The 72089-nt window shown below is 35.5% G+C and overlaps 1 long non-coding RNA gene across 2 annotated transcripts; it reads left to right on the top strand.

Annotated features, from left to right (window-relative positions):
- Nucleotides 1-20572: 20572 nt before the first annotated feature.
- LOC141370662 (uncharacterized) lies at nt 20573-66218 on the top strand. Of its 2 annotated transcripts, none has more exons than XR_012374914.1 (6): nt 20573-20662; nt 21717-21843; nt 62456-62575; nt 63680-63762; nt 64686-64770; nt 66087-66218. It is a non-coding gene; the product is annotated as an uncharacterized lncRNA (long non-coding RNA). The 2 variants fall into 2 exon arrangements; XR_012374913.1 differs by having other exon boundaries at nt 20595-20743.
- The last annotated feature ends 5871 nt before the right edge of the window (nt 66219-72089 follow it).

Here is a 72089-nt window from a genome sequence, read left to right as displayed (position 1 = left end):
GCTTGGATGTTTGGGATAGTGTTGGAGTTGGGAAATCAGAGAGCATGACCTGGAAATGCAGAGGGTGGTATTTGAAAATACAGTGTTTGAAACTGATTATAGATAGGTTGCAGTTTAATGATAACAAAAAAGCTTAAGTCATATTGCTAAAAATTAAAAGATCCCAAGAGGTGAGAAAAGTAACTTTAAGTAAGTGGAGTTCTAGATTATTGGAATTACCATCTCTATGGATGATACATGGTGATCCTTGAAAACAGAGAGACTGATTGCCTGAGAAAATTAAGTAAAATAATGCATGTAAAATCGTATTTTTTTTATTTCTTGAGCTAGTTGAGAGTTTCAGTTGTATATTGATTTGATAAATTTATTAATATATATGCTACAAAAATAAGTCAGAATTTAAAATGCACACTACAAAGGCAATTTTACTTTTCTGTTCATCGAATAACCAAACATTATTGATGAGAGTCAGGTAAAGTTTCCCCAGTACAGATATAAATATATAACATTATTTGACAAATGTTATGATTTCATCATAAATAATCAGTCAGTTAGGCCTTTTTTAATCTCATAAACTTATTTAAATGAATATGGGATATATATGAAATAAGGAAAGCTGGCAAATGTTAGGATTTTATAACTTGGTTATCAGAATTCTTAACCCATTCTAACCCGGTTATTAAAATTTTGGATATTTTCTGTATCTTAGTTCTACATTCCTAATAAGTAGTTATTGCCATTTTTAGCCAAAAGATGATTTATTTTTGCACTGTGTTACGACATATGTTTTAAGTAATTTCACAAATACTTACTGATCAGTAGGTTAAAAAAATTCTAGTTGAAGCCAATGTCGTAAGTACTTAATTTGCCATGAATCAGATAGCTTTCTAACTACCATTAAATCATTCTTTTTGTTTATTTTGCTGGTGGGAAAATGTTCTATTCCAATTACTTTTATTAGAAAATGTAAGAAATTATAAAATTTTGACTCTTATACAATGGTATGCTTATCATTAAAGCCTTTAATAAATTGGAAAGTATATTTAAGACTGGTTTATTTTTTATTGTTATATACTGAATGAATACCAGCATGATCCAAATTTAATGTAACAGCAATCTGTATATACTATTGATAAAAACATTTACATGTTTTTTTCACTTCCAGCTACCTTTAATAGCAAGCCAAATTAAATCGAAACCAAAGGGGCACCTGGTGGCTCAGCTGGTTCAACGACTGCCTTCGGCCCAAGTTTCCAGGGTCCTGGGATCAAGCCCCACATTGGGCTCCCTGCTCTGTGGGAAGCCTGCTTCTCCCTCTCCTATTCCCCCTGCTTGTGTTCCCTCTCTTATTGTCTCTCTCTCTCTCTGTTAATTAAATAAATAAAATCTTTAAAAAAATAAATCTAAACCAAAGATTTTTATTTAGCATTTACTATGTTCAAGTAATTTGCTTGATGTTAGGAAATCCTTAAACAATGTAAAAGGGGTAGGTGTCATTATATATCTTTGGTAAGGAGTAGAAAAAATGTAATCTTTGGGGAAGGATTTTTAGGCTTAGAATTAATGGAAAATATAAATAAATAAATATTAGGACTTAAACATTTCAAATGATATGTGTTAACACTTTAAAAAAGAGCAAAATTATTTTAAACAGAACAAAATCCAACAAAATTTTAATTTTTTGCAAATAAAGGGTGAAAAAAAATCTTTGATACATAATATTCACAAAATTCAATAAAATGACCATAAATATTTCCCAATAGAAACACTGGTAAGGGAAAAGGAGGAAGAGGGTTGGGACCCAAGATTTAAGCAGAGCCTTCTCTTAAACTGTTAATGTAGAAAAGTGAGAAAGGTCAGTCCTCCAGCTTCTGTGAGAGATGAGAAAAGTGGCACTCTCTTTGAAAGGCAGCTTTAAATTTTAGTGAAGCAACTGTGAAGCTCCAAATATTGAAGACATGAGTGCTTTGTAATCAATAAAATGTGATTACAAACAACAAAGAAGATTTCAGTATGTTTTTGTCTCATGAGAGCAAATCCCCAGGTCATATAACTGATTGGATTTGGATGATGGTGGGGTTACCAATAAGATTAAGTTTTCATTTATGAAGCTATAATTAAATTAGAAACAAGAGGCTGAAGAAATTGTCACTTAGGGTGATGATTGGGCATAATATGATGCACAAATTAGAAGTGATTATATTAGGGTTCTCCAGAGGATAAAACCAGTAAGATAGATAGATAAATAGATACATACATACATACATACTATAGATGGGTAATATATACATAGATATATAGATTGTAGATATAGATACACAGTTACATACATACCTATATACGTTTGTAGAGAGAGATTTATTTTGAGGAGTTGGCTCATGAAATTATGGATAATTGGAAATTAGGGAGGATAAGTCCCACTGAACTACTACTATCTGCAAGCTGGAGACCCAGGAAGCTGGGGTTGTAGTTACAGTGAAATCCTGAAGGCCTGAAAACCAGGGGAGCCAATAGTATAAACCCCAGACAGAATCTGAAGGCCTGAAAACTAGGACTGCCAAGTCTGCAGGCAGAAGAAGATGGTGTCCCAGTTCAAACAGAAAGCAAATTCCCGCTTCCTCCATCTATTGTTCTCTTCAAGCCTTCAAAAGATTGGATGACGCCCACTCACTTGGTGAGGGCAATCTTTACTCAGTCTACAGATTCAGATTCTAATTTCTTCTGGAAACACCCTCACAGACACACCCATAAATCATGTTTTACCAGCTACTGAGGTATCCATCGCAATAATATAATAAGTATGCTGTTAGGGAGATTTTAAAACTACTGAATAGGCCTAGTTTAGAAATTAGTCTCAGGGTCTCAATTCTAGCTTCACTGAAATTTTACACTGTTACATTTTACTAATCTAATCTGTTTGATAGTAATCACTTGCCCCATCTTCCGGTAGATACGGAGAGTGCTGATAATTTGAGCATGACAGCCATTTTCTGTGTCTTGAAACTTAAAAAAACATTTATAAATCATTTTATTTTCCTATTCTCTAGGTTACTAACTGAATACTGTATTATTACTATATTCCAGCATTCATTAGTTTTAATACTTCTTTGTTAGCTAATTTACAAATATTTCTAATTAAAACAGTCTAGCGTAGTTCAACAATCTTTTACCACTCTGCAATACCATGGAATATTATAATGTAAATTAATTGTGTTTAGTTTCAATTGTCTTTAATTGTCCAAATATGTCTTAGGTAAGGGATTAAGCTTGAAATACATTCTTCATTTTCTTTTTTTGGAAGCTATGCTTAAATTTTAACAGAGCAGAGAGAAACTAGCTCCCAATAACTTTAGAAAAGTAATTTCAGAGTATGACGCATTGGTATTTTCAGAATTGATTTAGATTCAATAATTCAGTTACTAGGACCTTCAGTCTTGAATCAGTGCCTACTAGTGCTGCCTTTGACCATCATAGATTCCAGGTAGTCTATTTGCCTGCCAAGTTTAAGGTTTCATCATAAATCTCTACCTTGTTAATTCACATAGCTGACCTTGTTCTTTCTCAAAATATTATGGGCTATCCTTACCCTTTATGTTTAGCCTCAGATTTCAGCATGTTAATTTTCCTCTTTTAAAATGTCCCTACTCATCTGGAGAAACAAAGATTTTAGGCTACTATTTTAAATTCTTGCCGCAATTTATTACAGTTCCAAGCAAGTCCTTGAATCATTCATGCTAAGGAGGTTTGCTATCAGACTGGACAGCTGGATTTGTAATGTCAATAGAGGTAAACTATCAGAAATATGCCATTAGCTTTTCTTTCAATCCATTTTAAAGGAAAATACAGAAGGAAAGGGGGAATTTTAATGCACAAGAAATAAGTGAAGTATATCTTAAATGGTTTGTAATGGTTTTTGTTAACCACGGATTACCAAAATCCAATTGTAATCTTCTCAGTGATTATAAGGACCTAAATGTTCAAGAATTCTATTTGCTATAAATGCCACAGGGAAATGGTTACATGAATGAGCAGGAACATAAAGCAGCTGACAGGTATTTTGTGACTGAATTGACTGTAATGTCAATCAAAATATTCTGCATCCAAGTGGAAAAACTAGTCTTAAGTGCCAGTAGGTGTTTACGGGTTGATTTATCTCGTATCTGCTTTCTTTAACCAGGAAACTCCATAAGTAGACATTAATTCTTTTAGTTCAAGTCATATATCCTGGAGTACCTATTCGATTGTTAGTTCTATAATCAGTCATCACAATTTTAGGTTAAATCTGTCAACTGGACAGTCACCAATATAGAAATGGAAAGTAGCCTAGTTTAATTTTATACAAATTTCACAGGGAGAAGGGAGAACTCTAGCATATGGTGTTTTCTCTGGTGAGTATACACATATTTGAGACCTAATTCTGATCAATGCCATGATAGAGAGGTCGCTAATTAGGTGGATGGAGTCTTTAATATAATACTCTTCATTTTAACCCAGCCTTACTACTCCCTTTGTATCCTAATGTTCAGACTTGGTCTTTGAAGTCTTTTGGGCTTGAGGACCATTCTTGACTCTATCATACTGACCCTAAATGCTTCTCAATTATTTCAACTTCAAGTCAATACTGGTTGCTTTGAGTAAACCCACTGAATTCATTCATCCCCTGAGGCTCAACACAATAACCAACCCAGTTAGGTCCACTAGGAACAAATTACTTCCAACCTATAATATGGGTAAAGCAGATTAATAATAAGGCAGTTTCTGTCTTTTATTTATATGAATTAAATTATGTAAGTAAATTAAATTATATAAATGACCTCAATAAAGCATGATATATCCATACATGATAAATGATGCAAACTTATACAAATTTCTTAAATTAGAAAATTTTTAAACAAAGATTAATAAAAGTAAAACTTTTTATCTTTATGTCTTCATAAAATAGCAAGGATGAAACAATAAAATGACAAATTTTCTTTAGGTGGTGAGATTATAGGAGAATCTAAGATTTATTGTTCCTAGAATTCTTTGTCATTATCTTAAGTTTCTATTTTCTATAAATTTCATTGATTACATTTATTCCTCCCTAGTACACACATACATAATCAAATGCTGTCAAATGAAAGGCTATGAATACACCTCAAGTAGAGGGGTATGCCACAAGGGTACAGATATAAATAAAACTTTCTAGGGAAAAACCTTAAAAGCAGAGGAGTAGTATAAAGCACTGCAATACCCATAGTTCTCAGTGTCTCACACTTTAAGTTTAGATAACCTGTATGCTCAGTGGTCAACACTATAATTGTACACATTACACTCTGCACATAATGTTTCTTGAGAAATCTTCAATCTCGGTGGCTTAAAATGATAGCCTTTAATTTAGCTCATAAAGCTCCAAGTAGACAATTTACCTAGGTTTGGCCAGGTAAATTTTCTGGTCATGTTTGGGATCACTTACATGCCTGGGACTTAGCTGGTTATCATTTGGGAAAAACAGGTAATTAGGCCATGCATTTCTTTTCTCCCAGTAGCCTAGTTTGGAAATCATCTTTTATTAGAGATGGAAAAGTTCAAGAAGAGAAAATTGACATGTGAAAAAGCTTCTTATGGTATCACATTTACAATGATTCCTTTGAACAAAGGGAGCCATAGGACTTAGTTCAAAGTCAGAGAAGCAGGACTCTGTACATTTATCTGGCAAAGTGTACCTATATAGAGAAGAATGAAAAAATTGGGGCCATTAACATCAACCTAACACAGAATATCTATGTAGCAATGCAAATTTCCTAATCTGGGAACTGGCCTTATTAAAACAGGCCAGACTTTAGAACCCAATGATTGTTATCAACCTCTACTTTTTGAGCTAGCTCAGATGTGCTGAATCAGATCTGCTAAGTTACTAAAAAAATACAGTTAATGAGCCTCTAGCCTTATAAATTTGTGTCTCCTCTGTCCACCTTTGGTCCATGGGCACTCATTAAATATCTCTATTGGCTCTTATTTGTGGCAGGTCATTGATTTTTCCGCAGTGATGTCTGAGGAGGAGGCATACAAAAGACCCCGTGAAGCTGGGTCATATGGGAAGTAAAGTCTTTAACCATACCAAGGCACCTGTCAACATGAATTAGGAGCTATCTGTCAATACTTAGAATAATAAAAAAGTTGTTCAAACTCTTTTGACTCTACACAAGTCTTCTGGGGTTACATATATGTGTTCATTCACAACCAATCAAGATCCATCACTTTATGCCCTATAATGGGATGAACCATAGTGATGTTTGTTTTTCCAAAACAATCAGTTCCACAGAGTTACTAGGATTTCCATTTCTCAAGGCAAGGTTAATGTTCAATTTCATATAAGTCTGTTATCCCAATCTAGGTAATACAAACTATGAACACATTCACTGAGGTCACATTAGTTATCCGTAAAACTACTGAAGTCAAAGCAAGCAAAAAATGAACTGTTGATCAGTTGAGATTTTTTAAAAAAGGAGTTTCTTTTTGTTTCTTTCTTGGGAAAAAAATAAGCATAAAATGTTCTTCCAATTTCCTTCACTGTCCTCCTAATTTCCATGCATAGGATCTCATCCAACATGGGGGGAGGTGCAACCATGCTGATTAGAATTGCAATGCATTGATACCTTAATTTTTTATAACTAATATCATCCCTACATTTCTTCTGGTTGAATATAGCTAGAGCTTTCACATCTCATGCAAATATCTTTTTTTTTTTCCAGAATATATCACAATTTTCTTCAGGGTGATCTTTTTACTCATTTCCTAAGACATTTATGTTTGTGCACTATTATGGTGCTGTTCACATGCTAGAAGAAACTACAAACATACTTTCACTTAAATTTGCCTTTTTTTTTGAAATCAGTTCCATCAAGACTATCAAGTTAAACTATGTAAAATGGTCACTGTATTACCCCACCCTCTATGAGTGGGTGGAGTGACCACAAGCTCCACTTGGCTAAGATCCTGGGGGTGGCCCAGAGAATTCTGCTATAGATACTAATATGGTGTCAGCAAAAGTATGTATCTAACTCCAAAGATCTAAAGCAAACGGGTAATCTGAAAGTGAGGTAGATTTACTGTATAAGAAATTTCCAGCTTGACAGGCTACTGGTATGCAGAGAAAGGGAAGCAATAGTTCAAACTGAAGAAGAAGAAACAAGCAGACAAACACAAACGTACAAACAAGCAAATACCACAAGAATTTATGGGTTTTATGGGCAAAAGGTGAAGGATGGATATACTTCAAGGAGCAAGGGAAGTTAGTCAAGATGGGACATGCTATCAAAAAACGACAGCAAAACAGATGGGCCGATGAAGCACATACACACAATAAATGTGACTGCTCCACTAGAACCGGATTTAGACAAGCTAGAGTGAACTAATTAAAATGTATAATTGAGATGCCAATTGAGGGGAGGAAACAGAATCATATAAATTGCTCAGTTAAACCTAGAGAAGGCAGAAAAAGAGGAAGACAAGAAATGGAGGACAATTACAGTGAATTAATGCCATGAATTAACTGCAGTGAAAACAATTACAAACATGGTAGAGTAGTTAGGGTCTCTTAGGCAAGGGTAAATTAGTCTGCAGCACAGCGCTTTGGCTTCCCCTATCCAAAATGGCCAAGACAATACTGATTATCCAATTCAGGCTGAAAAGTTTTAAAGAGGTATAGTTGGAGTTTAAGTCAAAAAACCCAATGGTCGTGAATATAAGCTCCTGAATCTGACACGTAAGATGATAACCTCACTTAGGTGAATTCACGTGGGTAAATCTCAAATGATCATCTTTATTCCCTTTCATGGTGGCAGTTACAACTTTTTTGGGGGGAGGTTGAGGCCATAAAATCAGTAACAACCGTGGTTAGAGGTGAATGGGAAGGATAAAAGTGAAGCTAAGAATTTCTTAACTTTCATTATTCAACATTGTATGGAAATAGGGTTGCTGATCACAAAGAAAACTGAGATTATCGTGTATTCCTTTACGGGATATGTTACAGACTTCTTGAAAATTGTGGGGGTTTTTTTGTTTGTTTTGTTTTTTGTGCAAGCCAATCTGAGTTTACTTTAATGAGATTCAAAGAATATTACCTCAGTAGTAATTTTCTATTTTTAAAAGGTCACATTTAATTAGAAATATGAAAATAACTAATTGAAATAATATACTGATCACTTAAAGATGTTAAATGACAACACCTTATACACTAAGCATGATTTTATTTAAAAATGTGACCTTGTGGAATATGGAGCCATTTGAAATAAAAGGGGTATGACAATATGTCTACAAAATGAATATTAGAAATTCTTATCAAATAATATCTTCAAGAAATAGATGGGGACACAATTTTATAGAGAGGGCACACACAAAAAAATAGAAATAAGTTAAAAATTAAAACTTTTGTTCTTCAAAGGCATCATTAAGCAAATGAAAATGTAAGCTGGATGCTGGTCATATGTCTGACCACGAACTTTTTTCTAGAATATATAAAAATATAAATAACTCAAATAACTCAATTGAAGAAAGACATAGAACTAAAATTGACAAAATATTTTCAATATATATTTACAAAAGAATATACTGACAGTAATCACATGAAAAGATGTTCAACTTTATTAGTCACTGGGGAAATTCAAATTAAAGTCAGAATAAGATAATTTTGCTTAATACCCAGAATAACTAAAACTAAAAAGATAAAAAAGAAAGTTTTATCAAGGATGTGGAACAACTGAAGATCTTATTTTCACATTTCAGTGGAAACATAAAACGATACAATCGTTTTGGGAAACATTTTCACTGGCATTATCTAATGAAGTTAAACATAGTAAACATAATAATCTAGCAATACTACTGCTAAGTATTTACAAAAAAACCCACATGTTTATGTTAAAAAGCCACACCCAAAATGTATATGCAGCTTGTATTCATTTTCTATCACTGGAACAAATTACCAAAACCCGATCAACTTAGAACACCTTCCAATTATTACAGTTCTATAGGTCAGAAGTACAAGTAGGCATGACTGACTTCTCTCCTTAGTATTTCACAAGGTGGAAATCAAGATCTTGGCTAGGTTACTTTACAAGGTATCTGGGGAAGATTATACTTCCGATTTCATTCAGGTTGTTTGTTGATAGATTTGAGTTCTGTATAGCTATAAGACAGACACCCCCTAGCCCAATTTCCTTGCTGGATGTCATCTGGAGGTTTCATTCAGCTCCTACAAGCTAGTCTTGGTCCACTTTGTGCTGCATTTGCAAAGCCTACAAACTTTCTTTTATAGATTTAACCAACTTAAGTTGGAAGTTTCAGTAATTGGTATTTAAGTAAAGGAATATGGTATTAGGGGCCTCCTTGAAGGGGCTCTGGGCATATGTACTGGCATAGGTCTACTAAGCATATCGGATTGAATTTTATGTCTCAATTTTAGCATAAGCCATAGGTGACAATTTTAGCATAAGGCATGGGAACGACTCTTAGCCCAAGAAATTGTTGTGTATCTCAGGCAGGCATAAGACCCTATTCTACAGAGTGCTCAAGAAAAAAAAAAAAAAAAAAAAAAAACGTGCAATATGTGAACCTATTGGGTTGTTGCTCAAGTGTGAAAAAACAGTTAATGAGTTAATGTGGCTTGCTGATGTCCGTACTCCTAAAATCAAATAGTTCACTAGGAGCCTACAAAAAGCCTTTGTTGCTGCCTATGCCTCCTTCCCCAAAATAGAACCTGATCCTCAGAGTTATTGAGCAAAACCACCATGGTCCTCCCAAGGCATAGATTCCAAACAGTGGGCCACAGAAGTTTCACGTCCACCACTCTGAAAGAGACAGAGAATGCTATCATTCTATCAAATAACTGGGAAACATACTGACAAAGGGTCTGGGTTTCATTGAGTAGCAGGGCTCTAAAAATGACAAGGGGTTAATTCAAACTCAATCTATAAACTCAGTAAACTAAAAATGTCTGTGGGGAAGGCCCCTAAATATGATGATACCGATTTGGAAGTCTCTGAAGGCATAATCTCATAAGATGCATTTTACATACTTAGTACATAAAAAGGCAGTTACTCACACAGGAAAAAAAAAAAAAAGACAATAAGCTATGGCGCCACACAAAATAAAAGGCCCCACCAACTTAATAAATATGTGTGTGTTATTTGGTCAGTCAAGGTCTGTTACATCATGACACTATCAAGAAACAATTCTTGACCCCCTCAGTACCCACAATACTAATATAAGCCCAACTTAATGCAGGCCATTTTGTGTTCTGGAGGCAATGCACTGCTCATTTATACATTATACTTAAACCCACTTATGTGGATATTCCTAAATCGGCCCAGTTAGAATGCCACCACTATAACAAAAGACTCTAAAATCTGCCCAAACTGCAATGCAACAGACTGTATGTATGTTCATGACCCCATGAACTCCTTCCTTGCAGAAGCTATAGCAGTCTCCTTTTATGTGTGCTGGGGTCTCTGGACCAACTAAGAATTTCTAGTACAAAAGGTGTCCTTCTTGGCTCTGCACTACACACCATTAGAACACCAATTACTAGCTGCACAGTGGGTTCTTGTGGAGACAGAGGCTATTACATACCCTAAGCCTATGACATTCCATATCTTGCTGTCCATTATGCCTGGGGTCATGGAGGCATCACCTGCACTTTAGGCAAAGCCATCAAGCCCTCCTTATTAAAAAGATAGTGTTACCTATAGGAGAGACTAGAATTTGGGACTTCTGGTATAACTATCTCACCTACAGTGGAAAATGATTTCCCTCGTCCTCAGTTTCTTGCCAGTTATAATGAAACTGTTGAAGTTCACTCCTCTCCCACACTCATCACCCATGTAGGGAACACCTTAAGATTACGTGTACAGAAAAAGGAACCTGTTTACTTTGTGAGTGGCAATGGCACCACCACACATGATGAAACCTCTCAGCAGAGCTGCTGCCACCCATCTCCTTACCAGGATGTCCCTGATCAAACACAGTACCCAAAAATTAGAAAAAATGACTGGATTTCCAGCAGTCATCTTACACCTAGAAGATTCCCTGACTAACAATGGGTTCCAACTGAACATTTTTACAGATTGTTGGACCACTGCCAATGGTCTGCTGCCTGGTCCAACCAATGGCAATAATTCTTCATCCAATTTGTTCCTTTGGGGTAAAGGACTCTAGCATTTTCTTGCCCTGGAGACACACGAATATCTAAATTAAGGTCAAACATGTCTCTGCACTTCTAAAGCCATAAGACAACAAGATGTTCCTTAGCCAGGCAGAAAGAAATATGATCTGATAAATATATAAATAGAAAGAAACTTTTTCTATTTTGTTTTTCATGATTCAAATGCTTTATTTTATAAATTAAAAAGACATTGGGGAGGGTATGTGCTATGGTGAGCGCTGTGAATTGTGCAAGACTGTTGAATCACAGACCTGTACCTCTGAAACAAATAATGCAATATATGTTGAGAAAAAAAAGAAGACAGCAGGAGGGGAAGAATGAAGAGGGGGAAATCGGAGGGGGAGACAAACCATGAGAGACGATGGACTCTGAAAAACAAACTGAGGGTTCTAGAGGGGAGGGGGGTAGGAGGATGGCTTAGCCTGGTGATGGGTATTAAAGAGGGCACGTATTGAATGGAGCACTGGGTGTTATACAGAAACAATTAATCATGGAACACTACATCAAAAACTAATGACGTAATGTATGGCGATTAACGTAACAATAAAAAATTTTTTAAAAAGCACATAAAATAATATGCATATTACAAACTTCAAAATATTATGCATAAACCCTATATATATTCATATATCACCTTATAAAGCCTATATTCATATGTGTGGATGCACACACTCCTTATTGTGTGCTTTAAATTAGTTGATGCTCGTTATTATAAATTAAAAACTCATGTTGTTATCAATACCAGATAAAAATGCACGTAAGTACTTATCAAAGTGCCTTGCATATCATAAGCACTAAATAAAAAGTAATTTCTATTATTTTTCTCTACCAATAGACTATTAACTCTATGAGAACAAAGACCTGTACCCCTTTTGCTTAGTATTATAACCCTGGTACTCGACGTAAGACCTATAATATAATACATGCAATATGTTTGTTAGATGAGCACCAACAGTAGTTGAAACACACACACACACGCGTAGTTTTTCAACATTTGCTTTTTTAGTGTAATTACTAAAGAGCTTATTGAAATAGTAAAATTTAGCATTTCCTTTACCATGTCTTTTTCAATTAGGCATAGCTCTTTACATTTAATTTCAAATTCATTTCTCTCAATATCTGGTGTTCTCAGACACATTTAGAATATGTAGATATGTAAAAAAGAAATGGAAGCATCATTTTAACAAATGGGTCAAATCCTTTCAAGAAATCAAGCATATCATCCAGTGAAATCTTGAAATAGTTCCATGAAGAATAAAACTTACAGGGCAGAAATGAAACATCCTTTGTCGTAAATAGGTTTTTACACACAGCATTTGAACACAAACAACTCACTTTTTGGGCTTCCATTTCTGTATTTGAAAAGCAAATTGATTCAAGTAGCTTATTTCTGTATTTTGTATTCTGATTCATTGCAATTCCATTGTCCCCAATTCAATCTCTACCATTTTCTTTTCAATCCACACCATTTTGATGAAACCCCTACCACATTATGAGACACTGTCAGCTGGAGACAGGAAGCGTAAGAGAGGATTCAGAGACACATGGCCACACTACTCATTCATTTATGCACTATGGATGTTTTTGTGCTATGATAGCAGAGTTAAGGAGCTGCAACAGAAACCATGTATCCCTCACAGACTAGAATATTTGCTATGTGGCCCTTGAGAGAAAAATTTGCCAAGCTCTATTGTAGACCATAACAATAACCTCCTACATCTTAATCCAGTCTCATTATTTATCCACAAACCTGGAGATTCAGATTTAGCATGTCTCAAGCCCTCGCCAATGGATTTTAAAGCATAAGTACCAAACTGATTCTGAGATTTCTTTTTTCTGTGCCCCTTCCCAACCCCACCATTCCATGCTTCCAACTGAGGATCTCTGAACTGAACGTGCAATGCTCAGAGGATATGCATTAACATACCACGTAAAACATAAAAGGAGCAGTGTAATTTCGCTAGAATGAGGCTACTTGGACATACTCATCTGTCCCTTAGGGGTTCAGCTATGTCTAGTCTGTAACTGAAAAATAAAGGAAAACACATAAAGCTCTCTAGTAACTACAGCAAAGCATTCAGCATAGAAGAGAAGCAAAAAAAAAAAAAACTTCAAAACATATTAGCTTTACCTTTAAATATTTATCAACAAAAGTCCCCTTACCAAAAATTTGTTGCAAAAACACTGTCTGAAAACTCAAAATTTGCCTCTGAAGTGGATAAAATCCCTTCCTAAGGCTTTAAAAGCACAAACCTTAGAGAATTCCAGGATCCACCTAACTGTTCAACACAAATAATCCTATAAGCCACCCTTTACCCATATATAATAAATTATATAAATAAGTGTAGATTATGTTATTTTACTGTTCATCCTCTCATCTTTGGAAATGTTTCTTCGGTACATTTAAATATAATGTGGTATAGTGAAATTGAAAATCAGAATCTGAATTACCAATACTATTCCAAATATTCTAAATTTTCCTTTTATTACTCTTTGCTGCTCATCTGTTTGTAAAAGGACCATAAAGACTTTTTTACTACCTTGTAATTGTGCATTGGCAATATAACATTTTTTACTTCCCAACTCCCATATTAATGCAAATTATTGTAATATACCCATATTTAAAATGAAAGTATCATGCCCAAAATGTGTGTGTGTGTACACACTTGTGCATGTGTGTTGGGGATAGTGTGTGTTTGCTTCATTTTAGGTCTCTATTATAAGTTTAATCATCCTCTTCTTCTAATTAAATGGAAATTGTTTATAATAGGATCATTAAAAAGGAAAACTGGGTGCTAAATAAGAAATAATATTTCTAGGAAAGCTGACCTTTTCCCAAAAGCTGGGAGTAAGCAAAATGGATGTTATTTTGTTAACATTTCTCAAAATGATAGAGTTAACCTTTTATGGAAGATGGCAAAAATCTGAGCAGTTTTCATCTTGTTACAATGTAGCTCCAAAGTTTCTAATGTCATAGAACTGAGAGAGAGCAGTGCTATTATCAAATACCTACTCCGATGGGTTTCCTTTCCTCTGGGGATTCAGCAAAGCTAGTGATGAAGATTTATCATTCTTTTTTTTCTACAAACCCTGGTCGCACTCTTCTTCATCCAGATTTTTAGTACCTGCCATTAACTTACTTTGAACCAAAGAAATAGGTTTAATTAAAAATGTATAAATAAAGAAAATATGTAAATTGCTTTGTAAAAGTAAAAAATAGTTCAAATATTTTTAAATGAAATATATACAATAATACACACACATACATTCACATCTACAAATGCACGTTTTTATTTATATTTATTTTGTGCTTCTATCTTAATATTAATTTCAGGGAGATTATAATAAAACCACGATGAGAGAAGACCAAGAATTAATTTACCCAGATCAAAATAATACCTCCACTTAAATAGGTCACAGGGATGAAAAATACAGCACTGGGAATATACTGATAGTACTGTGATAACACTGTGCGGTTACAGATGGGAACCATACTTAATCACAGTGAGCACTGTATAAGGTACAGCATTGTCGATTCCCTATATTGTATACCTGAAATTAATATAATGTTGTACACTAATTATATTTCAATTAAAAAATAGTAAAGAAGTAATGTAGTAAAGAAGGAGGAACAAAATACCACTTAATGTAGTAAAGAAGGAGGAAAAAACTCTAGCTTTGAGCACAAGCTACAATTTTCCAGCATCATACACTGAAAGGGAAACTTAATCAATTATACAGCTCTCAGTTTTCAGTGAAAAAGAAAAAGAACCTTGTTCACCAGAAGGTATTAACTTTTTTTTTTCCTGGTACTTATCTCTCAGGAAAATGTATCTCCAGTCTCTCTATTCTCTATATAAAAATCACTGAGCAAAATAATGGAAGCTATCCTAAAGAACTCTTTTACAACTCTTAGGCTACTTAGAGAGTTGTTTCTTATTATATTTGCACCTGGTCACAGCTGAAGGGACAGAGCTCACTCATAATTCTCTCCATACATGTTAGGGGAGGACAGGAAATATAATCTGGATTTTAATTTTTGGTGTTTTACCTTAACACTTGAATAAAGATTAATGTTCTCTTTTATGTGTGGAATGTTGGTTCTAAATTTCATTGTTATTTCAGATAAGCAGACTATTTTGGATACTTCAGATGAGACAATTTTAAGGTAAAATGTAGCTATTTATGGAATTCAGCCTATCTGCAGACACAGATGTCAAATATTCCCAGGAATCTTACTGAAAATCTGGTTTCAAGGTGTAGAGTTTATAATCCTTACTCTATAGCACAAAGAACCAAAGTGCATCTCTAAGTAATTTTGAATAGGCCAGCACCATAATGGGTATAATGAAAGGTTTGTTAGCCAAATTTCATCCCCACGTTGTTTAATAAATATACTATCATTTACATTTTTAAAGACATCATTTGAATGCTAAGGTACATGACTTATGAAAATATAATTTAGATATTCTAAATGACAGTAAATGAACAAAAGCTTTAGTTCTATCTCATGATAGAACTTTTCTATCAGAAAACAGTTTTCTATCAGAAGAACAGTTCACTTTTCTGTGAAAAGTAGTATTGAAGATATTATTAAAGGTGTAGGTCTTCCTGCTGTTCATCAGAAAAAATGTGTCATTTTCAACTATAAATTACTCCAAATTATTTAGGCAAAATTTTATCTTAGAGAGCATTTGGATAAGAAATCTCAGAGCTGCTGCCTCTAAAAGAGAAACCTGGTGGGTTTCACTATGACTGGGGGGAAGCAGTAGAGAATAGTCCAGTAGACTGGGAATGGTATACTTTGGAGTTACTAATAAATAATGTATGGTATAGATAGGATAATTCTTTTTCCTATATTTTGTGGACTATATCTGACAACAATCATATTGAGCTTTTTTTTTTCAGTTTAAAGCATTGAAAGCCAACATGTGGAACAAGAAAGAACTTACAAAGGCCTAAAGGAATTTTTTTTTTGAAAATAACTCAATGCAAGTAATCATATTTTCCACAAAGATGTTCAGCTATATACAGTCAGGGAAATTCCCATTCATGTAAAAAATGAGGAGAAATTGGGCAGAAAGTACTCTTCTGATATGAGTGGGTGCATGTGTGTATTACACGCAGGAGGGAGACCAGAGACACACAGGAGGATGCACAAGGACACACAGCGCAGCACCAAAAATCTGCCAGATATTCACAGGTTTATAGTAACATATACAGGATTTATAAAGTTCAAGACATTGTTAATGTTGTTTGGGTATTGTCAAGGAGTTTCTGCAACTACATCTAACACATAGTATTGTATTTGCTTAAACTCTCTTTTCTTATATTTTGGCAAAGTGTTCTGTAATGCCATTTTTAACTACTTAAAACTGGAAAAACAAGGACTGCTTTAAAAATTAAAAATGAAAAGCAGTTTAAGTATGTCATCTAGTCAAGGTATCCTTTACTCTGCTAACCATTCATATTAATGATTAACCTCATCAGTTGCGACATAATCAAGCTCAACTGGCAGGACAGATGTAATTTAGTGAGAGTGTTAATATTCCTAGCAAAAAACTATAATATATCAACTATACACAGACCTTATTGTTTCTTGTTCTTATAGACATTTGCAAAGTTTCCCTATCTATGCAGAGTTTGATCAATAGTTAGCCATAGATGGTACAACTTTGAAACCCCGCCAAACTTTAGTGACATTTCAGGTAAAAATTTTATCATAATTTCTCTGATATCTATAATGGTACAAAAGTAATACCCCCCTCCTTTTAGCCCTGGTTACAGACATAGGAAACCATTAAAAAAATAAGGCCTGACCAGTTATAGGCGACTATGCTTTGGATATAAATAGACTGAAACTTTCATTTTCCCGGGACTTGAGCAGAGAATCAGTTTGTCACTGACAAACTTTCCCCATTCGGGCACCAAGAGTTCATTCACCTTGTGGCTACATCATCCTCAAAAGCCTCATCATTTTCTATATGAAGTCATTCAAAAAAGAAAAAGTATGAAAGCCCAAACATGGGAAGCTTCAATGTGACAAGCCTCGGGGCACACATTCTTTCCACTGTCATTTCATTACTTAACATTCAGGCAGATAGCCATACCCAAGAGCAAGAGAGGCTGGAAAATGTTGTCTAGCTGCATGCCGCACAAAAACGGGAGAATGGGTTTTGTTGACAGCTAACAGTACCTCCTGCAGATTCTGAGTTAAATTCTATAATAAGCATACAAAACAAAGGATCCTTACGGTTATGGATCTAAATAATTGTGATTGTCTCATATTTTAACTTCACTTTATGTTAAAGTACTTTTTTTTTATGTTTTAATTGTAACTCACCTAATCCCTGTAAAATGTAGGTGAGGTAGGCAGTGTCAAGGCCACAGTTTAATCTAAGTGAACCGTGAACAGAATTCAAGTGTTGTCCCTCTAGATATACAAATACCATTTTGGAAGGTGTAGTCTATTCCTAGAGACACTTCCCTAAAAATACAGAATAATTGGGTTTTTCCCAGTTCTGATAAAACACGAAGGGCAATCACAGTGGGTATGAATATATGATGATTTAGTGTTCAAGGGAAAGAGATAGGAAGTAGGGTGATAAAATACTGAAACATCAGTAAATAATATTTTTAAAAGTTTGAGATACAAAATTCCAATCCTTTGGAAGAATAGCAAGTACTGCTTTCAGCAAAACATAGAGACTTTTACAAAACAAATAACAAAACCTAGAATTCTTTCAGCACATTTTAAGTATTTAGCTGGTATTACTCCTAAGATTTGTGGCTTGGTATTGAGTATGCCAAGTTGAATTTATTTATTTTTATTTTTTTAAAGATTTTATTTATTTATTTGAGAGAAAGAATGAGAGAGAGAGAGCACATGAGAGGAGGGAGGGTCAGAGGGAGAAGCAGACTCCCCGCTGAGCAGGGAGCCTGATGCGGGACTCGGTCCCGGGGCTCCAGGATCATGACCTGAGCCGAAGGCAGTCGCTTAACCAACTGAGCCACCCAGGCGCCCGCCAAGTTGAATTTAGACAATTCATTTTTTTTTTAATTCAAAGATAATGGTAGTTAATGCAATTGTGCTTGATTAATTTTCTAGTTCTAGGATGAGAGCTTGGAATTACTGCTGGTTAACTTAAGCATGCCAAACACTCATTTAAGTTTTAAAAGTTCTTATATCATTGTCATTATTTTTAATTGCATTCCTGTATATTTTTAAAATGAAAACCCAGTTTAAATCCCTATCAAAAACATCATATGTGTGAATTACAGAATAATAAAACCATTTTGATCTTGAAAACACTAGGTCTTATATTATTTCTTTCAAAATATAGTCACCTATAAAACACTTCAAATTTCTTTATGAGTTGTGAACTGTGGACAAATTTTTGAAATGGGTATCTTTGCCTGAAAAATAGGAAATTTGGCCTTCAATGATCTTTGTTCTTAAAATGTAGATTAATTTAAAACAATGTTCTCTTACATAAGTAAATGAAATTATATCTCTGAAATTTTATCAGTGATAACCTTGAAGCAATGCTTCTGAGAATTATGACAAAATGCATCTCCCTAAATAGGAATAAAATATAAATCCAGAGTTCCGGCCTGACTGTATAAAGTGCCAGATAGGAAAGAGAGAACAAAGTCTAATGTTTCTGTTTTATGTGTGGAGTAAGTTTCTTACATCAGTCACACATAGCTTTCAATACCAATCTCTTCCTTGTAAAGTTGGATAAATCAGTCCAATGAGTGGTGACATTTTAGTCTGTCACAAATTGCTGTTTATATGTGTAACAAGTCATTAACTTGAAAATGATTAAAAATATAAGTACATGGTTAATGAAAAAAAGATAATGTAAAACATCCATGCCTTTAAAGAGTTGACAAGCTAGTTAAAAAGAATAAAGGCCATGTGATAAAAATGCCAAGTGTGTGGTTGAAGCAATAGAATTTTATCAAGATTTGCATTGATCTAATTGATCTATTTTACAGTCCACTTCTAGTTTTATTAATTCTTAAATAACTTAATGTTTTTGTGTTAGTCCGTTGTCAGCAAAATATAATTTTAAAAGTCCATGTCAAAATCCAAATATTATCCCTTTAATAAGTCTATAATTTTAATTAAAAATAAATTTTGTACCAACCTCACAACCATTTCTTATAAGACATGATAAAATTCTTGACACTGTACCAGTGACCCTTCCCAGGTAGGGTCAAGAAATAAGTTAGAATTTTTGAATCTTTGGTAGGGATAGATAGATCTGAAGTAAATGAATCCTTTGACAAAACACAGTCAACAATTTTCTTAGAAGTACAAATTATGAAATATGGAGAAATTAAAATATTTTTGAGGGATGTACTAATGAGTAAACATTAGTAAAAAAAGAAATATTATATATTAAGGATAATTCTATCTTTATACTCTAAGTTGAGGTTTCCCATATAAGGCAATAATTAAATTTGAATTTCAGATAAACAACAAACATTTTTTCACTACAAGTATGCATCAAGTATTGCACAGGACAGGCTTATCCTAAAAAGAGAAAAAAGTACATTATCTGAAATTCAAATTTAATTGTAAGTCTTGTATTTTTATTTGATAAATCTCCCAACTCCAGAATCATAAGTACTTCTGATTTTTTGTGTGTGTTACAGGGACACACAATCATTAGAAAATACAACAATGTACAAACAAAAATCAAACACCAAAATCTAGGGACATATAGTCTTTTTTAGAATTTGGACTGTTTTATATTTTAAAAAAGAATATATGCCATATATTATGTAACACCACAGAGTGGGATTAGCAGCAACACAAAATCAATCACTTAAATATTTCTGTAGCAAAATATGAACATTAAACGGATTAAATACATGTCTAAATAGAATAAGGTCCATTCAGATTTTGCCACCAAATCAGCCATAGGTACTAAACCTATAAAGAAACTATTCTGAGAACTTTGAGATCATGGATTTCCGATAAGAGGCTTTAATTATGCAGACTAATGACACAATTTCCATCTTTCAATTATTCAAGCATCAGTTCTCAGCAATAGGTTAGTCTCTGTTTCCTTAATTTTCTTCCTTCTCTGAAGAGGTTGGCTTCTTCCCCAAGGATGGGATGTATATATTATGCTTTGATCATAGAGCAGATCTTGTCTGCCTCTCACCTACATGACTCTCACGATCTTTTGCCATCCCAAGACATTCTCTGATCTGACCTGATCCTTTTTTCCCAATTGGAGAGTAAGGGCAGAGGGAGAGACTGACTAGGCAGTTAAATTTATGAGATAAATTCAATTTGCCACTTGGAATGCAGGAAGGTCAGTTACTTAGCAACGGGGTATAGTTGAATGTGATGGTGAATAGTGGAATTTGTCATGCTTACTGCCTTGTCGTAGGACCTCTGAAAGTTACTTAACTCCTCTGTTAATTGGCCATTGTCAAATTCAGGTAAATACTGTACAGTGTAAGCAGGGTAACAGTCTCTTAAGAGCTCTCAACACATAGAAGATCTACACCTTTATCAGTTGGGTAAGACGTGGATATTTCCCATCACCCAAACAACACATTATTAGATATAAAATACATATTATTAGATATGAAGAACGGAAGACAGTTGACTTCTATCTGCTATAAAGTAGATGAAAGTATAAGTTTTATTAATGTTAACAAATATGTTCTTTAATAGCTAGGAAACCATTTCCACCATGTTCTTGCCTCTTTCCCAGTTTTTCTCTTCCTTGTTATCTCACATCTAGACATCTAAGAAATGACTCTAACATCATGAATTCAATTGAGACGCTAATATCATATTAATACTATTACAGGAAGACAGCTATAAGACAATCTACTAAAGTATTGAACTGAATGGTTTTTGTGTGTGATTATGTTATTGTTTTGTTGTTGTTGTTTTAATGAAAGTTATAATAGCGTCTGTAGACAGATGTATGGCCCAATAAGTAAGTGGAGGCCAAGAATATCCAGTAACCTACCAGAAAGATGAATAAAATAATAATCTTGATAGCTAACAAAACAGGATTCAAAGCCCCAAATTGCCATGCTGGGGTGGAAAAGTCCACTTTTACATTCATTCTAGGAACATGGCCAAAGATACAAATTATCTTTCTTTGTTAAGGTTTTCAAGTAATTTCAGCCCCTCTCCCATCTAAACATCTTAACACCAAAAGCCCAGGCTTCTTAAACTAAACACTTCGGAGATTTTAGTAATATCAATCTCAGCAGCATACAATCCCCACAGAAATCTCTGAGGTAGTTAATGACATTTAATAATATGGTATCACATATTAGGACATTTTCTTATAAACAATTTTGTATTTTGTTTGAGCATAATCAGTGGCAAAAGAGTTTTACCATGATTATTCTATACTCATGTTTTAACTCTACTTTTAATTTGTCCATAAAGTATTGTAATGCCAGTTTTCAACCATATTTCCAACAATTTTATTTCACGTAGATATTTAATAGTTTTTTTTTCACTTATTAGAGTGAAGAACTAAAGAAGAAATTCAAGCCACTATTCAGAACAAGGAATACTTTGCAGAAAAAGACTGAGGTTTAATATTTAGGAAGGATTTCTACTCACTGACTGAAGTTCCTTTCTTCCATAAAAGGTCGGTATCTTTTCAAGAGTATGATATACTTTGCAGATTAGATATTGTTCTCTTACTTATGTAACCCTTGTGGTCCTTTTGCCATCTAAAAAAATTATCAAATCTGATCCAATCCTCTTTTACTTAAAAATCTTTTATTTATTCTACCAAGTAACTTTCAGTCTGGCTCCTCAAAACTTTTGGAGAATCAACTGAGCTAATGTATAGGAACCCATCATGAAAACACTGAAGCACTAACAAAGTTAAAAATGCTATTTCTGGAGAAGAGTGAAGTAAAAAAAAGTAAAGTAAGATGACGTATGTATATGGAAATGTTTTGTTAAGCAACATGTACTATCATAAATCTAATAATGTTCAATAGGTAAAAAAAAAATCTAACTGCTGTATTGTTTTTAAAAGCACTATGCCCATTCCCAAGGCCTTGAAAAGTCATTATTATTCCAATTCCTCATTTATTTCTTTATTTTATTATTTATTATTTATTACTTCTACCTCTAACATGAGAAAATATACACATATATTTTTTAAGGATAGGATTCTGTCTGACTCTTATGTATTTATCCTCAGCACACAGAATGAAAAACACATATATCCTTAAAAAAAAGTCCAGCCATTAAATATATCTTTGATAAATTTGGCTTGTAAGAAAATGTTGCTTCCAACCTAACAGTAAGATCAAAGTAGATAATCTACAAAATTTTGTTTTTGAGCCCATCATACACTTACAGTCACAAAGCAACCCAGTGAACTAAAATTCAAAGGATAACATTAGTTTCCTTTGACACTATAAGCTGTTTAAAGAAGGGGCATCTGGGTGCCTCAGTCGGTTAAGTAACTGGCTCTTGATTTCTGCTCAGGTCATGATCTTGGCTAAGGTCATGATCTCAAGGTCCTGAGATCAAGCCCTAAGTCTGTCTCTGTGCTGAATGTGGAGCATGCTTGAGATTCTCTATTTCTCCCTCTCCCCCTCCCCCCAACTCGTGTGCTCTTGTATGCTCTCTCTCTCAATCTCTCTCGCTCAAAAAAAAAAAAAAAAAGAAAAAAAAAAGAAAAAATTAAAGTATGAAGAATAAGGGTCACCTGGGTGGCTCAGTCAGTTAAGTGTCCAATTCTTGATTTTGGCTCAAGTCATGATCTCAGCATCATGAGATTGAGCCCTGTGTCATGAGAGATTCCACTCAACGGGGAGTCCGCTTGAGATTCTCTCTCCTCTTCCCTCCATCCGTCCCCCCTCAAATAAATAAATCTGTTTTTTTAAGTATGAAGAATAAAATAAATTTTATAGCTTTTTTTTAAAGATTTTATTTACTTATTTGACACAGAGAGCGAGAGAGAGAGAGAGAGAGAGAGAGAGCACAAGCAGGGGGAGCTGCAGAGAGAGAGGGAGAAGCAGACTCCCTGCTGAGCAGGGAACCCGACTTGGCGCTCGATCCCAGGACCCCGGGATCATTACCTGAATCGAAGGCAGATGCTTAACTGAATGAGCCACCCAGGTGCCCCAATTTTATAGCTTTTCTACAACAAATATATATGAAAATAAGAACGTAAAGTACAGTACACTAAATAGATTGTCATGAAGTCCATAAATTGGAAATCCATTATTATGAAGTCCTTAGATTTGTTAGTACAGTAGCTTTGGATGCAGACTGGGATAACTTTAAAATTAATTTTGTAATGCCCGAAGAAACCAATAAAAAATAAGACAAAGAAGAACAGATAAAAATTCATTAGAGAAGATGAAAGGAAATGCTATAAGTGATTTACCAAAAAATAACATAGAAAATTAAAAACAGAGGAAACAAGAGAATATGGAAAATATGGAAATCAAATATCAAAATTTAAAATTCAAATATATCAATAATTAAATTAAATTAATCAAAGATCCCAATTAACAGGTAAAGCATCATAATACATAAAAAGCACGAAGAACTATGTGTTTACAAGACATAAATTTAAACATTAAGACACAGTAATTTGAAAGTAAAAGGCTGGGAAAAAATTACCACACAAACTAAGCAGGAGAAAGCCAATGTGACTTACTAATATCAGACAAAATAAAAATCAAGATAGAGTATTACCATAGATAAAAGAGTCCTTTTTTTTAATATATCAAGTTCTTATTTACATTTTAGTTAATACACAGTGTAATATTAGTTTCAGGAGTAGAATTTAATGATTCATCACTTAAATGTAACACCCTGCGCTCATCACAAGTGCCCTCCTTAACACCCATCATCCATTTAGCCCATCCCCACCCACCTCTCTCCATGAACCCTCAGTTTGTTCTCATCCTTAATAGTCTCTTCGATTTCCCTCCCTCTCTTTTTTTCCTTTCCCAAACAATGTAAATGGAGCTAGAATGTATTATGCTAAGCAAAATAAGTCAGAGAAAGACAAATACCGTATCATTTCACTCATATGGGGAATTTAAGAGTTATTTTCCAGTAAAGGAGTAGACAGACAAGAAAACATCATACTAAATGTTTATTTACCCTAAAAATAAATTTTCTGAGTATAGGAGAAAAAAATTAACAAAGCTAAAGGGAAGTAGGCACAAATCTCTCAATCATTATTGAACACATTATCATACCTCTTAATAAAAAGAAAAAGCAGAAAAAAATCTATAAGGATGTGGGAGATTAGAGCTCTACCTACCTTAGTAGTTGAAACTCAACTTCATTAGTCATCATAGAAACCCAAAGTTAACCACAGTGAGGCACAGGAGATACACACTAAAATGGAGAAATGGAAACATTAATAACACTGTAGATGATGTGGTGCAACCAGGATTTTCATACAAGGCTGATGGGAGCACAAAATATTTCATATATATTGTATGTAATTTCCATTTTAAGAGGCTACGTAATTCCACTCCTAGACATTTATCCAAAAGAATGAAAAACTAGGTCTACAAGAATCCTTTTAAGGAATGTTCATTATAGGTTTATTCATAAAAGCCAAAGACTGGAAATAATTCAGACTTCTACCATAAAGTAAATGTATAAGCAAATTATAATACATTAATACAGGGGAATACTGCTCAGAACTTGAAAGAATGGGTTACTGATAGATCTAACCACATCAATAATCTCACAAATATTATAAAGAATGAATGAAGCTAGGAGTAAGGGTATATACTACATAATTCCACTTATATGAAATTATAGAAAAGGCAAAACTAAACAATGGTATTAGAAATTAGATGAAGAGATTCTTTTTTTTTTTTAAGATTTTATTTATTTATTTGACAGAGCGAGACACAGCAAGAGGGGGAACACAAGCAGGGGGAGTAGGAGAGGGAGAAGCAGGCTTCCAGTGGAGCAGGGAGCTGGATGTGGGGTCAATCCCAGGAACCCTGGGATCATGACCTAGGCAAAGGCAGACGCCTAGTGACTGAGCCACCCAGGTGCCCCTACATAAAGGGTATCTCATTGGTAGGGGTCTTGTCTGGCTTGACCAGAAAGGCAAACATGGAAACTCCATAGGGTAATAGACATATTCTGTGTCTTAATATTTAGTCATCAAATTTGATTAAATGATACAGATAGGATTTGAGCATTTCATAATATGTAAACTACATCACAGAAAATTTCTGAAATTTCTGTAAAATTTATCACTTTTTAAAAATATTAATTAAGGGGGAGGAGCAAGATGGCAGAGGAGTAGGAGACCTGGATTTCATCTGGTCCCAGGAATTCAGCTGGATAGGGATCAAACCATTCTGAACACCTACGAACTCAACAGGAGATCGAAGAGAAGAATAGCAACAACTCTCTGAACAGAAAACCGACCACTTTCTGGAAGGTAGGACGTACGGAGAAGTGAATCGAGGTGATATTAAGGAGGATAGACGGTGGGGGAGGGGGCCTCCGTCGGCCGCTTCTGGCAAGTGATAGAGCCGCGGAGCACAAAATCAGAACTTTTAGAAGTCAGCTCAGCTGAGGGACATTGCTCCAGTGGCTAAGGGGGGGATGGAACCCTCTCTGGGACAGTGTGGTCTCAGGACCCTCGGGGTCACAGAAAGACCGGGGTGCCTGAGTGCAGCAGAGCTCCCAGGTATCGGAGCAGGGAAACTGGCTGCAGAGGTGGAGCTGAGGAGCAGGCTCACAGCTCGGGGTTGCCATAAACTGTGATCTGTGGCACAGACGGGCCACTGCTCCTCCAGCAGGGACCCAACAAGCGGCAGATCCAGAAGGACTCCCCTTCCTCCCCCAGGAGGAGCAGCGCAGGAGCGCACCGCAGGGATCTTCTGGGTTTGGAGACTCCACACCGTGTAGATAGAAATGCTCAGTAACAGGCCGGGTGAGCATGGAGTGCGGCCAGAGACCGGGAGACGGGAGTGATTGATTGCTTTTCTCTGGGGGCACGATGAGGAGTGGGGCCCCAAGTTCTCAGCTCCTCTGGGGTGGAGAGTGGGAGGCCTCCATTTTCACTCTTGTCCTCCAAAGCTGTATGGTAAGCTTGCAGGGAACAAAAGCTCCTGAGAGCAAATCCTAGGAGATTACTTAGCCCAGAACCCGCAAGGGCGGGGCAATTCTGCCTCCAGCAAAGATATTTGGGAACCACGGCAACAGGCCCCTCCCTGAGAAGATCAGCAAGAACAGCCAGCAAGCCAAGACCAAGTTTACCAATCAATGAGAACAGCAGAACTCCAGCGCTAGGGGAATACTGCACATAGAATCCATGGCTTTTTCACCATGATTTTTTAGTCTTTCAGAGTTAATTTTTTTTAACTGTCTTTTTTTTTTTTTCCTTTTTCCCTTTTCAACCAGTATCTTATCAATCCCTTTTTTAAAAAATATTTTTTTATTTTTCATTTTTAGAGCCATATTCTATCCCTTCATAGTAGTTACCCTTATTTTTGGTATATATATATATAAATTGTTCTCTTTTTAAAATTTGATTAACAGTTTCATCTAAGAGATCAAAATATACCCTAAATCTCTAGTGTCTGGCTTTGTTCTAGTCCCCCGCCTGATCACATTCTCTCCCATTTTTTTTAAATCCTCTTCTTTATTTTTTCAACCAACTTATCAATTCCTTTTATAATATCTTTTATAATTTTCATCTTTATATTCATATTCCATCCCTTCAACGTATTAACCCTTTTTTTGTACATATATAAGTTTTCTTTCTTTAAAATTTTGAGAGGCACTTTCTTCTGACAGACCAAAATACACCCAAAATCTAGTGTGTGGCACTGAACTATGCACCAGCCTGATCATATTTGATCATATTCTGTTTTTTGTTTGTTTGTTTCTTTGTTTTTAGCTTTTTCTTTTTTTTTCCTCCTTTCTTTTTTCCTTCACTTTCTTTTCCACCAGTTTCAGGTCTTTTCTGATTTGTTTAGTGTATATTTTCCGGGGACGTTGTTACTCTGTTAGCATTTTGTTCTCTCATTCATCTATTCTCCTCTGGACAAAATGGAAAGATGGAAAAAAACCACCTCAGCAAAAAGAACAAGAGGCAGTACCGACTGCCAGGGACCTGATTAATATGGACATTAGTACGAGGTCAGACCTAGAGTTCAGAATGATGATTTTAAAGATACTAGCTGGGCTTGAAAAAAGCATGGATGTTATTAGAGAAACCCTTTCAAGAGAAATAAAAGAACTAAAATCTAACCAAGTCAAAATCAAAAAGGCCATTAATAGGGTGAAATAAAAAATGGAGGCTCTAACTGCTAGGATAAATGAAGCAGAAGAGAGAATTAGTGATATAGAAGACCAAATGATGGCCAATAAAGAAGCTGAGAAAAAGAGAGATAAACAACTACTGGATCACAAGGGCAGAAGTCGAGAGATAAGCAATACCATAAGACAAAACAACATTAGAATAATTGGGATCCCAGGAGAAAAAGAAAGAGGGGGAGGGGGGGAGAGAGAGAGAGAGAGAGAGAGAGAGAGAGAGAGAGAGAGAGAGAGGCATAAGGTATACTGGAGCAAATTATGCAGAGAAGTTCCCTAATTTGGGGAAGGAAACAGGCATCAAAATCCAGGAGGCACAGAGAACACCTCTCAAAATCAATAAAAATAGGTCAACACCCAGACATCTAATAGTAAAATGTACGAGTCTCAGAGACAAAGAGAAAATCCTAAAGCAACTCGGGAGAAGAGAAAGGAACACAGACAATGTACAGTAACAGTCACCTTACAGGCAATACAATGGCACTAAATTCGTACCTTTCAATAGTTACCCTGAATGTAAATGGGCTAAATGCCCCAATCAAAAGACACAGGCTATCAGATTGGATTAAAAAACAAGACCCATCAAAATGCTGTCTGCAAGAGACTCATTTTAGACCCAAAGACACCCCCAGATTGAAAGTGAGGGGGTGGAAAACCATTTACCATGCTAATGGACACCAAAAGAAAGCTGGGGTCGCAATCCTTATATCAGACAAACTAGATTTTAGACCAAAGACTGTAATAAGAGATGAGGAAGGACACTATATCCTACCTAAAGGGTCTATCCAACAAGATCTAACAATTGTAAATATCTATGCCCCGAACATGGGAGCAGCCAATTATATAAGGCAATAACAAAAGCAAAGAAACACATCGACAACAATACAATAGAGGGGGACTTTAACACCCCCCTGACTGAAATGGACAGATCATCTAAGCAAAAGGTCAACAAGGAAATAAGACTTTAAATGACACACTGGACCAAATGGACTTCACAGATATATTCAGAACATTTCATTCCAAAGCAACTGAATACACATTCTTCTCTAGTACCCATGGAACATTCTCCAGAAGAGATCACATCCTAAGTCACAAATCAGGTCTCAACTGGTACCAAAAGTGTGGGATCATTCAATGCATATTTTCAGACCACAGTGCTTTGAAACTAGAACTCAATCACAAGAGGAAAGTCGGAAAGAGCTCAAATACATGGAGCTAAAGAGCATCCTACTAAAGAATGAATGGCCCAACCAGGAAATTAAAGAATTTAAAAAATTTATGGAAATAAATGAAAATGAAAACACGACTGTTCAAAATCTTTGGGATACAGCAAAGGCAGTCCTAAGAAGAAAGTATATAGCTACACAACCCTTTCTCAAGAAGCAAGAAAGATCTCAAATACACAACCTAACCCTATACATACAGGAGCAGGAGAAAGAACAGCAAATAAAGCCTAAACCCAATAGGAAAAGAGAAATAAAGATCAGCGCAGAAATCAATGAAATAGAAAACAAAAGAACAGTGGAACAGACCAACGAAACTAGGAACTGGTTCTTTGAAAGAATTAACAAGATGGATAAACCCCTGGCCAGACTTATCAAAAAGAAAAGAGAAATGACCCAAATCAACAAAATCATGAATTAAAGAAGAGAGATCACAACCAACACCAAAGAAATATAAACAATTATAAGAACATATTATGAGCAACAATATGCCAGCAAATTAGATAACCTGGAAGAAATGGGTGCATTCCTAAAGATGTATCAACTACCAAAACTGAACCAAGAAGAAATAGAAAACCTGAACAGACCTATAACCACTAAGGAATTTGAAGTAGTCATCAAAAATCTCCCAACAAAGCCCAGGACCAGATGGCTTCCCAGGGGAATTCTACCAAACATTTAAAGAAGAATTAATACCTATTCTCCTGAAATGGTTCCAGAAAAATAGAAATGGAAGGAAAACTTCCAAACTCGTTTATGAGGCCACCATTACCTTGACCCCCAAACCAGACAAAGACCCCATCAAAAAGGAGAATTACAGACCAATATCCTTGATGGACATGGATGCAAAAATTCTCACCAAAATACTAGCCAATAGCATCCAACAGTCCATTAAAAGGATTATTCACCACGACCAAGTGGGATTTATCCCTGGGCTGCAAGGTTGGTTCAACATCCACAAATCAATCAACGTGATACAATACATTAATAAAAGCAAGAACAAGAACCATATGATCCTGTCAATAGATGCAGAAAAAGCATTTGACAAAGTACAGCATCCTTTCTTGATCAAAACTCTTCAGAGTATAGGGATAGAGGGTACATACCTCAATATCATAAAAGCCATCTATGAAAAACCCACAGCAAATATCATTCTCAATGGGGAAAAACTGAGAGCTTTCCCCCTAAGGTCAGGAACACGGCAGGGATGTCCACTCTCACCACTGCTATTCAACATAGTATTAGAAGTCCTAGCCACAGCAATCAGACAACAAAAAGAAATCAAAGGCATCTGAATCGGCAAAGAAGTAGTCAAACTCTCACTGTTTGCAAATGATATGATACTTTATGTGGAAAACCAAGAGAATCCACCTCAAAACTGCTAGAACTCATACAGGAATTCAGTAAAGTAGCAGGATATGAAATCAATGCACAGAAATCAGTGGCATTCCTATACACCAACAACAAGACAGAAGAAAGAGAAATTAAGGAGTCGATTCCATTTTCAATTGCACCCCAAACCATAAGATACCTAGGAATAAATTTAACCAAAGAGGCAAAGGATCTGTACTCAGAAAACTATAAAACACTCATGAAGAAATTGAGGAAGACACAAAAAAATGGAAAAACATTCCATGCTCATGGATTGGAAGAACAAACATTGTGAAGATGTCAATGCTACCTAGAGCAATCTACACATTCAATGCAATCCCCATCAAAATACCACCCACTTTTTTCAAAGAAATGGAACAAATAATCCTAAAATTTGCATGGAACCAGAAAAGACCCCGAATAGCCAGAGGAATGTGAAAAAGAAAAGCAAAGCTGGCGGCGTCACAATTCCGGACTTCCAGGTCTATTACAAAGCTGTCATCATCAAGACAGTGTGGTACTGGCACAAAAACAGACACATAGATCAATGGAACAGAATAGGGAGCCCAGAAATGGACCCTCAACTCTATGCTCAACTACTCTTCAACAAAGCAGGGAAGAGTGTCCAATGGCAAAAAGTCTCTTCAACAAATGGTGTTGGGAAAATTGGACAGCCACATGAAGATAAATGGAACTGGACCATTTCCTTACACCACAAACAAAAATAGACTCCGAATGGTTGAAAGACCTAAACGTGAGACAGGAGTCCATCAAAATCCTAAAGGAGAACACAGGCTGCAACCTCTTCGACCTCAGCTACATCAACTTCTTCCTAGAAACATCACCAAAGGCAAGGGAAGCAAGGGCAAAAATGAACTATTCGGACCTCATCAAGATAAAAAGCTTTTGCACAGCAAAAGAAACAGTCCACAAAACCAAAAGACAACCGACAGAATGGGAGAAAATATTTGCAAATGACATAGCAGATAAAGGGCTAGTATCCAAAATCTATAAAGAACTTCTTAAACTCAACACCCAAAGAACAAATGATCCAATCCAGAACTGGGCAGAAGACATGAACAGACTTTTTTCCAAAGAAGACATCCAAATGGCCAAAAGACACATGAAAAAGTGCTCAACATCGCTCGGCATCAGGGAAATCCAAATCAAAATCCCAATGAGATATCACCTCACACCAGTCAGAATGGCTAAAATTAGCAAGTCAGGAAATGACAGATGTTGGCGAGGATGTGGAGAAAGGGGAACCCTTCTACACTGTTGGTGGGAATGCAAGCTGGTGCAACCCCTCTGGAAAACAGGATGGAGGTTCCTCAAAAAGCTGAAAATAGAGCTAACCATACGATCCAGCAATTGCACTACTGGGTATTTACTGCAAAGATACAAATGCAGGGATCCGAAGGGGTACATGCACCCCAATGTTTATAGCAGCAATGTGCACAATAGCCAAACTGTGGAAAGAGCCAAGATGTCCATCGACAGATGAATGGATTAAGAAGAAGTGGTATATATACACAATGGAATATTATGCAGCTATCAAAGGAATGAAATCTTGCCATTTGCAACGACGTGGATGGGACTGTAGATTGTTATGCTGAGCGAAATAAGTCAAGCAGAGAAAGACAAGGATCATGTCACCTCACTGATATGAGGAATTCCTAATCTCAGGAAACAAAACTGAGGGTTGCTGGAGTGGTCAGTGCTGGGTTGGATGGCACGGCTGGCTGACAGACATTGGGGAAGGTATGTGCTATGGTGAGTGCTGTGAATTGTGCAAGACTATTGAATCACAGACTTGTACCTGTGAAACAAATAGTATATTTTATGTTAAAAAAAAAAAAAAAAAAGCAGCAGCAGCAGCAGCAGAAAGGGAAGAATAAAGGAGGGGAAATCGGAGGGGAGAAGAACCATGAGAGACGATGGACTCTGAAAAACAAACTGAGGGTTCTAGAGGGGAGGGGGGTGGGAGGTGGGTTAGCCTGGTGATGGGTATTAAAGAGGGCACATTCTGTGTGGAGCACTGGGTGTTATGCACAAACAATGAATCATGGAACACTACATCAAAAACTAATGATGTAATGTATGGCGATTAACGTAACAATAAAAAATTATAAAAAAACTAATGATGTAATGTATGGTGATTAGCATCACTTAATAATAAAAAAATAAATAAAAATATTAATTAAAATGCCTTAAGGAAAGCTGGCAGGAATGTTGGAAGCCTTATTTTACATAAAAGCTCCAAATAGCAACAATATGACCCAACCTTAAATTTGAAAAAAAAGAAAAAAGAAAAAAGATTAAGAAAGACCGTCAGTTCCTTCAATAGCAAACAGAGTTGGTACCATTCCATGTATGTATTCACTGCCTCTGTGTTTCTTCATAAATAGACTCTAATTGACCTGAGGATAGTGCTATTTATTTTAAGGGTGAAGACAGAACATATACTAATACAGTAGATGGTACCTTCTGACTTAGGGCTTTTCAGGTCAGAGATTTTTGATATTCATTTAAAATATTCTCCTAGTATCCCTCAGCTTTAACTTCTTAACAAGTAGGAAAATACCCTAATCTGAGAAATAGAAAGGCAAAAAGGGAAACAGAAGTCTTGAAAGTTATCACAGACCAAATGTAAAAAGAGAAGCCAAAAATGATAGTCACTTTCTACTATGTGAATAGTATCTTTATTGCTTTTGAAAATATTAAATTGATCTAACCAGATGTGTATCTACCTATAACATTTTCAGCTAAGGTAATCAAACTGTTTACTATTAGTGACAAATATATCTCACATCCAATACGGAGCCCAATTCCAAAATAATTATTACAGACAGACTGCTGTGTACTAGAATATTGAGAAATTAATGATGGTGCTGATGATAACAATGATGAAGTACAGGATATTTAAATCTCTTCCTCTTACCGACCACTTACTATGTGCCAAGCATTCTCCAAACACTTCCTCTAATTCTTCTTCATTACATGATCCAACTGTTAGCATAATCTTTCAGTGAAAGTATTATCTTCTTTTAAAATAGAGAAAACTGATGCTTTAAAATATAAATGCTTAAAGTACCACAGGTAATAAGTTAATAAATTTGAGATCAAACTTAGATTCTTGGTCCTGTCTTATAACGAGACTATGTATTTAACCACGACTACATATAACCTCTCAAACAGTAATCACCATACCCTTGAAAAGTTAAATTAATAATCATGCTTTATGCACTTTTGTATCCGTAGCATAAAGCATGGCCATGACAAAGAGGCGGTCACGTATATAAATAGTTCCTCAATCGATCTGTACAAAATAAAAAAAAAAAAATCAAAGGAAAGAAAGACAGGAGGAAAAAAGAAGACACATTTTGGCCTCAAACAAGCAATATCATTTCCACAGAATATGAAGAAAGAAAAAAAGGGAGCTTCTTTGCTTTTATTTTTTTTTCCTTTAATCTTTTGATCTGAAGGTCAGGTACTTTTAAGGGTGCTTGCAAAGACTTCAAAGGACTGTATGTGAAGTAGACTTTGGAAACAGCATCTATTTCTTCTCTGAGATTAGAATGAAAGGTTGCTCATTGTCTTACCTGTTCATGAGACTCAGAAGAGCAAATCTAAAAGTTTTGAAGATGAAATACAGTGGTAGCCTGTCTTCATTAACTTCCTTAAGCCCACAGACCTACCAAAGGAACAGAACAAAAATATACTTTAATGAAAGCTTGGAGTATCCTTATCCTGTGTTAAGAATACGTAAAATATTTTCAACTTGTACAATTCTTCAGCATCCTAATTAAGTCATACTGATTTTACTATTAACACAATAGTTTTCTGGGGTAAAAACAAAACAAAATAATCCAGATTTGGAATTGGCATATTTTACAAACAGGAGATTGGTTTATAATAAATTTAAAAATAATTATTAAATTCATTTATAGAAATTTTTACTCTTGAAAAATGTTTAGGATCAAATGTGAGCATATTTAAATCCTGCAAAATTTTTTAAGATAAGAAACCTACAGGAAAATATGCATTTCCAGATATTGCTAGGATGGTCAAACCCAGATTTTTTTTCCAAAAAAGAAAATGTATGCAAGATATTATAAAAATCATTTTTCATTAAATGAAAAGAATCACAATGAAGAAAGTGGAAATTACAAGAGAGAACATCTATATTTCTAGTGATCATGTCAGAGCAATATTCAGAAAAACAGGTACTCAAATTATTATTCATATATGAGGCATTTCATCTTATGTTTAAACTGTCTTAATTTGTGGATAAATACCCGTTTTGGAAGAGTTTAGCATACACTTTTCCAGCAGGGTCTTTCTCTGCCTCTCTGGTTATACAGTCAAGCCAAACTGACAAAACAGACCAGGTGAAAGTCATCATCAAAAAACTGACCCGGAAAGTTTTAGACTTGCAACAGGAAAGCTTTAGACTTTACCAGAATATTTAAGCTTATTTGTTAGATGGTTAGTTGATCCTTATCCTGACCATATCAAAGCCAGATATCCAGGTATGGTTAGAAGTAGAATAAAGCTCTTCCAAACTAAATGTAATGTAATTCTAACCTTTCAACCTTTGACCGTAAGATGCTAAAAAAGGAACAGGAAATTAAACCCAAAATAAGTAGGAGAAGTGACATATTAAATTGAAGAGAAATCAATGACAAAGAAGGCAAATAATGAAAATTAACAAATTCAAAGTTAATGGTTAAAGATTCATAAAATTAATCCCCAGCAAGAACAAAGAGATACATAAAAAAAGAGAACAGAAAAAGGATGGAAGATGCCCATTGTCTGATTTCAGCCTTACAAAAGAGGTACAGAGGTCAATAAAGTGTGGTATTCATGTTAGGGTAGGGAAACATAGCAACAGGACATTATGAATTCTAGAATTAGACCTGCATATACATGATCAGTTAATTTTTGCGAACAAGACAATTTATTGAGGATAAGGCAGTATTCAAGAAATGGTTCTTGTACCTCAGAAGGGTCGCCAATTCAGAATTGGTCTAATCCAGAAAGATGCCGATTTCATTCATTTGAAAGATTACCTAATTTCATTCATTTCTTTTTTTTTTAAGATTTTATTTATTTATTTGAAAGAGAGAGAGAATGAAAGAGAGCACATGAGAGGGGGGAGGGTCAGAGGGAGAAGCAGACTCCCTGCTGAGCAGGGAGCCCGAATGCGGGACTCGATCCCGGGACTCCCAGATCATGACCTGAGCGGGAGGCAGTCCCTTAACCAACTGAGCCACCCAGGCACCCTAATTTCATTCATTTCTGCCATTACACTTTTGGAGTCCAAAGTTGTGTTTGTGTGTGTGTGTGCGCATGCACACACGCACACACACGTGGGCATATACATAATATATATAAATATATACTACATATAGTTTTCATTTTTCTCACAACTCATTTTTTCATATGTCTCACATTTCATATGTAGGTATATATGCATGTCTCATCAAGGAATGTGAGGTTTTTATCCTCTCTAGAAGTTTTTATTTTCCACTAAAGAGGAATCTGAGAGGATGGTCAATGCATCTTGAGAGTGAAATACGTTTTAGGTCTTTTAACATCAGTCAAATCAGGAATTATTCTCTCCGTATATTCTATTTTAAATTGTTTCTACCATAGGCAGGATATATAGATGAAATATATTTTTATTTCCCCTGGTATGGCAGATTAAGTGAGGTATGTAGTTAAGTTATTGGAAGTTGACAAATAAGTTTTGGATAGAAATCTATGTGGATTTTATCTCTAAATTTTTATAGCATATATACCCTTAGTAGTGTCCCATTGCATTCTATAATTGGTCACTGTTTTTATGCAACAAATACTTATTAATAGCTGTTCTATTCAAAACACCATTTCATGGATCACCAGTGGTAAACATGTTCCAAAAAAATTCAAACTGTTTTAAGACATCCTTTTCTCCCCCCCTATTTAACTAAAGTTACAATAGAAGATTTTAAAGGCAAATACAGAAGATTACATAGTTGTGGACATAGCTCTTTTAATATTGAGAAGACTGGGTTTTCTTAAGCAATCAAAAACCTGACAAAAACAACATGAAGAACAGTAAATCGTTAAGTCCCCAAATTTTTGTTTTCCAGGTAGATTGCCCAAAAAGTTAAAAAAAAAAAAACTTTCATAATCTCTCATTAAAAGCAAAGTAGTAATTCAAGAAGACTATCCTTTTAACAGAGAAAAAAACCTGTGTACCACTCTACCTTTGATATTAAAACTCATTAAAAAATCAAATAAATCCATTCAAATCTTAGCCAGTTTAACTACACATTAAATTACTTTCTCAAGATTCTTTTTCCATAATCCTTCCACAGTTTTTTGTATTCATTCAGATTTTTATGTTTTTCTCTTTCTCATTCTGGAACAAATGGTGATTCGGCTTCCCTTAACTACTCTTCTTTACCCAATTGTTTCTTTACAGTCCTATTATTTCTAAATAGTTTTAATTACTTATTGATTAAAATTCTTAACCTTTAGAATCCTTAATTCCTAGTAAAAACTACAAAATAAATTGAGAATTTTATACCAGCATTCTGTGAATTGGCAAATTTTTATAAATATTTTCCTAATTCCCAGAAGTATTTTCTTCCTCATAGTAAATTTTTCAGTGTGGCACAAAGTATGTTTACTAATAGGCCCAATTAGCTTTAGTTCCCCTGTAAAAGTAAGCCAAAAGCAGATAAACCCATGTTCAGTAATTGATGTTTCAGTATTTTATCTTAGTTAGAAATGATCTACATAGTCAATAGATACCCATCATTCAACTATCTCATTATAGCTTTAGGTTTCAAGTTGCCAAAAAGATTTTGGAAACTCTTTTTAAGTAGACATATCATAAAATACAATTATTGTTGAAAAAGTTCATATATAAACTTAAATCTGTTTACTTGTTCTTAACAATTATGTTTAAGTTACTCATGAAAATTGCATGAGACATTAAACAGCTTAATCATCCTAAGTTATCTCCCTTGCTGACAAATTCCATAACCTGTGTTTATTTGACTTTCAGTAAATCTAGGTAGAGTACTAGTTGTATCTGCATTACATTTAATATTGGTAACTCTAAAAACATGCCTTAATGTCTTTGTAAGATTTTGCCATTTTTATACATATGGACAGCTTCCAGGACCTCAGTTCTTAACGTAAAATAAGTATGCCACCTTTCAGCACACTTACTTAACTCTTTGAAACTTGAGTATCTCCTATCTTCGGCTAAGCCTCGGGTATCTCAGAGACAGATTAATACCCAGGAAGTATGTGCTGCTGGATTGGGGATTTGACAATGTACCTCATTGCATAGACATTTTCTTGAGGTTGACTGGTGACCTAGTATCAATCTAACCCATTCCTTGACCAACTTATCCTAGCACAGGAATTTTAAGGTAGATGGCAAGTACTCTAAGAGCTTTTAAGTGCTAGACACATGCCCACCAATTTCGCGGCTTTGGCTTTTAAGATTCCCATTAGCAAAAGATCTATTATTCCTTTCATGAAGTTTATTTATACTGGCAGATGCCCTAATGGCTTTTAATAGTCTGACTTGTGCCTAGTTAGATTTTGATATGTCATTCGTCAAAAAAGTCTGAATTTCTTATCTTAATTGATTTCCCCAAGTACCCCAGTGGTTTATGCTGTGGACTTACTTGGAGGCTTTGTGAATCCCATAATGACTATCATGTTGCTTTCTTTAGATTGAGAGGTACCTTCCCCCCCTTGTTAAAATAATCCTTCTTAACTCAACCAGACTTACTGTTTCTGGCTACCTGTGCAGTTTCTGAGACCTGTCAGAACTTCCCAAAGGTGCTTACCTCATAGATGAGTCAGCCACAAACCCAAATATTTTGGCCTCTAAGTCCCACTGTGAGAAATCTGGAGTCTCTCACACCCCAATTTTCCATCCTGAAAGATTGGAACAAACAAACTCAAAGAGCTCAGAAGGCAAAATAAGCAGAACTCAATCTGAAGGAAGCTTAGCAGAGATCCTGGAGAGCAGCCCGAGAGGCAGAGAACCAAAAGCCTCAGTGGGTATTTTCACCTGCGTCTGGGAGCCATCCCCAAAATCTTCAGCAGCTGTCTTCCCAACTCATCACCAAAACTGCCAAATGACAAAACTAAAACAATTTCAAGGAAAAATAATCCAAGGATTAGGGGGATACAGTACCTCACAAGTTGCGGAGCACTCTTCCTGGGGGACCTGGGGCAAAAGCAAGTTTTAAAGAGCATTAGCAGGGGAAACACAGAAATGGAATGATTGGCTAGGAGGCTGGAGGTCTCCTTTTAAGGGGAGCAGGTCCTATTTTCTAGAGTAAGGCAAACAGCTAGAGCTGAGTGGGAGGATTGTGATTGGTGGATGTTAGGTTTCCCTGTGAGCCAGGTGTTTCCTGTAAGTGTAGGCTGACTTAGGTTTAGATTTGTGATGTGGGCTGGGCCACTAGGGTGGCCTCCATTTGTGGGTCCCAACACACAAATTAACTTTATTATGGAGCAGTTCCACTCCTAGGTATATATTCAATAGAAATGCATTCATAGGTGTACGAAACTTCATGGTTAAAATGTTCGTAGCAGCTTAATTTGATTAAAACTAGAAACAATCCACTTGTCCATGAATAGTAAAATCAGTTAATTGTGGTATAATCTATACATTTGATTACTCTAGAGCAATAAAGAGAAAGAGACTATGGCCCACCACAACAACATATGAATCTCACAAATGTTATGTTGAAGAACAGAAGTGAGACTTAAATGAATATGTAATTTATATTCCAATTTTATAAATTTTGTAAACAGATGAAATTAATCTATTGTGCAGACTGTTAATTCTGGGTGGTTAGTGACTGGGTGGGGGGTAAAAGAACACCCTCTGGATGCTGGTAGTGAAATATTTGTGATCCGGTTGTTTTTGGTAAAACTGTATGGATTCAAGTTTATGTAGGTTTTTTATAGACATAGATTTCAATGAAAGATGTGCTTAATAAATAAGTAAAGATATAATTCAGAGGAGAATGGTAGTTTGAAGCAGGGCAGTAATATAAGAAGTAGTTGAATCTATTTTGAAGGTAGAGGCAATACTATATTGTGAAAATTGAATGTGTACTATGAGATAAATTACAGTTGTCTTCTGAGAAGAAAGTTAAACGTGTCATTCAAAAGAAGCAGAGTTTTAGAAGATCATATACTTGGTTTGTAACATGCTAAATTACAGTTGCTTTTAATAATCAGTATAGATCAACTTGGAAACTTTTATAGACCCAGCCACAGTTCAGAAGGCAAATTTTGGAAAAAAATAAATATACAGCAAAATGAAAGAAAAAAATGATTAAAAAGGATATACATAGCAAATATGAAACCAAAAGAAATTTGGCCTATCCATAGTAGTATTATGTAACTACTCTCCATTGTTTTGTGTGTGTGTTTTAAGAGAGAGAGAGAGGTGGGGAAGATAAAGAATGAAATGGAGAGAGAGAGAATCTTAAGCAGGGGTCAACCCAGGGCTCAATCTCAAAACCCTGAGATCATGACCTGAGCCGAAACCGAGCCAGATGCTTAAACAACTGAGCCACCCAGCTACCCTCTCCATTGTTAAGAGAATTTTTACAAATAGAGAGGGAAAATACATAATTATAAAATATAAAGTTAAAATTCACAGAATTATTTGCATACCTCTCTCAGAAAATAGCAATTAAGCAGACAAAAAGCCAAACAAATAATAGTTCGGATATACTATACTTGAAAAGCACAAATAACACATTTGGTCTGACTGTATAGAATACTAACTATAACACAGACTATATATGTTCTTTTCAAGCATGTTTGAAACATTTTTTCCAATGGAATACATAAGCCATAAAGCAAATATCAAAAATATGAAAGGCTCATACTCATCAGATCTCTAAAGATAATGCATCTTTGTTAAACGTTGGTAAGCTTAGACACTGGTGTAAACTGAGACAGTCTATTTTTTATTTCCAATATCCCATATCCATGGGGAGACATATAATAGGATACACTCAGGAGTGTTTCTGTATGGATGATGAATTATATATAACCATAGTTGTAAATGAATAATAAAATATGTACTTAAATATATTTGGGAAAAAAAAACTAAATAAACCATGGATCAAAAATACCATAAAATTATAAAATACTTAGAACTGAACAATAATAAATTTCTATAAGTCATCTAAACTCGTTCTTTAAAGCAGCAGTTTTTTTGTTCTCAGAGCTCCTTTACAATCTTAGACATTATTGAAAAAACTAAGAGCTTTTGTACATATAAGTATTAACTTTCAATATCTTCAGTATTCAGAATTAAAGCTGAGAAATTTTTAAAACACAATATTACAGAAGCATAATATATGAACATACTAAATAGCAACAAGAATGAATCAATTTCTTTTTTGTTAAAGATTTTATTTATTTACTTGACAGAGAGAGACAGTGAGAGAGGGAACACAAGCAGGGGGAGCAGGAGAGGGAGAAGCAGGCTCCCCGCTCAGCGGGGAGCCCAATGTGGGACTCGATCCCAGGACCCCGGGATCATGATCTGAGCCGAAGGCAGACGCTTAACGACTGAGCCACCCAGGTGCCCCAAATGAATCAATTTTTAGTTTACCAAAGCCTCATCTTGAGAGAACTCATGATCTCCATTTTTCTCCCAATCTGGTTACATCCATTTATGGTGTATATTTAATATCTTCCTCCTTCTCATGTCATATTGCTAAGATTACAGTTTTAGAGCTATGAGATATTGCTGATCCTAGCTACTTCAATGTTAAAATGTGGCTCGGCCATGAGCCACAGCTTGATTTGCCTTAGACAAGCCTGCCTACCAGCCCAGGGAAAGATTAATTGCTTCCATGGTTTTTCTTTTACAGTTCCCTACATGAGGCTTCACATTCTGGACCCCAGAGCCCTCGTAAAATAGGCAAATCAAAAAGAGAAGATATTTGATTCTATCCTTCATCCACTTGGTTCCCATAGGCAGTGAACTGAAATTTTTAAAAATGTAGGAAATTAGGGAAGAGAAAATATCTTTAATAAAACCATGGCTCTCTTCCTATTTCAAGTGTTTTTGGATTCTGGCTACATATTATATTTGGCACAGGGACCAATTCTTTAGAAGAGATATTCTCAAGGTAAACAAATGAGAAGTCATCAGCTTTGAAACCACTTCAATATTTGTAGATTTCCAGCAGGTATATAACTGCAACATCCCCTCCAGTGCCTACTTCCTTTTTTGGAAAAACTGAAACAAAACTGCTTCACTTCCTGCCATAGAGATGCTCAACAGTGGCCGTCTTTCATCTCAACAGATTCTCTCTCCCTTAACTCTCCTTGCAGGTATTTTTGTTGTTTTTGACTTATTAGCCCTAGTAATTTCCAGAAGGTTCACTTAAGAATGGATCTTTTGGCCCTTGTTTCAGGTTTGCTTTCTCATTTAGGAGAGGACCTACTCAAAGTTCCTCAAGTATATTAAACAAATTAATGGAGAAATCTCATTAGCACTGAACGAGGCTTTTTCAAGGTTCAAAAATCATTAAGTTTTAAATGATGGTCAAGACTCTCACAATATTCCCTGCTAACTGGGGACCTCACTGATGACATTACTTTCTCCTGCTTGTTTAAACACAAATACAGTAATCACAGTGATGCAGATAGATCTTAGAGTGGCCCCTATGCATCCATCTCCAGGTGTTCACATGTTTGTGCAATCCAATTTTCTTGAACATAGATGAGAGTTGTGATTTGTTTCCAACCAATGGAATACAGCAAAGGTGATGAGATATACTTAATCATATGTATGTGATTACACAACAGTGTAGCACCATCTTGCCTGAATCAATCAATCTCTCTGTCTCTCTGTCTCCCTCTCTCCATTCTTAGCTTTGAAAAAGCAAGCTTTCATGAGTCCTACAACTGTAAAGAAATTAATTTTCTGACAACAACCTAAGAAAGTTTAGAAGCAGATCCTTCCCCAGTCAAGCCCTTGATGAGAATCCAGCCCTGGATGACATTGCTTATAGCTTTATGAGAATCTAGGCAAAGGATCCAGCCAAGTCATGCCCAGATCCCTGACCCATCCTGACTGAGAGGAAATATATGTATATTGTCTTAAGCCACTGAATTTGTTGTAATTCGTTTTGAAGCAAAGAAAACTAACATACACAGCATCTTCACTTTCAGTCAAAAAAGTGATATTTTTCTGTTTTATTTTCCCAAAAGTAAACTTTTCTTTAAAAAAAAAGATTTTATTTATTTCTTTGACAGAGAGACACAGCGAGAGAGGGAACACAAGCAGGGGGAGTGGGAGAGGGAGAAGCAGGCTTCCCACGGAGCAGGGAGCCTGATGTGGGGCTCAATCCCAGGACCCTGGGATCATGACCTGAGCTGAAGGCAGATGCTTAGCGACTGAGCCACCGAGGCACCCCCAAAGTAAACTTTTCACTGACCCAATTCTAATAGTGTCTGTGCTATTTTAGCGCTGGAGACCATATGAATTTTTGGTTACAGTGATAGAGCCATTCCTTTTATTTATGCAAGAGTGCAGGAATGTAGAAGTTACTGAAAAGTAGATATCACACTAAAATCATTATTTAATTTAATCTTAAGAGGCTGATGGAAGAACCATCAAAATTCCCTACCATTTCCCTATACTAAATTACAACCTATACCATTTAAATGTATTTATTCTATTTTTATTAAAATTAAACATATGCATAGCTACATTCTAAATCAAAGTATTCTAATAGTTGGGGACCTCATGCAGAATATTTACAAGTATTACTGACTTAACAATATTAAATTACATAAACAAGTAACATTGATAACTCAGTATTGTCTCTAAATAGGGAAAATAATGGAACAGGCTTTTCATATAATTGCATAAGTAAAATCCCCCAAAAAGTCAATCCTAATTAGGAATTTGGTGTTCTTTGTAATAGATAAAATAATATTTGATGAAACATTATTTTATATGGAATTAAAAACATATTTCATATAAAGACAGCTATCAGATTATCTATTTTAAGCATGTATTTTTATAAAACCCATAAATAAATAGAAATAAAAAAGATCTAGCTGGTTACTGAAGGTAGTCAGAAAGCTGGCCAAACGTGGAAATGAAAAGATCTACATTTAAAGGTCAAGAAAGCAGAAATGCACAATTATTTTCCACACTTAAATTCCAAGAGACAATATGTTGGTAAGAATTTCAAGAATAGAGACAGGAGTGAGAAGCTGAAACAGACAAAACTGATAGCATAAAGCACCCATCAAGTAGAACTTAGTCAAAAGATTTTCATTTATTCAATTGTCACACAGGGGCGCTTTGAGAGGGCAGGTAAGCAACAGTTTCTATCTAGAGATAAGAGTCAGAGAAAGTATCCTGAAAATGGTGAAGGGTGAAAAGGGAAATTTAATGATCCTCAGCTAATTAAAGTGCTAGGCTGTAAGACATGACTCACCTGTTTAATGATCCCAATTATTTCTAAAAAGAAAAGACCTGTGGTAACAATACTAACTAACAGAACAATGCTCGGATACCTGGTAGACTAAAATTTGATGCTTAATTCATAGCTGAGTGTGACGGAGTGTAATTTTCTACTGATTTTGTGTTTGTTTGATTTTTCTCATTATATCCTGTTGAAAATTCAAGTCCAGCTAACTAATATAAATTCTTCCTGGGGCAGAATTTATTTTTATAAAAATATAAATATCAGAACAGACATAAATAAGATGCATATGGGAAAATACTAGGTTTGAGGTTTCACATGATACACAGTATCATATAATACAAAACTACAATAACTGATAGAGCTTTGCTTCAACAGCTCAGATGAACTATGTAAGAAGAACATATTATCAAATTTGGAAAGATTTGTTTTAATAACATTGATGATAATCATCTTCATAATATGAACTGGTATTTTTTATTTATTTAAATTCAAGTTAGTTAATATACAGTATATTATTAGTTTCAGGGTAGAGTTTAGTGATTTATCAGTTGCATATCACACCCAGTGCTAATTACATCAAGTGCCCTCCTTAATGCCTTTCACCCAATTACCCCATGCCCCCACACATGTCCCTCCAGCAACCCTCAGTTTGTTCCCTATGGTTAAGAATCTCTTATGGTTTGCCTTCCCAGTATTTAAAAAGGTACATGTTTTACTCATCCTTAACAAGACTTACCATTTACTTTTAAACATTTTATTGTTTAAGTATGTCTTATATAGAGTGAAATGCAAATATCTTAAATGTTCAGTTCAATATAATTTGAAAATTTTATACACTGTTGTAACCAACTCAAAACAAGTTATTGAGAAACATAATCACCACAGAGAGTCTATTTTTGACAGTTTCCAATCAATTCTATTCACCTACCCAGAGATCACCACCTCATCATAGGCTTATTATAAATAGGTTATTATAAATAACCAGCGGAATCATACAGTATCCACTATTTTTGTGTTCGAGTTCCTTTGATCTGCATGTTGATTTTTAAATTAATTTGTCTTTGATTCAGTGTTCTTTTTATTCCTTCATTGTATTTAAATGTAGAAATTTATATATACTTGCTCATCTAAATTTAAGAACATTCTTGAATGAGTTTCTGTGTGTGTGTGTGCGCACATGGGTATACACACTCATGTGTATGTGTACATATATTTTCATCTATCTTGAATAAGTGGCAGGATATTGAATTACTGAACCATAAAACAGGTGTATATTTAACTTTCTAAGAAACTGTTTAATTCTCCAAGGTGATTGTACCATTTTTACTACCCACCATCAATGAATGAACGTATCCTGTTTCCCACACACAAAAACATTTGACTTTATTAATCTTTTTCTATTTAAGCCCTTGTTATTTGGGGGCGGAGCAAGATGGCGGAGGAGTAGGAGTCCTGGATTTCGTCTGGTCTCAGGAATTCAGCTGAATAGGGATCAAACCCTTCTGAACACCTACGAACTCAACAGGAGATCTAAGGTAAGAATAGTAACAACACTCTGAACAGAAAAGCGACCACTTACTGGAAGGTAGGACGTGCGGAGAGGTGAATCCAAGGAAATATTCGGGAGGATAGACGGCGGGGGAGGGGGCCTCCGTCGGCCGCTTCTGGCAAGTGCTAGAGCCGCGGAGCACAAAATCGGACCTTTTAGAAGTCGGCTCCGCTGAGGGACGTCGCTCCAGTGGCTAAGCGGGGGGTGGAACCCTCGCGGGACAGTGTGGTCTCAGGACCCTCGGGGTCACAGAAAGACCGGGGGTGCCTGAGGGCGGCAGAGCTCCCAGGTATCGGAGCGGGGAAGCTGGCTGCAGAGACAGAGCGGAGGCGCGGGCTCTCGGCTCGGGGTTGCCATAAACTGTGATCTGCGGCCCAGTCGGGCCACTGCTCCTCCAGCAGGGACCCAACAAGCGGCAGATCCACGGAGACTCCCATTCCTCCCCCGGGAGGAATGGCACGGAAGCACACCGCAGGGATCTGCTGGGTTTGGAGACTCTACACGGGGTCGGGTGCCAGAGATACAAACGCTCGGTCACAGGCCGGGTGAGCACGGAGTGCGGCCGGAGACCGGGGAGACAGGAGTGACTGCTTTTCTCTGGGGGCGCAATGAGGAGCAGGGCCCCGAATTCTCAGCTCCTCTGGGCGGAGATTGGGAGGCCACATTTTCACCCTGGTCCTCCAAAGCTGTACCAAGAGCTTGCAGGGAACAAAAGCTCCTGAGAGCAAACCCGAGCAGCTTGCTTAGCCCAGACGGACAAGGGCGGGGCAATTCAGCCTCCGGCAAAGACATTTGGGAACCACGGCAACAGGCCCCTCCCCCAGAAGGTCAGCACGAACGGCCAGCAAGCCAAGACCAAGTTTACCCATCAAGGAGAACAGGAGAACTCCAGCGCTAGGAGAATACTGTGCATAGAATTCATGGCTTTTTTACCATAATTCATTAGTTTTTTAAAGTTAATTTTTTAACTGTCTTTTTTTAATTTTTCTTTTTCCGTTTTTCAACCAACATCAATCCCTTTTTTTTAAAAAAAACATTTTTTATTTTTCATTTTTAGAGTCATATTTTTATCCCTTCATAGTAGTTACCCTTATTTTTGGCATATATATATAAGTTCTTCTCTCTTTAAAATATTGAGATACAGTTTCTTCTAACAGATCAAAATATACCCTAAATCATAGTGTATGGCTTTGTTCTAGTCTCCTGCCTGATCACATTCTCTCCCTTTTTTTTTCTTTTTTCTTTATTTTCCAATCTTCTTTCTTTTTAAAAATAACTTCTTATCTATCAATTCCTTTTATAAAATCTTTTATAATTTTCATCTTTACAATCATCTTCCATCCCTTCATTGTATCAACCCTTATTTTGTACATATATAAGTCTTTCTTCCTTTAAAATTTTAGCAGGCACTTTCTTCTAACAGACCAAAATACTCCCAAAATCTAGTGTGTGGCACTGATCTATACACTACCTTATCATATTTGATCATATTCTGTTTTTTTCTTGTTTTGTTTTGTTCTGTGTTTGTTTGTTTTTATCTTTTTCTTTTTCTTTTTTTTTTCTCTTTCTTCTTTCTTTACCTTTCTTGTCCCCTGGTTTCAGGTCTTTCCTGATTTGTACACAGTATATTTGCTGGAGACCTGCAAATTGCTTTGTTAACCTGTTAGCATTCTGTTCTCTCATTCATCTCTTCTCCTCTGGACAAAATGACAAGACAAAAAAAAAATCACCTCAACAAAAAGAACAAGAGATAGTACCGTCTGCCAGGGACCTACTCAATACGGACATTAGTACGATATTGGACCTAGAGTTCAGAATCATGACTTTAAAGATACTAGCTGGTCTTGAAAAAAGTGTGGAAGTTATTAGAGAAACCCTTTCTGGAGAAATAAAAGAACTAAAATCTAACCAAGTCGAAATAAAAAAGGCTATAAATGAGGTGCAATCAAAAATGGGGGCACTAACTGCTAGGATAAATAAGGCAGAAGAGAGAATCAGCGATATAGAAGACCAAATGATGGAAAATAAAGAGGCTGAGAAAAAGAGAGATAAACAACTACAGTATCACGAGGGCAGAATTCGAGAGATAAGCGATACGATAAGATGAAACAACATTAGAATAATTGGGATCCCAGAAAAGGAAGAAAGACAGAGGGGGGCAGAAGGTATATTGGAGCAAATGAGAGCAGAGAAGTTCCCTGAGGTGGGGAAGGAAACAAGCATCAAAATCCAGGAGGCACAGAGAACCCCTCTCAAAATCATTACAAATAGGTCAACACCCCGACATCTAATAGCAAAACTTATAAGTCTCAGAGACAAAGAGAAAATCCTGAAAACAGATTGGGAGAAGAGATATGTAACCTACAATGGTAGAAACATTAGATTGGCAACAGACCTATCCACAGAGACCTGGCACACCAGAAGGACTGGCATGATAACTTCAGAGCACTAAACGAGAAAAATATGCAGCCAAGGATACTATATCCAGCTAGGCTGTCATTGAAAATTGAAGGAGAGATAAAAAGCTTCCAGGACAAACAAAAACTAAAGGAATTTGCAAACATGAAACCAGCCCTACAAGAAATATTGAAAGGGGTCCTCTAAGCAAGGAGAGAGCCTAAAAGTAACATAGATCAGAAAGGAACACAGACAATATACAGTAACAGTCACCGTGCAGGATTCATATCTTTCAATAGTTACCCTGAATGTAAATGGGCTAAATGCCCCAATCAAAAGACACAGGCTATCAGATTGGATTAAAAAACAAGACCCATCAATATGCTGTCTGCAAGAGACTCATTTTAGACCCAAAGACACCCCCAGATGGAAAGTGAAGGGGTGGAAAACCATTTACCATGCTAATGGACACCAAAAGAAAGCTGGGGTGGCAATCCTTATTGAGACAAATTAGATTTTAAACCAAAGACCGTCATAAGAGATGAAAAAGGACACTATATCCTACTTAAAGGGTCTATCCAACAAGAAGATCTAACAATTATAAATATCTATGCCCCTAACATGGGAGCAGCCAATTATAGCAGGCAATTAATAACAAAAGCAAAGAAACACATTGACGACAATACAATAATAGTGGGGGACTTTAACACCCCCCTAACTGAAATGGACATATCATCTAAGCAAAAGATCGACAAGGAAATAAAGACTTTAAATGCAACACTGGACCAAATGGACTTCACAGATATAGTCAGGACATTCCATCCCAAAGCAATAGAATACACATTCTTCTCTAGTGCCCATGGAATATTCTCCAGAATTGATCACATCCTAGGTCACAAATCTGGTCTCAACCGCTACCAAAAGACTGGGATCATTCCCTGCATATTTTCAGACCACAGTGCTTTGAAACTAGAACTCAATCACAAGAGGAAGGTCGGAAACTACTCAAATGCATGGAGGCTAAAGAGCTTCCTACTAAAGAATGAATGGGTCAACCAGGAAGTTAAAGAAGAATTTAAAAAAATTCATGGGAACCAATGAAAATGAAAACACAACTGTTCAAAATCTTTGGGATACAGCAAAGGCAGTCCTGAGAGGAAAAGTATATAGCAATACAAGCCTTTCTCAAGAAACAAGAAAGGTCTCAAATACACAACCTAACTCTACACCTAAAGGAGCTAGAGAAAAAACAGCAAATAAAGCCTAAACCCAGCAGGAGAAGAGAAATAATAAAGATCAGAGCAGAAATCAATGAAATAGAAACCAAAAGAACAGTAGAACAGATCAACGAAATTAGGAACTGGTTCTTTGAAAGAATTAACAAGATTGATAAACCCCTGGCCAGACTTATCAAAAAGAAAAGAGAAAGGACCCAAATCAACAAAATCATGAATGAAAGAGGAGAGATCACAACCAACACCAAAGAAATACAAACAGTTATAAGAACATATTATGAGCAACTCTATGCCAGCAAATTAGATAACCTGGAAGAAATGGGTGCATTCCTAGAGATGTATCAACTACCAAAATTGAACCAGGAAGAAATAGAAAACCTGAACAGACCTATAAGCACTAAGGAAATTGAAGCAGTCATCAAAAATCTCCCAAGAAACAAAAGCCCAGGGCCAGATGGCTTCCCAGGGGAATTCTATCAGACATTTAAAAAAGAATTAATACCTATTCTCCTGAAACTGTTCCAAAAAATAGAAATGGAAGGAAAACTTCCGAACTCATTTTATGAGGCCACCATTACCTTGATCCCAAAACCAGACAAAGAGCCCATCAAAAAGGAGAATTACAGACCAATATCCTCGATTAACATGGATGCAAACATTCTCACCAAAATACTAGCCAATAGGATCCAACAGTACATTAAAAGGATTATTCACCATGACCAAGTGGGATTTATCCCTGGGCTGCAAGGCTGGTACAACATCCACATATCAATCAACGTGATACAATACATTAACAAAAGAAAGAACAAGAGTCCTATGATCCTCTCAATAGATGCAGAAAAAGCATTTGACAAAGTACAGCATCCTTTCTTGATCAAAACTCTTCAGAGTATAGGGATAGAGGGTACCTACCTCAATATCATAAAAGCCATCTATGAGAAACCTACAGCGAATATCATTCTCAATGGGGAAAGGCTGAGAGCTTTTCCCCTAAGGTCAGGAACGCGACAGGGATGTCCACTCTCACCACTGCTATTCAACATAGTATCAGAAGTCCTAGCCACGGCAATTAGACAACAAAAAGAAATCAAAGGCATCCAAATCGGCAAAGAGGAAGTCAAACGCTCACTCTTCGCAGATGACATGATACTGTATGTGGAAAACACAAAAGACTCCACCCCAAAACTGCTAGAACTCATACAGGAATTCAGTAAAGTAGCAGGATATAAAATCAATGCACAGAAATCAGTGGCATTCCTATATACCAACAACAAGACAGAAGAGAGACAAATCAAGGAGTCGATCCCATTCACAATTGCACCCAAAACCATAAGATACCTAGGAATAAATTTAACCAAAGAGGCAAAGGGTCTGTACTCAGAAAACTATAAAATACTCAGGAAAGAAATCGAAGAAGACACAAAGAAATGGAAAAATGTTCCATGCTCATGGATTGGAAGAACAAACATTGTGAAGATGTCAATGCTACCTAGAGCAATCTACACATTCAATGCAATCCCCATCAAAATACCATCCACTTTTTTCAAAGAAATGGAACAAATAATCCTAAAATTTGTATGGAACCAGAAGAGACCCCGAATAGCCAGAGGAATGTTGAAAAAGAAAAGCAAAGCTGGCGGCATCACAATTCCGGACTTCCAGCTCTATTACAAAGCTGTCATCATCAAGACAGTATGGTACTGGCACAAAAACAGACACATAGATCAATGGAACAGAACAGAGAGCCCAGAAATGGACCCTCAACTCTATGGTCAACTCATCTTTGACAAAGCAGGAAAGAATGTCCAATGGAAAAAAGACAGTCTCTTCAATAAATGGTGTTGGGAAAATTGGACAGCCACATGCCGAAGAATGAAACTGGACCATTTCTTTACACCACACACAAAAATAGACTCCAAATGGTTGAAAGACCTAAACATGAGACAGGAGTCCATCAACATCCTAAAGAACACAGGCAGCAACCTCTTCGACCTCAGCCACAGCAACTTCTTCCTAGAAACATCGCCAAAGGCAAGGGAAGCAAGGGCCAAAATGAACTATTCAGACCTCATCAAGATAAAAAGCTTTTGCACAGCAAAAGAAACAGTCCACAAAACCAAAAGACAACCGACAGAATGGGAGAAAATATTTGCAAATGACATATCAGATAAATGCTAGCATCCAAAATCTATGAAGAACTTATCAAACTCAACACCCAAAGAACAAATAATCCAATCAAGAAATGGGCATAAGACATGAACAGACATTTTTCCGAAGAAGACATCCAAATGGCCAAAAGACACATGAAAAAGTGCTCAACATCGCTTGGCATCAAGAAAATCCAAATCAAAACCTCAATGAGATACCACCTCACACCAGTCAGAATGGCTAAAATTAACAAGTCAGGAATTGACAGATGTTGGCAGGGATGAGGAGAAATGGGAACCCTCCTACACTGTTGGTGGGAATGCAAGCTGGTGCAACCCCTCTGGAAAACAGTATGGAGGTTCCTCAAAAAGTTGAAAATAGAGCTACCATACCATCCAGCAATTGCACTACTGGGTATTTACCCCAAAGATACAAATGCAGGGATCCGAAGGGGTACGTGCACCCCAATGTTTATAGCAGCAATGTCCACAATAGCCAAACTGTGGAAAGAGCCAAGATGTCCATCAACAGATGAATGGATAAAGAAGAGGTGGTATAGATACACAATGGAATATTATGCAGCCATCAAAAGGACTGAGATCTTGCCATTTGCAACGACGTGGATGGAACTGGAGGGTGTTATTCTGAGTGAAATAAGGCAATCAGAGAAAGACATGTATCATATGACCTCACTGATATGAGGAATTCTTAATTTCAGGAAACAACCTGAGGATTGCTGGAGTGGTGGGGGGTGGGAGGGATGGGGTGGCTGGGTGATAGGCGTTGAGGAGGGTATGTGCTATGGTGAGCGCTGTGAATTGTACAAGACTGATGAATCACAGATCTGTACTTCTGAAACAAATAATGCAATATATGTTAAGAAAAAAAGAAGAAGATAGAAGGAGGGGAAGAATGAGGGGAGTAAGTCAGAGAGGGAGACGAACCATGAGAGACGATGGACTCTTTAAAACAAACAGAGGTTTCTACGGGCGCCTGGGTGGCTCAGATGGTTAAGCATCTGCCTTCGGCTCAGGTCATGATCCCGGGGTCCTGGGATCGAGTCCCACATCGGGCTCCCTGCTCCTTGGGAGCCTGCTTCTCCCTCTGCTTCTCTCTCTCTCTCTCCCTGTCTCTCATGAATAAATAAATAAAATCTTTAAAAAAAATAAAAAAATAAAACAAACAGAGGTTTCTAGAGGGGAGGGGGTGGGGGGATGGGTTTGCCTGGTGACGGGCATTAAAGAGGGCACATTCTGCGTGGAGCACTGGGTGTTGTGCACAAATAATAATCATGGAACACTACATCAAAAACTAATGATGTAATGTATGGTGATTAACATAACAATAAAAAAATTATTTAAAAAAGATTGGTATTTTTATTACTTTTTAAAGTTTTTATTTAAATTCTAGTTAGTTAACATATAATGTTATATGGGTTTCAGGAATAGAATTTAGTGATTCATCACTTACATATAACACCCAGTGCTCATCACAAGTGCCCTCCTGATCACCCATTTAGCCCATCCCCCATCCACCTCCCTCCATCAACCCTCAGTTTGTTCTCTATTGTTAAGAGTCTCTTATGGTTTGCCTCCCTCTTTTTTTTTTTCTTTCTTTTCCCTTACATTCATCTGTTTTGTCTCTTAAATTCCACATATAAATGAAATCATATGGTATATGTCTTTCTCTGACAAATTTCATTTAGCATAATACACTCTAGCTCCATCCACATCGTTGCAATTGGCAAGATTTCATTCTTTTCTGATGGCATATATCATTGTGTGTGTGTGTATATATATATATATATATATATATACACTAATCTTCTTTATCCATTCATTAGTCAATGGACTTTTGGGCTCTTTTAAGAATTTGGCTATTATTGATAATGCTGCTATAAACATCAGGGTAAATGTGCCTCTTCAAATCAGTATTTTTGTATCCTTTGGGTAAATATCTATTAGTGCAGTTGCTGGTGGGAATGCAAACTGGTCCCACCACTCTGGAAAACAGGATAGAGGTTCCTCAGAAAGTTAAAAATACAACTACCTTACCACCCAGCAATTGTTATTTTGTTGTTTTTTTTTTTTTGGTTGTTTGTTTGTTTTAAAGATTTTTTTATTTATTTATGAGAGATGGGATGTGAATGTGGGGGAAGAAGCTGAGGGAGAGGGACAAGCAGACCCCATGCTGAGTGGGGAGCCCAACTTGAGGCCTGATCTCAAGACTCTGAGATCATGACCTGAGCCAAAACCAAGAGTCATACGCAACCCACTGAGCCACCAAGGCACCCCAATTATTATTTTGTTTTTATTGCATTTACCTAATGATACATTTTATCAACTTTTTCATGTACTTATTGACTATACACACATTTTAAACCTGCATTCTAGTCATTTTCCCTTTTATTCCTTTACTGAATTGACTTGTACTTTGTTCAAATAAATAGCTACATACTTCAGTCCATCTGTGAACAATGTGTTTCTGGTCCACTGACCTAGTTTTTAATGCTTAAACCTTATTATACTCTCTTAACGATTATAGCTTTTAATAAACCTTTAAATCATATAGAAGTGGAAAAATATTCCATGCTCATGGATTGGAAGAACAAATATTGTTAAAATGTCCACACTATCTAAAGTAATTTACACATTTAATGCAATCCTATGAAAATACCACCCACATTTTTCACAGAGCTAGAACAAACAATCCTAAAATTTGCATGGAGCCACAAAATACCCCAAAGAGCCATAGCAACCTTGAAGAAGAAAAGCAAAGCAAAGCTGGAGGCATCACAATTCCAGACTTCAAGTTATATTACAAAGCTGTAGTAATCAAGACAGTATGGTACTGGCACAAAAATAGACTCATAGATCAATGGAACCGCATAGAAAACCCAGAAATGAACCCACAGCTATATGGTCAATTAATCTTCAACAAAACAGGAAGAATATCCAGTGGGAAAAAGACAGTCTCTTCAACAAATGGTATTAGGAAAACTGGTTGGCAACATGCAAAAGAAGAAACTGGACCACTTTCTTACACCATACACAAAAATAAATTCAAAATGAATTAAAGACCCAAATGTGAGAGACAGGAAAACATAAAAATCCTAGAGGAGAACCACAGGCAGTGTGACCTCTCTGACACCAACCATAACAATTTCTTACTAGATATGTTTCCCGAGGCAAGGAAACAAAAGCAAAAATAAATTATTAGGACTTCATCAAGATAAAAAGTTTCTGCACAGTGAAGGAAACCATGAACAAAACTGAAAGGCAGCCTATGGAATGGGAGAAGATATTTGCAAATGACATCTGATAAAGGGTTAGTATCCAAAATCTATAAATAACATAGACAACTAAATATCCAAAAATGAATAATCCAATCAAAAATGGGCAGAAGATGTGAACAGACATTTTTCAAAAAAGACATACAGATGGCCAACAGACACATAAAAAAATGCTCAACAACACCAATCAATAGGGAAATACAAATCAATACGACAATGAGGTATCACCTCACACCTGTCAGAATGGCAAAAATTAACAATATGAAAAGCAACAGGTGCTGGTGAGGATGTGGAGAAAGGGGAACCCTCTTGCACTGTTGGTGGGAATGCCAACTAGTAGAGTCACTGTGGTAAACAGTATGGAGTTTCCTCAAAAAGTTAAAAATAGAACTACCCTATGATTCAGCACTTATACTACTAGCTATTTACTCAAAGAATACAAAAATACTAATTCAAAGGGTTATAGGTAACCAGATGTTTATAACAAATTATCTCCAATAGCCAAATTATGGAAGAAGTGTGTACACACACACACACACACACACACACACACACCCCACAGTGGAATATTACTCAGCCATAAAAAAGAATGAAATCTTGCCATTTGCAATGACGAGGACAGAGCTAGGGAGTATTATGCTAAGTGAAATAAGTCAGTGAGAGAAAGACAAATACTGTATGATTTCATTCACCTGTGGAATTTAAGAAACCAAAAACCAAAAAAAATGAACAAAGGGGTAAAAAAAGAGAGGATGGCAAACCAAGGAACAGACTCTTAACTATAGATAACAAACTGATGGTTACCAGGGGGAGGTGGGTGCAGGATGGGGGAAATAGGTGATGGGGATTAAGGAGTGAACTTGATGTGAAGAGCACTGGGTGCTATATGGAAGTGCTGAATCACTATATTATACATCTGAAACTAATATTACACTGTATGTTAACTAATGGGAATTTAAATAAAAACTTAAAAAATACATAAATTAGTTAAATGAATAAATCAGTGAATGAATTTAGAGATTAGGACAAAGACACTTTTAGTCTCTTAAAAAAATCATATACTCTGATTTTGTTCTATTTTTTCCTTCAATAATACTTATCCTGTTCAATCCTTCACATTTTCATATAAAATGATTTTTGCACTTCTTACAGTGAAGGCAATTTGGAGAAAAAAAATTATTTCTTTTTGAGTACATATGCTTTTACTTTGTTTTTATATTTGAATGACATCTATTTGGACATAGAATTCTACTTTTTCTTCCTTTTAACCATGAGTCTAATATCGCCAAGAACATCCTTCTAGTCAATCTTCAGTGCAGCAAGGAAGGTTGTACATCATGAGGAAGCGTGGGGCCTTTCTGTAGGAAATATAAGACTAGGGTGAATTTCCAAATCTTAACAAGAAGAGAAACCTGATATTATTATCTTTCTTATAGTTGATGCATTTCAGTGTTTGTATATGCTATTAATAACTGAAGAGAAAAATTCAAAAGTTTCCATTGTTACAGGTGCTTCCATCACTGAATTACTTACACAGGATATATTTATTTTTCACCTCAACAGAAAGAGCTCCTGACATTTTCTTATAAAGAAAATTTTTAGAAACAAATTGTTCAAAGCTTCTTCAGGGTAAGGAGGGATATGGTGACTCTCTGCTACTTGGGAAGAAGCTTCTCTTAAAACACCTGTTTCAATAAACTAGTGCAACCCCACAGATAGTTTTTAAAAAATGCCTTAGGTTATTCCAGAGGGACAGACCAAATTAAATTAGATTCCAGAACTTAATCTTTTTTACTTCATTTTTATTTATATTTCAAGTTTTTATTTAAATTCTGGTTAGTTAACATATAGTGTAATATTAGTTTCAGGAGTAGAATTTAGTGATTTATCACTTATATATAACACGCAGTGCTCATCACATCAAGTGCCCCTCAATATTTTAATGATACTTTGGTACATCATTTACTTATCACTTAATTCAATCAATCATTTATCATATCCTTCTAGAACAAAGCATTCCCGTACCTTCTATCTTCTCATTTCAATAACTCATCCTGGAGTTCTTATAGGAAAGATAATGAAATGTAGAATTGTGGTTTATCCATTGTTCCATTATATATAGCCACTAGGAGATATATTCTTTCCCAATAAAATCATTATTCATAGCATCAATAAAGAATTCCATTTGAGCAACAAAGATGGACATTGTACAAAATAGCAATCATATAACAACAGCAGCCTCCTGTATCTTCCTAAGTTTGAGTCCCATTCCTGTGCCAAGAAGTACAAAATCACTTATCTTGACTCCCAGAGATTTTCTAAAACACGTTTGTAGCTATACCTCCTCCTGCTCACTGATATAAACAAAACAAAACAAAAACCAATTAACGAACCAAATGAAAAACCTTCTTGAACACTGAAATCTGGATTGTCAAAAGACCAAATCTGGGGAGACTTTGAAAAGGCTAAATTTAAAGTATTAAGATAGAATCTTTCTGTCAGTATGCTCTCAAGCCTTCCCTTTACAGGCCCTCAAATCAGATTATGTTGTTGAAAAAATGTGAGAAAAATGTGTAACTTATGACTACCACTGCTTCTAAATGACTGTTTCTCTTTGCCTGACTATAGCTCTTATAAACTTGCAAAGAATATAGGTTTATGATAACAGGGAAAATATTCCTCTTAGCCCACTATATTTCTAACTGGGCTAAAAGGAATACTTTTAACTTCTCTTCAGTTGTCTCATGTACTACATAACCTTAATAATTTAGATAACCAGAGATTTGGATTATTCCACTTAAAGAAATAGCCATGTATTTTATTCATGTCCTTAAATGCATTAATTTTTAAGTTTAATCTTACCAGTTGTATTCTTCTTTGAAATTCACCAGGCATATTCTAAAAATAATTTCTCATGCCATATTGTCTTAATCTCCTTTATTAAAGTTATTTTTGACTATTCAATAATATGGAAATAAATGCCCTTTGAAACATGTGATTGAATGCTATTAAATAGATTAAATTAACACTTTTTTCCTGATTTTTGTAGAACTATTTCATTGATAAATCCACGTTTTCTGAAATCTGTATTTATTTTTTAAAAGATTTTATTAATTAATTTATTTATTTTAAAGAGAGAGAGCGTGTGCAAGTGGGGGGAGGAGCAGAGGGGGAGGGGAAAGGAGGGGGAAAGAATCTCAAGTAGACTGTGAACTGAGCATGGAGCCCAACGTGGGGTTTGATCTCAAGACCCTGAGATCATGACCTGAGCCAAAACCAAGGGTCAAAGGCTTTACTGACTGAGCCACCCAGGGTCCCCTAAAATCTATACTTATTTTTAAACGTATTTGAGAGCTTAGAAAGAAAGATCAAGATTCTCCCTCCTCAAGCCATCCATATTTATAAAATAAGGTAGTTTTTCCAGTTTCAATCTCCCTAATCCCCAAACCAAAATCTATACTAGTTGTAAAATTTGTACATTATTACTTGAATGTAGTTCCCTATTGCCATATTAATTTCACCCATCTGGCCTCAGCAGCTACAGGTTCTGGTTGGTTATAATTGTGGGGAAAATTATGAGAAGAGTTAGTGTAATAAATTATATACCCTGATGCTCCAGTTGATCCTGATAGCATCTTTCTCCTTTGTCTAGGTTTCCCTCATACTCAGCTATTACTTCTACTGCCTAGTTTTTATTCTTAGTGGGGTAAGCAAAAATCATTGCTGAGTGGTCTAAGCCCATTATTACTATGACCTTATTAGGTCACAGTTGCTCCACTTGCCAATTTACAGTTAAAACTGGAAATGGGAGAACAATAAGATGTCCCATTCGATTAAGTGAGGGCTAAACATATTTTTTTTTCCCGTCCTCATTATGTAGCAAAAGCCCTTCTTCCCATGATGATCAGGGACCAATTTGTTGTTTTCTCTGGAGAGCCCTAATACTGATGTCAATAGCTGTCTAAAAGTTTTGAAACATTTTGGAAGACATAAAGTTAATGAGTTTGAATTTATAGACAAGCAAGAATGAGAAATCCTCAAACAACACAGGATTATGGAATGAGCTCCTGAAACAATCAGTAACAGATTTCCAAACTGAGCCCTGAGAAAATCAATAATTTGTCAGGACAGGAGCAGGAAATGGAGAGCAAGAGCAGATTCTGTAGCTGACTGCTACACAGGAATAATGTTCCCTCTAACAGTCAAAGGAATTTAAAATGAAATGTTATCTGATTGGGAGAAATGGTAACTGTCAAGATTGTTTTTATGAATACTATTATATATTATTGATGATTTTTGTTAAATTAGAACAAAAATTAATATTGGATATAATTCTAAATATATTCACAATTAATATTCACTCTGAAGATAATGATTGTGCTTTTGGTAAAACACATTTTCATATGGACAGAATTAAAATTAAGTGGTAAAAATACACATTGAAATTCAGATAATCTTGAATCTAAGCTTGGTTAAGTTCCTTTTTATTAAAAGTTGAAAGAAGATTAAAGTGGAAATAGAATATTATTTTATAGACTAAATTTTAGACAAAAGTTCTATAAGTTACATAGCTTAACTTAACACCCTACATGATCTTAGAAGTCTATCAAGCTCAGCTGAGTTTCTCTGTTACTCTGGAAACTGGATCAATATGTTCTCCCCTATGCCTGAAACAGTGTTTAACAAAAGAAGGAACAAGGTATACTTTTCTAGAGTTACTGAAGATAAGTATTTGAGCCTTTGAAATCAGATTTACGTTCTGCAATTAATACTCTTCAGCTCTTATTAGACTTTGTTCTAGAATTTAATTATTACTACTAGTACAATAGATCCATATACCATTTTACAAAAGATCATTCTATTATTATTATTACTAATTTACTGGTGTTTTAGATGTAGAAAACATCTGGAGCATGCTGTCTATTCACAGCCATTTGGAGACTTCTCTCACAGTGTGTGTGGGTATGCTCCTCCCTGTGTCTGAGTTACCACCTTTCTAGAGCAGTTTTTTTTTTTCTTTCTTTACAGTGCATATATTTTTCTAGTGGTTTTGGTTTTGTTTTTGGGGGGATTTTTTTTGCTGCCAAATTAATCTTACTTTTTAATGTTAAAGGGAAACAGTACTAAACTGAAAAGAAAAAAAAAAAGAAGTCAGATATTCTCCATGATCTTCTCTCTTAAGGAAAATGGGTGAAATTACACGGAAATTTTCTGATAACAATTAGATGATGAAAAGTTTAGGAAGAACCAGCAGAGTATTTGGACCATGGATACCCCTTTGCAAAGACCAGTTCATTTTTCTTTTCCTGCTATGCCTTGATATGGGAGAAATAAATAACTCAGAGTGAACATAAGTTGTTATTTAATTTTTGGAGGAGACACAGTGTTGGGAGCCATACTACTTATTTGAAAGACAGTAGGAGAAGTGATGACCCCAAGCTGAAACTCACAGTGGAGAAAGGCTGCCAAGAATAAATTCTGTGTAATCCATGGTGATGAATAGGTTCACTCTTACTTTCATCAATGTTATAATGAACAGAAGGAGTTAAGACATTTCATATTATCTTTAAAGGGAGGCAAATGTAATAAAATTTGCAGGTCACTCAATCGTAGTCATACATATATATATATATATATATATATATATGTTTAAGCCTGAGGAGATTCATTCTCCCTTGAATTCTGACAGCATCACTTTTGATAAATTAAATATGGTCACAATAAACAAGGCAGACACTTAGGAAATTTTATGACAAAAGCCATCTCCAAGTGAATTTTAACAGTCATACCATTGTAACTCCTCCACAAGGTGTTCACAATAAAAAACAGCAGAATCTAAGTTATTCTTATTTTTATTTTTTATTTTTATTATCTGTATTATATGTATTATTTTAAGGTGGCAGTGACAGGAAACATCTTTATTGCCATCAAATACATTGTGTGGTGAAAACTATGTAAGTGAAATATGAAAATTATCCTAAGAGGTTTGTAAATTAATCAATTCAGTGACTGAATCTTAAGAGAAAGGTGCTTAAATTCTACATTCAAGTAGAATTTATTATGAAGGTAATTACCAAAAATAATATAATCATATTTAATGTAAATACTATTGTATTAATAGCATTGCTTAAAATATGTGAAGTCCTCAGTTTATTTAGTATTGTCACCGCTGATTTAAAACAGCTGTTAAGTTGTTCAGCATGTGTCTGTATCTGAACTCCGTCTATATCTGTATCTACATAAAATATCGCAGTTAAAAATACAGGTTAGAAATAATGCCCTACTTCTGTGGTACAAAAGAGGTGGGCAGAGATTCGAAAGGGAAATCAATTACTATACAATGCACAAAACTAGCAAAAATTTAGAAATTTGTTAAAAGATAAATTTGAAAGAAAGGGAACAGAGAAAGAACCCAATAGGCTTATGGAATATTTTTCATTCTTGGAGTTATGGATGTGAAGTGAACTGAGACTTTAGAGACGGACTGACTGCACAAATTCAAAAACTCTTTGTGAAAATGTTCCAGGAGCAACTTGGTAGTGTCTGAATTATTTCATTGTCTCAAAAACTGAATTACATATGCAACTGACAAACCCAGCCTAACACATAGGGATATGTACTTCTTATTTCCCTAACTTATTTTGTCTAAAGTATGAGTAGTTAACATCTATGTTGCCTCGTCTTGTTGACATCATGAACTGAACGGAGACTTTTATTTGATCAGAAGAACCCCATTATCAGTGTAAAGAGGCTTTGGAGAAGAGGCATTAAATTAAGCTGCTACTTAGATAATTTCCTTTACCCTTTATTTAGTAGGTCAGTCCAGAGCGAGTGATGGAAACAAGTAAAAATGGAAAACACTTAATATCAGCTCTTGAAGTTTAACTGACACAGAAGCCCCGTTTACTTTTGATTAATTTTTTAAGGGCTTGATTTCTGGAGAAAATAATTTGGACAATTTAATCCTATGGAATTAATTAAATATATTAAGAGACACAGATCTTTTGCCTGGTATGTGCATTAGCTGTCAGGGAAAAAAAAGAAAGAAAATAGAGGGATTATTCAAATGACAAAAATAAAAATTCCATTTAATCCCTTCCCAATATATACACATACTTTCTTCACTGGGAAGAGAAGTTGTATCTGTGTACTTCTAATGAAGACTATTGCTGTGATATAGCTAAACATGAAAATTATCAATAAGGCAAAGTATCTATAGCCCTTTACAAATATAAGCATACAAGCGCTCAAGAAATTTATCAGAATAATTATCACCTGTCCATACCATTTGCTATTAATTCTAGCAATGGGAAATAATCCTGGTGTTTTGTTTAGCTTGAGAATTTAACTCACTTTATTTTGTGGTAGAGTTTATATGCACCAAATCTAAAAATAACCTGGGATCTAGAAAAATTGTGTTCTTTTTTCATTTTTTAGGTCTTTAAGGACAGGAACAATTTAGTTCCAGACAGTTTATTATGGAGAACACTTGAGAGTAGGGAAAGAATTAGTCTCTCTGCTATGCTAAAACTTATTTCTTCAAGGTGGTGTTGGGGAAGAAGGAGCTTTTCAAAATGTCTTTAAGGTTATATATTGATATGACAGATTAATAATGAATACTATAAAAGTGATAAAGAAAAGAGCATAAAATACTATGAGAAAATTTGTGAAATGGTAGCAGTTTTTTTATTCTATCCCACAACCACCCAATATCTCAGCTGGTACTTCTTGCAATGACCTGCTCCCAAGTTCCTTGTTTTATCTCTCTACAGTATTAAAATCTCAGTCTTTGCCCCTGTTTCTGTGCTTCTAACATCCATTTATATATAATTGATTCCATTTCTAATTTCAGCAATTTTCACATTTAGGATTAGGAAGTTGGAGGGAAAGACACAAAACATGATGATCACAGAAATTTGAGTTAAAAATTATAAAGGTGGAAAAAGGACTCTGAATCCAGAAAATGAGTTGGCACAAATAAGCTAGAGAAGCTGGGGCACCACTATCCTATTCCTGCAAAGTCCTACTACCCATAAAATTCATTTAGACGGTTAGGTCTATTGAAAATTGGTTAGTTTAATGGACGTTTTGTGCCTGTCAAATGGACATCATTCTTCTCCTGGTAGTCTAAATTTTCTTTTACGGCACTATCACACCTTCATTTCTTTCTTATTTATGAAGTATTTCATATTTTCCCTAACACAGGTGGAGCAGTATATATTAATGCTGAATATCTATTTATCAAATGTAGCTGAAATTATAACCTAATATCATTTGTGACTCAAGAGTTTTGAATGAGATTGACTCCACCCCACAGCAACAAAAGTAAGTAGACATTTCTTGGCCAATAACAGACATTCAGAGATTTATAAGCCTCTGCCACTTTCATTGGTTAAGGTATAATTGCTTAACCCAAGTCAGATAAGAGACTTAATAAAAGAATTTGGTTGGAATCACTGAGACAGAAAATCTTTATTTCCTTCACAAAAGCTAACTGTAAAAGTATTATGTATTTGGAGTTGCTGAGGGCTATTGGATAGAGAGGCACACATGACAATGAATCCACTCTGAGGAATTATGAAGCAGGAGATAGAGAGATTCAATTGATGGTGTTATTTGAGCCTCTGCTTTAACACAAATGAAAATGTCAAACTGAACATGAAATTTTAAGTTTTCAAAGGCTGCAATATCCCATTATTGCTTAAGTCAGTTTGGTTTTCCAACAAGGGAAGCAAAGAATCATGAATAATGAAATAAATAATTACTGATGAAATGATATTAGTATCTTTTCCTCCATTACAGTAATATTAACTCAATCTACTTGGTCATAAATATTTTAAAATATTATAATGCACAAGGAAATCAAATGTTGGTGTGTAGTGGAAGGTATCTACATTGCATAGCAACCATACAAAATTAAAACAAAGTAAAACAGAACATATCAGTAATTTAAGAGAAAATTATTTGATCAACAATTTCCCTTTAAAAAAATTCTAAATATTTCATTTGTCTACATTAGTATCTATCAAAAATAAAAGTTTATAATTATTATTTTAAGTTCCAGTAACAGGGGCAATTCATTTTTTTATTGATATAACTATATTCATGTAAAAGTAGTATTATCTTGTGTTTTGGCAATCCAAATCATAAACACTGAAAAGGAAAGCTATATCCAAATATATTTATTCTGCTTCATTTGTAAACTTGTAAATAAATAATTAAAAGTACAAAGTAAGTTCTAAGACTATATAATAATCAGTTTAATTAAGGGAAAAAGTAGTTTAATGCTATGATAAATTTAACAACTATTGACTGCATAAAGCCTAACTTAAAACTTGTATTAATATGTTTTAGATTTGTTTTATTATATTTCCAACTTATACTTTGAACCCAATCAAATTGTAATTTAGAAAACCAATTTACTTCTAGGTTTAGCTCTGAATCAGGTGCTGTATGTACTTGGTTCCTACCCACCAATCTGCAAGGAGATCATGGCATAAACTGACTTTAAGGTATAAATGTTTGTCAGTATCTAAGCATAAATTAGGTACCTCCTAAAAATACCTATGTAATTTTCTCTTGGCAAATGCAAGACTTTATCCCTCAAAGTCTGATTAACATTTTGTAATTCAAGCTAGACTAATGTCAATGTACACCAAACTGAGATTAATCATTTTCTAATTAACAGTTTTTCATTATTTAACTAGAGCCACTAAGATTTAGCTGTTTCTAATTTTCTTTTATGATGTGTATAAGATATATGGCTATTTTGTTATTTTAATACAGCTTGGCAGATTTAGAGCTCCAGTTCTTTGTGAGTTTCATAATAGAGGGTTCTCATATGTTTTTTTGTGTCTCCCCATCCTCAAGCAAAATGTCCGACAAGAGTTCAGTACATGCGTTTAATGAATGAATGAATACCTATTAAATCATATATCTTCGTGGTTCTTTATTATACATTATTTCTGTGTGTTTGTTAGAAATTATTAAGGACCTTATAACAAAAATGTCATCGACCAGACAAGTTGGTTTTTGATGAATGACTAACAGATCAATATTCCTCTGTGTGTGTGGTGTTATTCACATTTATTTTATTGAAAGCTGTTTTCCATTTACATGAAAGTACAAATATCCAGAGAGGGAGGAGCACTCTAAAATCATAACAATGATGGAAGTTATATCACTTCACTAAGAAATAGATAGATGAGAATTACAATTAAACAAAGGCTACATGCCAACAAAAGAATAATGAAGCAAAAGCCATGAAAGTCCTAAGTTGTTTTTTTTTTAAGAAACAGAATAAAAAAACAAGAAACTGTTTTCCTTTAACTTAAGAGCCTGATGTATGTTAAGCATGTTTAAGCATGTCATATTACCAAGGTAAAGCTAAAATCTGTAGTAATGATGAAATCTTCTATCATTTTAAATTATTTAGGTTACTGAAGTAAAAAGGGTACTACTACTAGACTAGACTGGCATTTACAATAACCAGCTACGATTCTGGCATTGTGCATCACTAGGTATGTAAACTTGAGGACTCATTTTCCTCTTTTGTAAATTAAGAATAACATCAGGAACACAAAAATGGTAATAATATTATCTGTTTGGCCAAACTTAAATATGGGGGTATAATGGCCTAATTGTTACATCTACCTTGCAAGGTATTCTAATGGGCATTTTTTAATACCTGTGTCATTTAATAAGAATGAATATACTATAAGATACCAATAATTATCCTTACTGGACAAACAAGTTTTACAACACACTTCACCTATGATAAGTTCATTACACAGAATTATTAACATAATACATCCAGATTCTTTGTTGAATAAAATGGAGAACAGAAATTACATCCATAATGTGTTTCAAGTCATCAGTTGTAACTCTGTCACCCATGCTTATTTATTCATGAAGCTTAATTAGTTATATTTGCCAGACTCCCAAGAGAGATCCTAAGCTTCATGAAGAAAGTATCACATCTAAGTTATTAACAGAGTCCTAAAGTACATAATAGAAACTAAGAGATAGAAAGTATTTGATAGGTGATATAAATGTCCACTTGGATTTTTGTTTGGTTTGCTTTTATTTTTATTTTCCTCACTGGATAATGTAATCAGTTATAAAGCACATTTAGGTACCTCACATACAGAGGGCTTTTTTTAATTCACTTTATCATTAACATCATGCATTACAAATTATGTATATATTTATATAATATTTTTCCTTTGGTTTCAAATACAACATTTACCAGATAGAAAATTCTTATATGTAATTGACTGGTTACTTGAACTATTCTTGAGCCAGAACCATGTTTATTAAGTTAAAATAATATTATAACATATTTGACACTTTGATGAGAAAAATTTCTTTTACTCTTCTTTTTTGGAGTGATTCTGGCTATTTTCACTTTTTAAAATTTTTCCAGATAAGATTATAATCATTTACAAACTTTAGAATTATGTTTGGATTTTTGTAATTTTATAAATGCATTTGGATTGAATTTACATTTAATAATTACCCATATAAGAACATAGTACACTTCCATTTATTTGGGATCTCTTTTGAGCCTATATTAAAGTTTTATTATAATCATCATAGGTCTTGAACAATTTACATTTTTTAACATGTTTTAATTTTGTGTTGTATTGAATGAGGTTTTTGCCCTCATATTCTCTAAGTTTTTATGAATTATAAAGCTAGATGGCTACCTAAAAATTCTTACTCTATTACTGTTAGTTTTCAAAAAACACAACTTTTAATTGTAAGTATTAACAGTTTGACTTTTTATTTTTAATTACTTCTATGTCCTTAAATTTTATTCTGTCTTTCTAAACAGCTTTAAATAGAAGATCTACTGCATACTCCTGAAGTCTGAGACCACTCAATATGTCATTTTGCACATCTCTCAAAAACAAAACAGAACATAAAAAAAACTTGTCCCTTTAACAAAAAAGACAAAGTTGGAAGGTCTATGTATGACCCAGACTCACTCCAGGCACTGACTACACAATCAGCAGCCCAGAGAACCACATTCTGGTCAATAAGGGAATACCCTTAACATGGCTGGAGCTATTTGAGGTTTGCCTTCTTGTAAACAGAAAAAAAGTTCAAACAGAATGGGAAATTATAAAGGCACTCAGAGGCCTGAGACAGAGGGAAATGTACTCTAAACCAAAACCCACACTTTGTAACACATTATTATGATCCCTGTCTCTCTTTTGTTTTCCTTCTGTGATAGTTTTTCAGAAAAATTCAGCCAAATGTTCTAAGATGAAGCAATGAAATGGTTTCTTGTCTCCCTCTTACTTACAACTTTATTTGAATTAAAGAAGAGTTCTACCCTTGGATAGGGAGAAAGTGGGATACAGTTGGGACGGAGGTTATCAGAATGTAAACACCTACCGTGCATTTGTTTATCACCAATTGACTTGTGGCTTTATATGACCATTGACTCTTCACAGTCTCTATCAAGTGTCGAAAGCCTGATTTCTTCTTTCCCCTCTAAATATATATTACTAATAAGTTCCCCTGGTATTGTTTGTATTCAGAATGTCTGCAAATGTAATGTGATGGGGAATGAGGATCACAAGAAGAGGCAATGCTGCTTTGTCTCATCCCTCATCATTTGATAAGGAAGTAGCTTCCAGAGCAAGATCTTAAAGAGCCTGGGTCCTGTTTCATTACCTTGTTTGTGCTTTTTTTAGTTGAGACCTACAAGACTGCCCTTTGGGGGCAGAAAATAGACTTACTGAAGACCATGGGGACCGTGGTGTCTGTTATTCTTTGAGATCTCTTATTGTTGTAATAACAAATATATTCCCACTACCACTCTGAACTAGTTAGTGCCATTGAGAAGCCAAAGGCAATATGGACTCAAATTCATACAGGGGCTTTTAAAAGTTGGAGGAATCAGGCTTCTTTGGAAACTTTGTAAGTTGTAGGGGACCTTGTTTCTAAACATTTTCTGTCAGGACACTGTAGCACCCAGAAACCCAGGTTGATTTCCCAAGAAGTTTCCCCACCTCTGCATGGGAGGTGGGAGTAGGGCATGTTAGGGAGACAAGGGAGAGATTCTGTCTCATTGCTTTGAATCTTGTCTGAACCTTGTATAAGTTAGTAGATTCCTCTACTTGGTAGCCAATTGCTATGTGATGTTTCAGAAGTCAACTTCTATTTATTTTGCTTAAAAGTAGAGAAACTTATCTTTTATAATCACATGCCATTATTTTTTCATTTTTTCTGTTTCATATTTGTACTTAGGAATAGTGGTAGAGAAACAGAATCTACAACTATCTGGCTATTATATAAAGGAATTAAAAAAGGATTCTTATGGCTGAAAAGACTTTCTGCTGTGGTGGTAGAGCACAGGAGCTTTTCAACAGCATGAATTGGAATCAAATCCAAAATCTAACAAGTCTGTTAAGGGCCTGACATATAACATTCCAAGCATCACCACCACCACTACCACCACCATCATATCATCCACAATGATCTAACTACAGTGGAGACATGATGACACTGTTAGGCAGTTAGTTAGGCATGAAGGAGGAGAGATAACGCAGATGATGGCCACACCCTCAGAACCTCCCCTCCTCCCCCCAGGGTTAACAGCCACACCTTCAGAGCCACCTCTAAGGGCTAACACAAGGAAAGGCCTAGCCACAGAGCTGGCTCAAAAGCCACAAGGGGACTTCTAAGCGCCAAGCACACATACAAAGATGCAACTTGCCCTTAAGTACCTTTAAGGTCACAACGAAAGTTCATTAGACACTCATAAATATATAATACACAAATAAACACAATTATAACAGAATGCATCATGGGTAGGCACATGCGCAGAAGCCAAAATGTTGTATAACCACCACCTGTCAATTAAAGATGTCAATCAAAGCAAATTTCCATATGCAGAAAGCAGGCTTAAAAGGAAGAAACTAGAGCTTCCTATGCCATTGCCACTCTTATACCGGCAGTACACTTTCACCTTTGAAAATGTACTATACTTATCTACTCAATAAACTCCATCTCCCCGTTCTGGTCTTGGGTCTCCAATGCTTTGGTGCATTTGCAACAAGAACTGAGCGACCCAGTAACATAACAACTATCTGTCCTTTAAGGTGAAATCCGTCACGTGTATTTTAGCGTTTCTGGAAAATCTTTTGACAATTTTTGAGTAATTTGTTGTTAGATTACTGAGATCTAACAGCCTGATATCCATCTTCTGGTTAACTTTGCAAAACCATAGACATACAAGGCAGAAGGTGCTTATGGGGAAAGAAACTGTCTCAACCAGCCATTCTGGGATCTGTCTTTTAACATTACTGAGTCTAGAAATTTTTGTCTGTCAAATCATGGCGAGGTAGAGAATACTAGTAAAGCAATCAGGGTTTATTGGCCCACTGACCCCTGGTCATCTTTTCTGCTCCCCAATTTTGTGTGAATTCAGAGCTCTTATAACTAAGAGTTTATAACCCTTTAACTAAGAGGGCAGAGAAACTAGAGATCTTTTGCTGTGATATTGCTCCCTATCTCAACAACTATCATCAGCACCAGAAAATTATTAATTTGGCTGGGCTTTAAATCAATTCCCTGAAAATAAGTTCCCAGAAAACCAATGTTTAGAAAGTCAGTTTGCCAAATATCAATTTGCTGAACCAGAAACTTGTTCAAAACAGACAACTCCTTCAACAGTATTCACCCTAGCCATTCTACCTTTGAGTATAGGGACAGACAGTGGATGGGGTGAGGGCATGGTACAGAAAAGGGTAGCACAAAGGAAGGTGGTGAAAGAACTCCTAACAGAGCCCTAAAAGGCCTTTTGAAGAATGGGAAGCCTAGCCTAACACGGTGGTAACCTCACAGCATCACTCAACTTGGTTGTCAACTCAGTCAACCCTAGGGAAAGGCATCACGAGGAAAGAAAAGTGCGAAAGGCATTTGCTGAAACACAATGCCACAAGGATGATAAAAATTTTCTATTTTTTCTCTAGGTTACATGCCTCAGGAAGCATGAGAGTAGGCAGATCTACTCATATCTGTATCCTTTACATGTGGGCCCATGTTTAATCTTTATCAGGCACTCAATCAAAATTAGAAAAATAAAGAATGAATTAACAAATAAATATACAAATACTGAACAAATTATTAAAAATTATAGTGGATATATAATTTGGCAGGCGGCAAGAAAAATCCCCTTATGATATGACAATTTTTGGATTCTTGAGTGAGATAAGAAGAGCTTTGATTAGTCTTCAATTAATTTTTTTCCAAAATTAAGGCCTGCTGGACATCTATCTAGGTCTAATAAATATTTTCAGTTTGATTATTCTTATGCAGAACGTTTTCTTGCTACGTAACTGTTAGCTGAATGATTGGGTCCAAGGCTCAGGATTCTTGTCTAGTTTTTAGATCCAGAAAAATTGAGAAGGAATATGTTTGATGTAGATGTATATATTTTGTGGGGGGCAGATTAAAGAATCTGTAGTTTTTCTGTGTAATATAAAGAATAATCTGAAACAAAGGGAAAAAGTTTTTCTTCATCTCTTCCTAGCAGACTGTGGCCACCTAGGGAAATTACTAACTTTTTTTTAAGATCAAAGTTTTATTTATTTATTTATTTATTGGAAATATACAAAAAGCAATCCTATGTTCTTGAAATAACTGATGTTGATGGGTTGGCATGTATCCTTCTACAGATTTTCTGTATTCATAAAGCGAGTGCTGGCTCTAAGTAGGACAAATGGATAAATGGGTTTCCTCTTCCTGTCAGCCTTGGCAATAGATCAGAAGCTCAGGATTTATCAGAAACTAGATGAAAATAAACAAGACATCTATTACTCACTAAGAGGTATCTGCTTATATACTGTACACAGTTATGTGTTATTATTGTTTCTCGATGAGTTCATAAATGCACTATTGTCTCTTTAAACTCATCAAAGTTTGGGCCCCTTTCTTGTAGTAGTACACAACATAGGATGTTACCTATTTCATGAATATAGCAAATAAAAAAGCAGTTTTTTAATGGGCACAAGTGCGCCCTACAGGGCTATACACCTGGGCACAGTGCACAGGTAGCAAACAAAATGCCCATCTCCTGTTCTCCCTGAAAAAGAATTGACTGCATACCTTCCCAGCTGCTGCCTGAGGGTCCAGCTTCCAATCATCCTATATCTATGATGAGTCAGTATACCTTTAACTATTGGAAGCCACTTTTGTTCTTCAAAGACAGAAGCTTGTACAGTCACAAAGGTTTGAGAGACAACCAGGAGGTCAGGCCAATCTGATTGACAAGGTTCATCTCCTCCAGGAGATCAATCTGCCAAGACTGGAAGAAGGGGCTGATTTATCTAATGTGCAGAAACCAATACAGAGAGTCAAGAAAAATGAAAGAAAAGAGAAATATTTTCCAAACAGAACAAGAAACTTCTTAGTTTCAAACTATATTTTAAAGCTTAGTTTTAATCAAAACAGTATGGTATTGGCATAAAAGCAGACCAATAGATCAATGGAACAGAATGGAAAATCAAGAACTAAATCCATGTGTACATGGTCAGTCAATTTACCATAAAGTAGCCAAGACTATCAAATGGAGAAAAAAAAGAGTTTTTCAATAAATGGTATTAGTATCGCTGGATATCCACATGCAAAAGCATGAAACTGGACACCAAACACAACATACACCATACACAAAAATCAACCTAAAGTATATTAAAGACTTGAATGTGACACTTGGAACAATAAAAATCCTAGAAGAATATAGAGGGGGGAAGCTCCTTAACATTGGTCTTGACAATGATTTTTAGGATTTGACACCAAAATCAAAGGCAAAAAAGCAAAATAAACAAATGTAACTACAGCTTCTGTACAGCAAAAGAAATCAGAAACAAAATAGGAAGACAACCTAGGTAACGGGAGAAAATATTTGCAAATTATAAACCTAATATGGAGTTAATATGCAAATTATGCAAGGAATTCATTCGTAAACAAACAATAAATTTTAAAACTGGGCAAAGGACCTAAATAAACATTTTTCCAAAGAAGAAACACAAATGATTAACAAGTATTTGCAAATGTGCTCAACATCACTATCATCAAGAAAGTGCAATTCAAAACATTAAGATACCACCTCACACCTGTTAAGATTTCTATTATCAAAAAGGCAAAAGATCAGATGTTGACTACACTGGTAGTGAGCATTGAGTAATATATAGAATTGTTGAACCACAATGTTGTACATCTGAAACTAATATAACATTGTATGTTAATTATACTTCAATAATAAACATTTAAAACAAAAGAAAACATAAACAAAACATAACAACACCTGGTGATGATGAAAGGAAAAGGGAAGCCTTGTACCCTGTCTGTAGTAATATCATATGGTACAGTCACAATGGAAAACAATATGGTGGTTCCTGAAAAAATTAAAATTGAACTACCATATGATCCAGCAATCCCACTTCTGGATCTATATTCAAAGAAGACAAAATCATTATTTTATTTTTTTTAAGATTTTATTTATTTATTTGACAGAGAGAGTGAGAGCAGGAACACATGCAGGGGGAGCGGGAGAGGAAGAAGCAGGCCCCCCACCGAGCCGGGAGTCTAATGTGGGGCTGGATCCCAGGACCCTGGGATCATGACCAGAGCTGAAAGCAGACGCTTAACAACTGAGCCACCCAGGTGCCCCATTATTTTAAAGGTGTATCTGTACTGCCATATTCATCGCAGCATTATTCACACTATCTGAGGTATGGAAACAACACAAATCTTTGTTTACAGATGAATGTAGAAAGAAAATGCTGTATATATACATAATAGAATATTACTCATTTTAAAAAAG

The sequence above is a fragment of the Callorhinus ursinus genome, unplaced genomic scaffold (assembly GCF_003265705.2).
Source record: "Callorhinus ursinus isolate GAN/ISIS: 27379988/994484 unplaced genomic scaffold, GSC_fseal_2.0 scaffold42, whole genome shotgun sequence".
Taxonomy (NCBI): domain Eukaryota; kingdom Metazoa; phylum Chordata; class Mammalia; order Carnivora; family Otariidae; genus Callorhinus; species Callorhinus ursinus.
Note: the sequence above shows the minus strand (reverse complement) of the source record. Positions and strands in the feature narration are given on the sequence as shown.